The sequence below is a fragment of the Camellia sinensis genome, chromosome 5 (assembly GCF_055761805.1).
Source record: "Camellia sinensis isolate YWXY chromosome 5, ASM5576180v1, whole genome shotgun sequence".
Classification (NCBI taxonomy): Eukaryota; Viridiplantae; Streptophyta; class Magnoliopsida; order Ericales; family Theaceae; genus Camellia; species Camellia sinensis.
The window spans coordinates 141,054,458-141,126,546 of NC_138965.1; the positions used below are offsets into that span (position 1 = coordinate 141,054,458).

A 72,089-nucleotide genomic window follows, 5' to 3' on the forward strand; every position below is an offset into this window, starting at 1 on the left:
GAAAATCTGGACCAAAGGATTTTGATGTTCTCACTCTCTTACTTCATCTTGGTTCATCATTAGTTAAATCCTGTTGGTCGAGACTATTACTAGTCTCTTGTGTTTGATTGTCATTAGTCTCTTGACTTTGTGTACAATCATAAGTTCTTTTCTGTGAAATTAATTCCTATCCTTTCTTGTAAGGAAAGACATATTAAAAAAACACAGCATTCCTTGACTCTATAATAGTGTTCACATTTATATCAGGTATTTCTGATTTATAAGTCAGAAACCAATATGCACTACTATTCTGAGCATAACCAATAAATACACAGTCTACTGTTTTTGGTCCAATCTTAGTCTTTTTAGGAACAGGAACTTCAACTTGCCAAACACCCCCACACTTTTAAGTATTTGTAGAAAGGTGGTCGACCTTTCCACAATTCATAAGGAGTGCTGTTGGTTTTCTTGTGGGGTATTCTATTAAGAACATAATTAGCAGACAATATTGTTTCCCCCCACGAGTTCTGTGGTAAACCTGAACTTAGTAACATGGCATTCATCATTTATCAAACAGAATATTCTGTACATCCAAACAGGGCCCTTCCCGTTTTCAAACAGAAATAAACTAGTTTGGAATTAGTGTACACCCAAACAGGGCCCTTCCCATTTTTTGCTATCTGTTTGAATTCAAAACCAACAGGTATCATACCTGTTCAATTTAAAACCAAGAGCCACCTTTACATCTATAAATAGGACCACCCTCATTTGATGTTATTAATTCAGAAATTTCGTATTTCACCTCTGCTTATTCTATTCTTCATTTTGTTACATTTTATTTATGAAAGAAAGAGTCTAAACACTTAGTGTGTTCGTAAGGCAAACAATTTGCAGTGCTGCTATTGTTTGTAGTAGATCATTTCATCCTGGGAGATAGACGTCCAAATTCTGAAAGCACCGTGGAGAGGACGAATCTGTCTTAAGAACACAGTGTCAAACACTGGACTTGATCAGAAAATAATTCGAACAAACTAAATCAAGTAAGTTATTTAATTTATTTTCAGTATTGTTTTTATTTATTAAAATCATATTTAAATTTTGTTTTTGTAACAAAATAAAATCTGTTTTTATTTATTTATTTTTATTTCGAGTTTGATTTTTGTAATCAAACAAATTCTTTCATTTTCTTTATTTCTTTAAATTCTAATTGTTGTTGTGTACACAATAGAATTAAATCTTTTAAATACAGTGAAGATTGTCCAGCAATCTTAAGACAGATTCCTTTTTTGGTATCTTCATTGTATTTAATTTTCTGTGTTTTCAAAGTAATATTCTGGTTGGAAAAACAAATAGTGATTTATGCTATTTGACAGATAGTAGTAATATACTGTCTCTTTTCTTTGACAACTAGTAGTAATATACTGGTGTCATTAACAATTGCAGAATATTATTTGGTATTACAGAAAATTCTTGTGATATTTTATTTTTCTAGTTTTAATAACAAGGAAAATAAAATTATTTTGTTGTTATAATTTATTTTCTGGTTTTAGTAACTAGAAAATTAATTTGTGTTTCAATTTTTTCTAACTTTTGTAATCAGAGATTATGGCTACTACAACTGAAACTGCATCTGGCAGTGGTACTCCTATTGTTACACCTACATCGGTCCCTATCCAGAACCATGTTCATGTACCAATCAATCATGGAGAAAAATCGGAAAAATTTAACGGTACCGAGTTTAAGAGATGGCAGCAGAAGATGCTGTTCTATCTTACGACTCTTAATTTGGCCCGGTTTCTCCATGAAGAGGCTCCAGCACTTAAAGAGGGTGAAAGTGATCGGCAAGTTGTTGCCGCTGTAGATGCTTGGAAACATTCAAATTTCCTGTGCAGAAACTACATCCTAAATGGCCTTGACAATATGCTGTATAATGTATACAGTCCTCTGAAAGCAGCAAAAGAATTGTGGGATTCTTTAGAGAAGAAATACAAGACAGAAGATGCCGGCACGAAGAAATTTGTCGTCGGTAAATTTCTGGACTTTGTTATGGTAGACTCCCAAACAGTAATATCTCAAGTTCAAAGTTTTCAAATAATTTTGCATTATATTCATTCAAAAGGTATGTCTCTTAGCGAGTCATTCCAAGTCGCTGCTTTAGTGGAAAAGTTACCACCGGCTTGGAAAGATTTCAAAAATTATTTAAAACACAAACGCAAAGAGATGACTATGGATGAATTGATTGTAAGATTAAGAATTGAGGAGGATAACCGAAAGGCTGAAAAGAGGAATGAGAAAAATCCCATTGAGTCCAAGGCTAATGTTGTTGAACAAGTTCATAAACCACATAACAAAAAAAGGAAGTTTACTGGAGATGGTCCTAAACAAGGTGATAGTAGCAAGAAGTTCAAAGGAAAATGCTATAACTGTGGCAAAACTGGACATCGAGCTTCTAACTGCCGCCGCCCTAAGAAGGATCATGGAAGTACAAGTAAAAAGACCACTAATCAGGCCAATGTAACAGAATTGGATTACATCTTTGACGGAGTGAATGACATCAACCTCTCTGTTGTGGTGTCTGAGGTTAACTTGGTTGGAAATCCTAAAGAGTGGTGGGTTGACACTGGAGCAACTCGTCACATTTGTGCGGACAAGAATATGTTCACTACCTACAATGAGGCTGCAAATGGTGAACAACTTTTCATGGGAAATTCTTCTACTTATACTGTGGTTGGACAAGGAAAAGTTATCTTGAAGATGACATCAGGGAAAGAACTGACTCTCAACAACGTTGTAATGCCCTCAAAATAATAACATTAAACCCATCAAATAAGACATTCATTGACAAATGAAATAACCACATTCTTCTATTCATCAGAGTTTCATTACAAAAGTATTACATGTTAACAACAAAAGCAAAAATGCCCTATGGGCTTACAGCTTTACAAGTTAACACTTGGTTACAACAAAAGCGTGTTAACTCATCTACACATTAAGCCCTCGGCTTGAATATACATGTAATACATCAAAAAGGAACTAAAACCACAACAATCTGCTCGCCTCTAGCCTCCCAAGCTATGACCTTGGAGGTGGCATGCTACCTGTACCTGAAAATGATATTCCCATATAGGGTGAGCCACAGCCCAGTAGAAATACACTAAACCAACCATGAACAATGACTAAAAGATTAGCAATTGATAGATGGCCAACACTGATACATCCACATAAATCACATTTTATGTCATCCGACTTATGAGTCCAAGTTACTTTTCATTTTCCCTTTTTCAACAGATGAGCATATTAGTTCTATCATCATCTCAACAGATATGTATAAAAACTATATCCCACATTCACAGATAAGCATATAAGCTATATCCACATTCCCAACAGATATGTATAACAACAATATCCCACATTCACAGATAAACATATAAGTTGTATCCACACTTCACAAAGATAAGCATATTAGCTCTATCTTCACTTCTCTAGACAAGCATATGAGCTGTATCTACGGAGTTCATCCCCTATCTTCTCCCAATACTATCCGGTTTAGAGGTACATCCCCCATCTTCCCCTAAACCGCGGAGTGCATCCCCCATCTCCTCCTCTACACATAACGTATACAAACACATTGGTTCTATATACAATCACTCAATACATACAGTTAATGTATTCTATCAACTGTCAAATTCCATGACACATTCCATTGATTAGTTTCCGTTTGCCTAATCATCATGCATTGTCTACAACAATCACGACTATCCTCCACCGATAGCCCAAAGCAGTTATTTCTAAACAGAAAATAAATGCACAAATGGATATTCAATCAACATTTCAATTCGGTATGTGATAAACAGTTCAACTACACCCGTTAACCCCATACATTCCCAATCTCAACATTCCTATTTCATAACCTCATTTCTCACGATTAATTAACCCAATTAATCAAACAATGTAATTAGGGCATTTTCCATAATTAACATTGCAACCCTTAAGGTCCCATTTTCATCAATGATTCAACATTTATTCCATTTCTCTATGCCAAACATGCATCTAGGTTTATTATAAATAAAACCTCAACTTTTATAAAATAACACAAAAGCCCCAAACTTTCACAAAATTACCAAACCAACCCCAACATCTCAAAACACCAAAATTTAAAGACAAAATCCATAGAGAGGAGTAGGATATCCCTACCTCAAATTCGGAGCCCCAAGGGAGAAGATGACAAAACCCAACGTGCTCCAAATCCTGAAATTTTCAGATTAAAATGTAGCCCTCGATGATCAACAACTTTTTTGAAAAGGCCAAAGATGAGCAAATCACTCCTACTAGATCAAAACCTAGAGAGAAGGTAGAGTTCTAGAGTGAGAGGCTCAACAATGGTGTTTTTGGAAAAGTAGGAGAGAGAAGAGAAAGTGAAAAAGTGATTTGAAAAGTCAAAACTCGGAACTTAAACCCAGTCGCCCCGCTCGAGCGTCAAACACCCCGCTCGAGCGTCACTCACAGACTCCCGCTCGAGCGTCAACAATCCCGCTCGAGCGGCGGATACACACTCCCAGAACTTTTACAGAACCAGGTCTCCGCTCGAGCTTCCAACTCCCCGCTCGAGCGGCACTCACACAACCCCGCTCGAGCAGCCAACTCCACGCTCGAGCGTCCAACCCTGCACAGGAAATACTGGATGGGTGCAATTCCCGCTCGAGCGCCGGAACCCCCGCTCGAGCGGAAAGGTCAAAATCTGGGCAGCTAGTCTTGGTTTCTAAACTCAACCATCCAGTAACAAACCTGCCCAACACATCCTACAACTCAAATACGAAGTAAAAAGGATGTAAACAAAATAATAATCAACTACCAACATCCACGGACACATGTCCGGATCACTGTACAACAAGGGTAAATCCGGGATCGCTATAAACGTACTGCATGTACCTGACATCCGGAAGAATTTAGTTTCTGGTTCTTTGTTAAGTAAAAATGGTTTTAGGCTTGTCTTTGAGTCTAATAAATTTGTATTAACAAAGAGTGGTATGTATGTTGGTAAGGGATACATGAGTGATGGTCTTTTTAAGTTGAATGCAATGACAGTTGTACCAAAAATTGCTATGAATAAGAATAACACATCTTTTGTTTATATTCTTGAGTCAAATTTATGGCATGGTAGATTAGGACATGTGAATTTTGATGCTTTGCGTAGATTAATTGGTTTAGATCATATACCAAAGTTTGAAATTAATCCTAATCATAAATGTGAAATTTGTGTAGAAGCGAAACTAACTAAGGCTCTATTTAAATCGGTTGAAAGAAAAACCGAACCTCTAGAATTAATTCATACTGATGTATGTGATTTAAAATTTATTCAAACTAGAGGAGGCAAAAAGTATTTTATAACATTTATCGATGATTGCACTAGATATTGTTATGTTTATTTACTTAGAAGTAAAGATGAAGCTTTAGAAATGTTTAAACTCTACAAAACAGAAGTTGAAAATCAACTTGGTAAAACCATTAAAATGGTTAGAAGTGATAGGGGTGGTGAATATGATGCACCATTAAATGAATTTTATGCACAACATGGCATTATTCACCAAACTACAGCCCCTTATTCTCCACAGCAAAATGGAATTGCTGAAAGGAAGAATAGAACTCTCAAAGAAATGATGAATGCCATGTTACTAAGTTCAGGTTTACCACAGAACTTGTGGGGGGAAGCAATATTGTCTGCTAATTATGTTCTTGATAGAATACCCCACAAGAAAATCAACAGCATTCCTTATGAATTGTAGAAAGGTCGACCACCTTCCTACAAATACTTAAAAGTGTGGGGGTGTTTGGCAAAAGCTGAAGTTCCTATTCCTAAAAAGACTAAGATTGGACCAAAAATAGTAGACTGTGTGTTTATTGGTTATGCTCAGAATAGTAGTGCATATCGGTTTCTGACTTATAAATCAGAAATACCTGATATAAATGTGAACACTATTATAGAGTCAAGGAATGTTGTGTTTTTTGAACATGTCTTTTATTACAAGAAAGGGCAGGAATTAAGTTCACAGAAAAGAACTTATGATTGTACACAAAGTCAAGAGACTAATGACAATCAAACACAAGAGACTAGTAATAGTCTCGACCAACAGGATTTAACTAATGATGAACCGAGACGAAGTAAGAGAGCGAGAACATCAAAATCCTTTGGTCCAGATTTTCTGACATACTTGTTAGAAAATGAACCTCAAAGCTTTAAGGCAGCAATAACAGGTCCTGAAGCACCTTTGTGGAAAGAGGATGTTAATAATGAAATTGAATCCATTATGTAAAATCATACTTGGGAATTGGTGGATCTTTCACCAGGTTCTAAACCTCTTGGATATAAATGGATATTCAAGAGAAAAATGAAAGCAGATGGTTCAATTGACAAGTATAAAGCAAGACTTGTTGTTAAAGGTTACAGACAAAAGGAAGGTCTGGACTATTTTGACACATATTCCCCTGTGACAAGAATAACATCCATTCGCATGCTTATTTCTATAGCAGCGTTGTTTAATTTAGAAATACATCAAATGGATGTTAAGACAGCTTTCTTAAACGGTGATCTAAATGAAGAGATCTATATGGAGCAACCCGAAGGGTTTGTAGTATCAGGACAAGAAAAGAAAGTTTGTCGACTTGTAAAATCCCTTTATGGATTAAAACAAGTACCTAAGCAATGGCATGAAAAATTTGATCATGCAATGCTTACTAATGGGTTTAAGATAAACGAATGTGACAAATGCATCTATGTTAAAAACTCTGACCAAGGATATGTCATAGTTTGTCTTTATGTGGATGACATGCTTATCATTGGAAGCAGTCAAGACATGATCAAATCAACTAAGCAAATGCCTAACAAAAGATTTGATATGAAAGATATAGGGGTCGCAGATGTTATATTAGGAATGAAAATTACTAAAACATCTGACGGATATGCATTATCTCAATCGCATTATATTGAGAAAATTCTTGGTAAATTTATCAAGGATAATTTGAATTTAGCTAGAACACCTGTAGACATCAGTCTTTATTTATCAAAAAATAAAGGTGATGCAGTGTCTCAGTTAAAATACTCCCAAATCATTGGAAGCCTAATGTACCTAATGAATTGTACTCGTCCTGATATAACTTATGCTATTAGTAAATTGAGTAGGTACACTAGTAACCCTGGAGAAGACCATTGGAAAGCGATCATTCGGGTTCTTAGATATCTAAGATTTATTCGTGATCATGGTTTGAACTTTACTCGATATCCAGCAGTACTCGAAGGTTATTGTGATGCCAATTGGATATCAGATACTAAAGATTCAAAATCCACTAGTGGATATGTCTTTACTCTAGGAGGCGCTGCTGTTTCTTGGAAGTCCACGAAACAAACTTGCATCGCACGATCCACAATGGAATCGGAGTTCATTGCTTTAGACAAAGCAGGTGAAGAAGCAGAATGGCTTCGTCACTTCTTAGAAGACATTCCAATGTGGCCAAAACATGTGCCAGCTATTTGCATTCATTGTGATAGTCAATTTGCAATAGGCAGGGCACAGAATCATATATATAACGGTAAGTCACGACATATTCGTCGTCGACATAATACCGTAAGGCAATTGTTGTCAAACGGAATAATCTCAATAGATTATATAAAATCTAAAGAGAATATTGCCGATCCGTTAACAAAAGGTTTGACAAAAGAGCTAGTGTATAGTTCATCGAAGGGGATGGGATTAAAGCCTATTACATAAGAGTCGTCAGAATGGTAACCCTACTTATATGACTGGAGATCCCAAGAACTAAGTTCAAAGGGACAACTAAGTTATGTATGGCTCACCAGAAATCACCAAGGGATTAAAAATTCCCTACCCATTTCTATGGTGAGAGTGATATCTGCAACATATGTTGTACGCAGGGGTATAAGGATAAGCTTTGCTTTTAATGATTACTTATATCTTGATTAAGGTATAAAATCAAGACGAGTATAATGAGATACTCACAATAAGAATCACCTATATGAGTGTTGAACTGGGGCCGGCTCTATGAGAATGAAAAGGCTAAATTCTCTAGAAACACTTATGAAAACCAGGCGCGTTCAAGGCCAAAATGAACACAACAGTGAGAACCACGATGTGTTAGAAGATATTTTGTGTGAAATCTAATATCTTGGCTTACACAAACGGCTGAACAATTCAAGGCATCGCGTCCATTGGTTAGCTAGTTAGTCCGATAAGTTATCACTAAGGAAGGTTCAAGGCCGAAAAATACCTATCCTGATGCAAGATATTTTCGACTTATACTCTTTCGTTAAAGTCTGCATATTGTTGCATTTCCGTTGTCATCAAATTCCATTCATATGGGGGATTGTTGGAAATGGTCTCAAGTTTGGTCTATTTTTTAGGTGGGCCCCGAGCGTCGATTTACTCAGGTCAAAGTGGTAACGCGTTCTATGCCGCGTTGTGATTCACGTGGTATATTTGGTTGCTCAAAACCATTACCGAGTGAATGGAAAATTGAAGCCAAAGTGTGCTGCATGGAAATGGAATTTTGGTGGAAATTCCTTAAGGTTGTAAAATGGCTTATCCCACATTGATTTGGTGGGAAGTTTTGAAAGGGTTTATAAGGCATGGGTTTGGTACTTGGGGTGTGCCCCAAGGGGTACCCAAGTGTTTTAGAGGGAGAGGTTATGGGCAAAATGGGCTAGACCCATTGGACCCAAAAATCACCACACACGCGCGCGCGCGCCGCCGCGGTCCGTCCGTCCGGGCGAGCTGGGCTGGGCCTGGGCTTGGGCGCGGGTGCGTGGTGTGTGGTTGGGTTAGGCTTGTTCGGCCCAATACTAATCTTTTTGGGCCAAAAACATTTGAATTTAATTTTATTTTTGATAAAATAAAATCCAGAATTCAAATTAAACTGATTTGGATTTTCTGTACATCCAACAGGGCCCTTCCCGTTTTCAAACAGAAATAAACTAGTTTGGAATTAGTGCACACCCAAACAGGGCCCTTCCCGTTTTTTGCTATCTGTTTGAATTATTAACAGATTCAAATCTGTTTGAATTCAAAACCAACAGGTATCATACCTGTTCAATTTAAAACCAAGAGCCACCTTTACATCTATAAATAGGACCACCCTCATTTGATGTTATTAATTCAGAAATTTCGTATTTCACCTCTGCTTATTCTATTCTTCATTTTGTTGCATTTTATTTATGAAAGAAAGAGTGTAAACACTTAGTGTGTTCGTATGACAAACAATTTGCAGTGCTGCTATTGTTTGTGGTAGATCATTTCATCTTGGGAGATAGACGTCCAAATTCTGAAAGCACCGTGGAGAGGACAAATCTGTCTTATGGACACATTGTCAAACACTGGACTTGATCAGAAAATAGTTCGAACAAATTAAATCAAGTAAGTTATTTAATTTATTTTCAGTGTTGTTTTTATTTATTAAAATCATATTTAAATTTTGTTTTTGTAACAAAATAAAATCTGTTTTTATTTATTTATTTTTATTTCGAGTTTAATTTTTGTAATCAAACAAATTCTCTCCTTTTCTTTATTTCTTTAAATTCTAATTGTTGTTGTGTACACAATAGAATTAAATCTTTTAAATATAGTGAAGATTGTCCAACAATATCACATGCACACGCGCACATTATCTAAGGCTCCTAACACAACACTCTCACATACACACACACACACACAGATTTCTCTGCACACACACATTTTTTTCAATACACCCACATCCACATGCACTCTCAGATTTTTAAACCATTATACTATTTAATTTATGATTAAGATTAATTTAATTAAGTAACACTTAATCTTAATGAATCTTGATTGACATACAATTAAATTAATCATACCTAATCACGAATCCCATATAATTTAATTAGTCTAATTTGACTTTCATTAAGGCCCAATTAATTATATATAATCTTTACGATTCTGAATTTGATTTTTAATCAAACTCCAAAAAGGCTTCAAATATTAAATTAAATCTATTATCATTATCAATTTTGATTTCTCAAATCATTTAGGCTTTCAATTTCTAATCAGACTCAAAATTTCCGTCAATAAATTACGTATTCAAATTGAACACCCCATGAATAAATTTAATTCATAATAACCACAATTCTCAATCCTCATGACTTAATCAACTCCAATTCGGACCCAATTAATAAAATATCAATTTTATAGATCTGAATTGAATATTTAATTAAGCTTCCGTACGGTCCGATACTCGAAATTGAACTAATTCAATTCACCAATTATACACTCTTGAGCCATGTTGGCTTTCAATTTCTAATTCTAAAATAAATCCTCAATAGAATCATATACGAATCAAACTAAATAATTCTTATGACCCCAAATTAAATTAAAACAATGGGCAATTAAAATTCAAATCTCCTTAATTAATTAAGTGCTAATCATTATGCGCAGTGGGGTCGTCACAGGGACCCTCTCTATTTTGAGCTCAAAGTTGGCTCAAAATAAGCCTATAAAAAGCCAATTTTCCAACACTTAGGTTTGTGAGCCTTGATATATATATATATATATATATGAGATGTGTATTTGCATGCACCATGAGTTTTGAAAGGATTTGAACATTATACAGATTTTGAAGAAAAGTTTGGAAACCATGAGTTCATGAAATATGGGTTTGATTTTGATTATTAATCCATGCATGTAATGTAATTTAGGAGTTTTATTTAAATTAAACAAATTTTGGAATATTTTAAATTAGTTTGTTTTACTTGAATTACATATATTCAATGTTCCTAGGAAATTGACAAGAAAATGAAGAATTGAAGCTAAGATCAAGTTTATGATGTTTAATTAGAAATTAATTATTTTGGGTTTAATTTGAGAAGTTATTGTTAAATTAAGCTCCATAAATTACATGCAACAAAGATTTATTGAAGATTGATCATGGCTCATAATTATTTTCATGTTTTGATGAAATTTTGCATGAGTTTTGAATTTATGAATTTGAAATTGGGTTTGATATCAAGAAAATAAATTAAATCTAAAATTGGACAAATTAAGAAATAAATTATAATTTGAATTAGACAATTAAGAATTAGTTTGATTTTAATTTGAATTTCATATATGTAGATATTTTTCTAAGAGCCTTATAGCTTTAATTTCATATTTTGTAAGAAAAAGGAAGAAAAGTTTTGAATCATTATATTCATGAAGTTATAGCTTTAATCTTGACAAATTAAGGAGGTTTTTGCATTAAGATTTGGAAATTAAAGAACGAATAGAAATAACCGAACGAACAAATTGAACTGAATAGGTTTTTGCATGAACTGAATAGGTTTAAGAACCGACTGAATGAATTGAACATATTTTGAGATATTGTGCTTGAATGTGTTTGTGTAGGTTAGATGCCACACTGTGATCATGTGTTTCAAGGAGCCAACTGTGAGTAACATTGTTGTAAATATATATTCAATCGTATTTATTTTCTGATTGATAAATCTTATTGTTTTATGAAATGATACTTTTTATCGATTGAATGATGATTCTATTTTGAACTGTATTTGTGGCATCCATAGCATATTGCTATTGTTATTGATATTGTTATCGTTATTGTTATAGAGATCTCTGTCAGTTCCAATTCTTTGAACTATTGTATTGTTTGATGGTCATCAATTGATTGTTCGGTCTTTAAGACCTATTGTATTGTTGCTATTGAATGTACCACGTGTGACCTATACAATTATGGTTGATTGAATTGAACGATTGAACGATTGATTGACAAAAAGATATAGATTAAAAATGTTCTATTGATAATTGATTATTTCAAATGCTGTAAGGACATCATTCATAACCCCTTTACACAGTTGTTATTCGTTGGGCTCTAACTCATTATTTTATATTTATATGTACGTGATCAAGTGCAAGAGCAAACTTAGTGGCGTCAACCTAAACTCTGTTTTGTCAAGCCAACTTCTGTGTCTCACTTTGAGGTTCCTACTGAGACAAGCTTCAAGGTTTCATGGGTGGTTTAGAGTTCACCCTTTTGTTTTGAACATTACTGAGACTAGTTCTAAATGTTTTCATATATGAAGTTAAGACTGGTTTTGTTAATGGGATTTAATCCCTAATTATGTTGTATTTTTGTACATAAGCTTGATGGTTGGACTGATGTGTATATACATATATTAAAGTTGTTTTGTTACATATTAGTCCTTACAGCTCATTGGATGTTATATTTTATTATTTACAAGCTTCCTCCAGCCCCGATTATTGTATTACTGATAATAGGCCTTTGGTAATCTCGAATTACTAACCGGTCATAACACTAAACCTATAGGAGCGAGTTTGGGTCATGACATCTAGGTTCCGACTCATTTCTCTTATCTTTGGGTTTTGAGGGTTTAGGTGTTGGCGGCCTGCCAAAAAGTCCTCGGCATTCATATATTTCTGGGTTTTGGTAAGGAGGGTGGCCATGGTCGCTGGGGGGTTTTTGAAGAGAGAGAAGAGGAAATTCGATGGGCGTAGATTGGCCATGAAGGCTGTTAAGATGACCTTATCACCATTCTCCTCAATCTGGAGGGCTTTCGAATTAAAATAGGTGACAAAGCTACGCAGCTATTCCCCGTCGATTTGGCGAATATTCAATAGCTAAGTCACCAGATGTCGTTGACGCTGAGCGCCGATGAAATGACTCAGGAAAGAATCACTTAGCTGTTGAAAAGTGGTGACGGAGTCCGGTGGTAGTTGACTGAACCATAATCGCGCTGACCCCTTGAATGTCACGGGAAAAGCACGATACATGATTTCATCAGGAAAAACATGGAGGATTATGAGGGTCCTATAAGCTTCCAGATGGTTGACCAAATCAGTTATGTTGTCGAAGGTGTCGATTGACGGCATCTTGAACTTGGAGGGTAGGGGTTATCCCTGATGGGCGTAACAAATGTGGAGTTGGCTATTGTGGAAGGTTTGTTCTGTATGTTCTGCATGATCCCCTAAAGTTGGAGCTTCATGGCTCGTAGTTCAGCGTCCCAAATAGAAACGTTATCTCCTATAGAAAGAAGTGGGTGTTGAACACTGTTAGCCTCACCTTCAGGGATAGGAGCGTGGTGTGGTAGATAGGAGCGTGGTGTGGTAGATACGAGCCTTGATGTGGGGGGTGCAGTCCTGAGGTAGGGGCCCTAAACCCTCCAAATTTGACAGGTGAGCTTGTGGGATGAAATGTGGAGGAAGAGGTCCTCGAGAACCATGTGGTTGGAATGGGTGGCTGGGAGTTTGTTCTCAGTTTGGAGGATATCTTATGGTAGTAGAGGAGGGATAAGGAGATCCTGCTGGAGCAAGGCATTGATCAAAGCCTGGTTTTGCTTGGTCAAGCGGTTGATGCTGTTAGTGAGTTTTGCGAAATATGGAGGTGGGTTATTTAGGTTATTTGGGTTGGAAGACTCGGCTTCAAGGTTACCAGTATTGTGTTGTGAAGCCATAGACCTGGTTGTGACCAGTCACTCTGACTTAGGAAATGGATGTTAATGGGGTTTTCTCCGGCAACAATTAACACAACTGTTGACCAGAGATGGATTCCCATAGATGGTGCCAGCTAATAGTGCAATAACTTCAATAGAGGATGGGGCGGATTGGTCCATGCTTCCGATGGGTCTGTTGGCCTTGATATCCACAAAGAGTACCTGTAAAAAGGTCCAAAATGGGGGATAGTCCCTCGACGGACGTTCTGACGATCAAGTTAGGTTAGGGCTGATGGAGTTTAGAGCGAGAGAGAAGTTAGAATGAGGGGTCAAGAAAAACTTAACCTTTAATGTGTCTCGAAGGCTTCCTTATATCCTATGCTCATCATTTCCTTGTCCATTCTAAGCTATCCCATAAGTCGAAAGCCTGCTATCTGCTTACCGTCGGCTATGGTGGTTTACCCATGCATCAAAGCAAGAGGTCTTGTAGTATTTAATGCTTTGACAGACTCATTTAATGCTTGGCGCGTAGGCTCAATAACTCCCAAAATCTTTGCCTGTCACGTAGCCAGCTCTCTTTCTGACGGGTGGTTGGCTGGTGCCAGGGCCAAAATATTATGAATGAGGTATGCATTGGCTTAGTGTTAGGCCTATCTTGTTGGGCTTAGGAAAATGGCTGTTTGGGTAACCCAAGGTAGCCCCCCTCTGGGCCATGCCCATCAAATATCATGCAAATTTAATTGAAAACTTTGAACTTGAGAAATTACCATTTGGGAGTCTACCATAACAAAGTTTAGAAATTTACCGACAACAAATTTCTTTGTGCTGGCATCCTTTATTTTGTATTTTTTCTCCAAAGAATCCTACAATTCTTTTGTTATTTTTAAAGGCCTGTAAACATCATACAGCATATTGTCTAGGCTATTGAGGATGTAGTTTTTGCACAGAAAATCAGAATGTTTCTAGGCGTCTATAGCGGCAACAACTTACCGATCACTTTCATCTTTTTTAAGCACTAGAGCTTCTTCACAGAGAAACCGGGAAAGATTAAGAGTTGTAAGATAGAACAATATTTTCTGTTGCCATCTCTTAAACTCAGTGCCATTAAATTTTTCCGATTCTTTCTCCATGATTTATTGGAACTTGAACATGGTTTTGGATAAGAACCGGAGTCGTTGTAACAATCGGATTTGGAGTACTACTTGCAGAAGCCATAATAACTTATTACAAACATCAAAACCAAAATACAAATTAATTTTCTAGTTACTATAACCAAAAAATAAGTTATAACACAAAATAATTTTATTTTTCTAGTTACTAAAACCAGAAAAATAAAACACAATAATTTTCTTGTTATACAAACAAAAAAAATATTTTCTTAATACACTGAAGACTTATCAAAAAATAAAAGTCTGTCTTAAGATTGTTGGACAATTTTCAATGTATTCAAAGAAAAATTAAAGAAAGGAGCGAGACTATTTAATTACAAAAATCAAAATAGTATATAAAGAATAAAATAAAACAATAGATTCTTATTTTGTTACAAAAACAAAATTTGAATCTGAAAAAGGAAAAATTAATAAAGCAAAAAAGTAAATTAATTACTTACCTTATTATTTTCTTGAACAAAATTTTAATCAAGGCCAGTGTTTAACACTATCCTTAAGACAGATTCGTCTACTCCACGGTGTTTTCAGATTGCAAATGTCTATCTCCCAAGATAAAATGATCAGTAACGAACAGTAGCAGCACTACTGATTAAGGCCGAATTGTACAACATTGAGGCCGTTAATTAGGATCTCTTAACTTTACTTGCTTGTCAAACTGTATACTTTATGTGTGTTTAATGCCAATCAGGTTGTACATAGTCGGAGCATAAAAATGGACAAAAAGAAAGAATTTGGAGGAAAAATTGACTTTGTCCGCACGTGCGTTGACTTTTTTTGGAAAAACAGGCCCGATATTTTCAACCTGTTTGAAAGACAGCAAAAGTATAAATAAGAAAGAAAGAGGCTGGATTAGGATTCGGAAATTGTTTTTGGCAAGGAAAGAGAGGCTAGGGTTTCAAGAGGTGATTTTCTCCCAAAAGCTTGAAGGACACTTCCATGGGGTCTTCTTCCTCATCTTCTTCCTCTTCCCACTCCTACATGAGTGGCTAGTCATCTTTTCTAGGGTTTTGATGAAACCCTAGCCATGTAATTAGGTTTTTCTTTTTGATTTTTAATTATGTAAAGGTTTGAACAATTGTATGGTGTTTTAGAAGTTTTATAGATTTATTTTTCATTATTTCTTCAAATATTAGGCTTTCTGTGATTGTTGAATGTTTTCTATACAAGAGTTTGCGCATAACGAACACACTTTGTGTTTACACTATTTTCCATAGGAAAAATAATACAACAAAATGCAGAGATTGAAAGCAGCAGGTAGAGATTGAGTGCAAAATTCAAATAAAGGGGTGCCTATTTATAAATGAAATAGTGGCTTTTCAAAACAGGTAGAAAACCTGTTCGGACATGATTGCGCATGTACAAGACTTGTTTTGAATTAAACAAATACAAACCTGTATGGTTTGAATTGAACATATATGGGTTTGAACTAAACAGATATGAACATGTTCGGAACATGTATGGAATCTGTACAAAAAGATTTGAAGAGGTGCAAGTCAAAATTTAAATTTTTCCAACAGAAATTTGAATTCAAATGGTCAGAATTTATTTTCCAAATATTAAAAAAAAATCCAAATGTTTTTGGCCAAAAAAGAATTAGTATTGGGTCGGACAAGCCCAACCCAACCTCACACTACGCACCAGCGCCAAAGCCTAACCCGCTCGGACGTCGGCGCGCTTGTTTGTTTTGGGCTCAATGGGCCTAGCCCACTTTACCTATAATCTCACCCTTCCACAAAACTTGGGTACCCCTTATAAACCCATACAAAGTTTGCCCATCAAAGCAATATGGGACAAACCTTAACTTCAACCTTCATAGAAATTTCACCAAACACACAATTTTCATAGAGCTCACTTTGATATTAATTTTCTATTTACCCGATAATAATTTTGAGTAACCAAATATACGACGCGAATCATTACACAGCAAAGAACGCGTTGCTACATGGATCCGCCAACTTTGACGCATGGGTCTCACCTAAAAATTAGATCAAAATTTGAAAAAAAATTATTTTTTCCCAAACCATTTCTTACATGCATATTAGTGGAAAAATTTACAACATTAAAAGATAAATTCATAAACCTTTCTATCAATTTGAAATTATTTTATGAAATTTCCAGTGAAATGATAATTCCCCTAAAAAATTCAAGGTAAAATTAAGGGGGAATTACATGTCAATAAAACAAGTAAAAAAAATTACATAGACATGGGGGTGCACTTTAGACTTGCACCTCCACAATTTTTGAGTTACACCCCACCACGCAAAGAGTTGCACATCCCATATTTTACAATTTTTTTTTTTTTTTAAAAAGTTTTTTACTCTGCATTGTTATTTTCCCTAACTTAACTCACATCCTTTGAGATTTGAGAAGGGTCTTCACTAGTTCCGCTAGTTTGAATGAAATTTTTTTTAGTTGTAATTGATGGAATAGAAGGATCACATTATGGGGGTGTTTGGCAAGTTGGATTTTAATATTTTTTTGGTTAAAATCTATAAAAAAATAAAATAGACTAAAATAGTTAATAAAACAAAATATCACATTAAATCTATAATCATTTCACATTTTCTCTCATAAACATCATATCCAATCATAAAAAAAAATCTAACTATCTTTCTAATGATAAAAATTTTAGCCTACTAAAATAACAAAAAACTAAAATAATCTATTAAAATAGCAACATTTCAAACACGCACTATAATAAAATTGAAAGTGTAGAGAGACCAAATTATTTACATAAAAATTATGGAAATTAAAATGACACTTCACCTAAATTACAAAGACTAATTTACCCAATTTGAGAAAAATATAATTAATTTCATAAATTTGGTATAATTACACTGACTTCTTCTATTAAAATGAACAAAACTAATGTAAAAGACAAGTAAATAATAAAATAAATAAAGACAAATACATATCTTAGTATAAAAAAATATGACAACTTTTTACTTGTACTGCTAATAAATTATTAATACAAAACAAAAGTGATATGTAAATTAAAATTATAAAAGTTATTAACATAATTATATCAAAAATATAAAGTCGGCCAATGTAATTTAAAATTTAAAAGTATGTATGGCAATAAAAGTGTGATCATGTATTCAATTTCTTTCTATTCCCCTTCCTCTCTTAAAAGTCTATAGTCATATATTTTAGTAACACACAAGAAACCAAACACGGGATTTATGTGAAATAAAAAATATTCACATCTAAAATTGTAAACATGTTTTACTGTTTAGAGTTATAAACGAATCAAGCCGAGTCAAATTTTAGTATATTTAAGCTTATTTATTACGATGTTAACGAGTTCGAATTCAAACTCGTACATTATAAAAATTTAATAAATTGAGTTAGAGTCAGGTTGGCTTAGGCTTGATTTGAATTAGAATCTGTTCACGAGCCTTAATAAGCCAAAAAATTATAAATTCACATTTACATATGGAACTAAAGTTACAATTAAAATTTTGATTATATAATTATATAAAAAATATATAAACATATTAGGAAAAAGTCAATATTTTACCAAAATAATAATATCTACTACCATTATTATATAAATGTATTATCTATAGTTAACTATTATTTACATTTATATTTTTTAAATATATAAATAACATATTTATCTTATTTTTTATACATATTTTTACATTATTTTATAAATAATAAATGTTAAACGAGTCAGTTAACAATCATAATTTTAGTATGTTTGTATTTATTTATTAACATTTTAACGAGTATGAGTTTGAGCTCAAACTCAAACGCAAACGCAAACGCAAAAAAAAAATAAAAAAAATAAAATAATTAATGAATTGAGTTCGAACGAGTTCTTACCGAGCCGAACTTGAACCTGTTCACGAATGACTTTGTTCAGGTGAAACAAAAAAATATTCACATTTGCAATTGTGAGCATGTCTCACATCTATACATCAGGATTTGTTTGTGATGAACCTTTTTAGTCTGATTTTTTTGGTTAATTTAGCCTAGTTAAATTAGCTCTATTTGGAAATTTTTTTTAAAATTTTTTTGTAAGAAAAAAATAAAATGATTATGATTTAGACGTGACATTTTATATTATTAACTTATTTAACCTATTTTGTGTTTTTTTTAGTTCTAACCTAAACCCAATTTACTCGCCAAATGGATACTATATATTCAATTCTTTCTGTGCAACTAATTTTTTTTTTAATATTTGTTTTTGAGTTTTTAAAAATAAAATATTAATTTATATTTTTACTTTTATTGAAATTTCAATGTTTTAGTAATTTTTTTTAGATATACCTATTATAGACGTAATTAAAAATAAAATATTTACGAATAAAAATACAAATATATATATATTTTGTATTTAATAAATTTTTTAATAGATCTAAAACGAAATACTATTAAACACATAAAAAATTCAAAAGTACTCTGATAAACAATCACATGGGTATCTGGTACACCCCGGAACACCAGATAACTTGATAACATCTCTCCTCTCCGACGCTTTCTTCTAAATTTGGTACTCCTCCTTTTTCTCTCCTCTTTTTCTGCTCCTCTCGCCATTTCTCTCTCTCTACTCTCTCTCTCTCTCTCTCTCTCTGCACCCTTTGATCGATTCCCAATTCTTTCTTTCAAACCCATTTCGCTCTCCTCCCCCCCTTTTTTTTCTTTTGGGTTTTCTTCTCTGATTTTTCATGGTTTTAGGTACTTGTCAATTCACCTAATCTCTATCTCTCTCTGTTGGTTATGATTGTTTCTTGTATTCAATTGAATTCGTCTGTGGATTGATCATGGGAAGTCTTCTTCTGATTTTGCAAAATTAGGGTTACTATGGCGTAATTTCAGAGTATCTCCTTATACCCTCTTCTTTATTTTTTCTTTTTTCTTTTAATTTTGTTTTCAAAGTTTCAATTTATTCCTCAGATTGCGTTTTTCTTATTAGGGTTCCAAATTTTCTCTTATTCAGGTTGGAAATTTACAATTTATTTTGCAAATTTTCAGGTTTTAATTTGTGACCCATCAATCTTATCCTGTTTTTGAGCTTCTTTGATTCCAAAATTTCCATTCCTGAGAGTGCCTCGCCACCATTGGTTTGTTATTATCAGCAGTGCCTTTTCTCTCTCTAGAATTTGTTTCCTGGTTTTTTGTTCAGGTAATTTCATTTCCTTTTTGGTTGAAATTAGATCTATTTAGAATTACCTTATTTGAAATGTTTGTACTTTTTGTGATTTGTGTGTGTAATATTCATCATATTGTTGTTTTTTCATGTCTACTTTTAGGTAAAAGGCATACTGTATGTAATGTAGTTATTATTAATTGCCAATTTTGTACACCCTTTTTTGTGCTTTGTTCAAACCCTTTTTCTATATGGCTAGAAAAATGATGCGCTGCTTCATTTCTGGGGCATTTATGCTTCTCTTATTGTGTGTAGGAAGCTAATAATCGTGCCGGATTTAAGTGTTAGTTACTTATTGAATGCTTCATTGAATTAATTATATTTCAATTTATCATTAAGTAGTTTATTTCAACTCATCATTAATATGAATCTTTTGAGTTTATGGGTTTGATTTCAAGATTCCTTTAATTATTACTTTTTGACGTTTATAGCATTAATTTATGACTTCCACCTGTTTGGGGGTATTTTGAATGTATATTTTACTAAATCCATAACTATTAATTTAAAGTTTTATGGACAGCCCTCCATATCACATTTTTGTGGTACCCACACATATGAATAGGAGTAGGAGACTGTGGATCTAGCATTTCCCTTTTAAGAAGTTGGGCTTTTTGTTTTTGACTTAAATGTGTTTTAAGTTTTTTTCGTTTATACCTTTATCTATATGCTGATCCATAGCTGCATTAACTGATTAATTCAAGTGGTTAAAGTAATTTTGTTTGCAGCCTTTTTGGTTATTTATTAAAGGCTGTTATTTATGATATGCTTTATTACCTTCCTGGTGGTGGCTTGATTCAATTTCTGGTTGTTATGTGCCATTTGGTAATGTTTTCCAGTTTACTATTTTTTGTTTACAAAAGTATATTTATATTTATTTTTGGTAAAACAAAATAAATAAATAAATAAATATTTGTTAAACTCATGTTTTCAAAAACTGGCTGGCTGTAAGTGGTTTCTGGTGGCTAGAGATGGGGGATGCGCCAGTGGTGGTTGGCAGCAGCTGGTGGCTGGAGATGATTGCCAAAGGTGATGGTTGGAGGGGGTCGTCAGCAATGGTGGCTGGTGGTGTGATGGGATGCTTGTGGTTGTCGGAGGGGGTTGGGAGGGAATTAAGACTAAGGCCTCGTTTGGCAAGAGGCTATTTTAGCCAATTAGCCAAAAAGTTACTAAGGCCTCGTTTGGGAACAAACTAATTTAGTAACTTTTTGGCTATTTGGCTAAAAAGGTAGGTAAAAAAAACTTATATGTTTGGGATGACTTTTTGGCTAATTACGAAAAGATGTGCAAAAAGTAGAGAGAAAAGAGAATCTTTGACTTTTTGGTATGGGTTGTTGGCTTTTTGGCTAATTTAGTAACTTTTTGGCTAATTGGCTAAAATAGCCTCTTGCCAAACGAGGCCTAAATTAGCCAAAAAGCCAACAACCCATACCAAAAAGTCAAAGATTCTCTTTTCTCTCTACTTTTTGCACATCTTTTCGTAATTAGTCAAAAAGTCATCCCAAACATACAAGTTTTTTTTACCTACCTTTTTAGCCAAATAGCCAAAAAGTTACTAAATTAGCCTGTTCCCAAACGAGGCCTTATTTTTCAAATAAGTAAATACACTTTTTTTTCTTTGAATTTAGTAAATTTTGTAAACGGTTTACATTTGAAAGTGAAAATAAACATCAAAAAAGTTTTTTTGTTTTTAGATTTCTTTTTTTTGCCTTGTTTGATAACAATTTCTTTTCTTTTCATTTTCAAAAATATTGAAAATTGAAAACAGAAAATTGAAAACAGAAACACCTTTGGTTTTATTGTTTTTGTTTTAAAAAAGTGAACAATTTCCAAAATTTTCAAAACTCTTTTTCTTCTTCTTCTTTTTTTTTTTTTTTCAAAACAAGTTTTCACTCTCTCCTCCCTCTCCCATCACTTTCTTCCACTGCTGGCAACCATCGCCATTGACCGGTCGACCACAGTGTGGCAACTGATACTCAGCCACCATCCCATGATCACCAGCGACATTTCGGGCAAGACCTTCGGCTTTCCCCACTGCTAGCCATCACATTTGGCCACCCTCCACTGCCGGCCACGACCTCTGGCAACTCACCTAGCATGTTTTCTCATTTTTATTTTTAAAAAAAATTGTGCTCCAAATTTGCTGGTTTTTTGGCAAAAAAATAGAAACTTGTTTCCTGTACCAGACTCTAGATAGACAAAATTGTAAACCTTATCAAATAGGTCCTTGCCTGTCTCTTGGAATATTACCACTGGTCCTGTAGGCTAAGTGCTATCCAGTAGGTCACTCAAATGTCAATGTCAGGGGCTTAAGTAGGCACGTCTTGTATCTTGGATATAAGACATCTGCATTCAATATTTATTTCTTCTCCATCTTTGTTCAGGGTATTATCCTTTCACTTGAATGTTTTTTGGACTGTTTGGTGCAAAATTGTTGTCAGGTCAGAGTAATAGAGATGAGTCACATGACAAATGAGAGTGATGATGAGATGCTCTCCCAGGATCATACTGGTTCACCTTTGATTGATGAAGGTAACTGTGGCGGAAGCATGAATGGAGGAGTTGTTTTGAAGAAAGGGCCATGGACTTCTGCAGAAGATGCCATTTTGGTGGATTATGTCAGGAAACATGGAGAGGGGAATTGGAATGCTGTTCAGAAGCACTCAGGGTTGTTCCGTTGTGGGAAAAGTTGCCGTCTTCGATGGGCAAACCACCTAAGGCCGAACTTAAAGAAAGGAGCATTCACCCCAGATGAAGAAAAGACAATCATTGAACTCCATGCCAAGATGGGAAACAAATGGGCACGGATGGCTGCACATGTAAGTATATAGTTCATTTCCGTATGTTGTTTATAATGCTCTTGTTTTATCATTATCTTTTTATTTTATTTTTAGGGTCTGTTTGTAAATATTAGTTTCTTGGGGGAGATGAGATCTGAGTATCTATATAAAAGATCATAAGTACGACTAAAAGATATTATGTATATAATTGTACTCCCTAATGTACAAAAAATTTAAACCATTCATTGGAGTTCTTTTCAAGGCTTTGTAACTAGTAAGGGTTGTGTCATTGTGTGCTTTTTTGTTTGTAATAAAACTAATCTGATCGCCTCTTGCAGAAACATTTCTGACTGGAATATTAATGTGGTGCTCTACTGCAAGTTTATTGATCTTTTAATGTTCAGGAAAACTTTAAAGAAACTATGGGTTATGCACAACAGTGATGAATAATGTACCTTGGTCTGACTTTGTATATACTATTTAAGCAAAAAGATATTTTGAAATCTTCATAGGAGCTGAAAGTTTTTAATAGTTCTGTAGACTCTTAAGTCAAATTATGTAATGGGCATTGATGCAGTATCTTGTTTACATTAAATGTTTATAAAGTTGGAGGTGTTTAAACCTTGATGTTATGCTGTGACTGATGCACAGAAGTGATAAATCATGTTATTTTTCTAAACTAAATGCTACCTGTTTTAAACTAGTATGCTATCCATAAAAATATATATATATATATATATTGGGTGGAATAATCTTTAATTATGTTCCAAATTTGTGACTGATTTTGTCCATCTTATATAAAGCAATTCTTTTGCACTTACTGGATTTTTGGAACTGTTTCTGTTTGAGTTGGATAGATATATGTTTCAGAAGTTCAAAGAAAACTATAGATATTGCATAATTTGCATTTTCCATGTTTTGCATGCATGGATATGTTTATGTTTAGATTATTACAAAGTTGTAAGTATTAATTATCTTATAAAAAATTAATTTCCTTGCCACTTTCAGCTGCCTGGTCGCACAGATAATGAGATAAAGAACTATTGGAATACTCGAATCAAGAGGCGCCAGCGTGCTGGATTACCTCTTTATCCTCCCGAAGTGTGTTTGCAAGCGTTTCAAGAGAATCAACAAAACCAAAATGCTAGTGGGGATAAAGGGCAGCATGATCTCATGCAAACTGACATTTGTGAAATACCTGATGTCATATTCGACAGTTTGAAGGCAAACCACGGAGTTTTGCCTTATGTTCCTGAACTTCCCGATATTTCTACGAGCAGCATGCTAATGAAAGGTCTTGGTTCTTCTCAGTGTTATGGTTCCGTGCCCCCCATGGTTCATCGTCAGAAGCGTCTTCGAGAATCACCAACCTCATTCTCTGGGCATGATGGTATTGTCAGAAACGAGCCCTCGCCATTTGACCAGACACCAGATGATAATTGTGATAATATGACATCTCAATTTTTTGGTTTGTCTTTTCCCTATGATCCCGATCCTATCACAAAGAATCTGCTGTCTTTCAGCGGAAACCAGAGTAGCCATTTCCTTATAAATGGTAATTTCTCCGCTTCTAAGCCCACCAATGGGGCTGTGAAGCTGGAGCTCCCTTCACTCCAATATCCAGAAACTGATTTCAGTAGCTGGGGTTCATCTTCTCCTCCAGCTTTGCTTGAGTCAGTGGATGCTTTTATTCAGTCTCCACCATCTGGGACTCTCCAGTCAGATTGTCTTTCACCTCGGAACAGTGGGCTATTAGATGCTTTGCTTCACGAGGCGAAGACTCTAAGTACAAAGAATCAATTGTCTGACAAAAGTTCAAATTCTTCTACCATCACTCCTGGTGATAAAGCAAACAGTTCTGCCTTGGATATATGTGAGACAAAATGGGAAGAATACGGCGACTCCATATCACCCTTGGGTAACTCTGCAGCTTCTATTTTCAACGAATGCACTCCTGTAAGTGTCAGTGGAAGTTCATTGGATGAAATAACTCCTGAAAACTTTCCTGGTAAGCATATTTGTCTCATGTTTTTATGCAAAATATTTATTACTGGAGCATTGACAAAAATGTTAGTGTCTGTTTGGATGGATTAAAGTGGGTTTGAAATTAATCATTGGTAGTTGACCTGTGGGTTTCTAGATCGAATTAAATAGCTTTATTAGAATGAATTTAAAATAACTATATAAAAATAGTTATTTGAAACTATGCTAATGATTCTCTTGTAGCTACAAAGATCCTGCCAACGTATGTTATAATTTTCTATCCACATATTATAGCTAACTCTCCAATGTTTTAATCTCAAGTCGCTTGATTTGAAATCCATGCCCATCCAAAAGGACCCTTACCATTTCAAGTACGTTAAAGTTACCATAACTGTGTATGAACTGACTGAGAATTATTTATGATAATATCTCTTTATTTGTAGAACAGCTAAAGGAGCCTGCAAAGTTCTAGTATAATAAGGGCATCCCTCGTTTGTTACCATGCCCTTTTTTTTACCCATTAAAATTTTCAAATTTTCGGAATACACTCTATTCTAATTTCTGCAGTTTGAATTATTCACAATGCCGAATTAATTGTTTCACCCAAAAATTTCACTGTGTTATGACGTTCAAAAGTCTTCTTTATATTTTATCGTATTGTAGGAAGCAACGTGAAGTCAGAAGCCGATGATCAGACTTGGACTATGGATGGAGAAACAAAAGAAACCGTGACCCAATTGGATTTTTCCAGGCCTGATGCTTTACTTGGGTCATGTTGGCTCGGGCAGAGCGTTGCGTGTGCTAAGGACCAAGGCATAGGTACTGATGCTAGAGCAGTGGCTCTAGGTGACGATTTGGGTAACGACTACAAACATATGGCTGCTGGGACTGCATTGAGTCCAGGATGGGGGTTTGTTTCGTGTTCTTGGAATAACATGCCTGCAGTCTGCCAGATGTCTGAACTTCCTTGAAACTCGCTCTTTGTTGAATCTATGAAAATTCTTTAAACATATAGTCTGTTTTTTCTTTGTTGGAAGATTTGTTTAATATGCACAATTTGTGGTGAGAGTTACCGCCTGATGTTTGCGAGCTGTAGTATTTGTTAGGGCTTTTATTGTCTTGCTTTTGAAAACAGTTCATTGCATGTATGCCACTATGGAACTTCATGGGGTATAGAGATGCATTCAGACTTTCATTATAATTGTAGAATAAGTATGCACTTTCAATTAGGGACATGTGATTTCAGAGTTTTTTTGGTTAACAGAAGAAATTTTGTTTTGCCAAAATGGGGTTTTCTTTATAGCAATTAGTTGATGCATGCTTGATATTGGGAGGTAAGCCAAAATTTGGGATCAAGATTCTCTGCAGTGATCTGCATGTGGCAATCTATCCATTTTTGTTTAACGTTAAAATTATACAGCTTTAGGGTTGTATGGTGTGTGGTTTTAATGTCTTTTATTTTAGTTTTAACTTGAGTTTTTTGTTTTTTTTTTTAGAACATGAGAAACATTATATTAATAAACAATAACATTGCATACGCAAGATTTTAAAGGGCCATTTCAACTAATAGCAAAACAAAAGACAAACAACAAAAAACAAAAATAATTTTGTCAAAAAAATAGTTACGAGTTAGGGAAAATTACCGATTCTCAAAGGTGTGGTTTGCAAAGTAAGATCTGCTTGAAAGTTGCGGTCTCCATCGACGTCGTCCTCGTTGTTGCTATCTAACTCTATCACCGCTGTCGGTGCTGGATATCAAACTCCGCCAGAAACTAAAGTTGAGAAGGAATGATACCCACAATGGTATGTGAGAAGGTTTGAGAAAGGAGGGAATTATTGTAGGTGTCGAAAATTTAAAAAACTATATTGAAATCGGAGGAAAAATTTTTCAAAATTCTTATTTCGGACATAAAAAGTACAGATCTATACTCGAAAATTGTAGATCTACACTCCTAGAGTATATATCTATACTTTTGAAGTGTAAAAAAAGTCGTCGAAATATTGCCGGAAATCACAGAGAGAGACTCTTGGTGGACTCTTATAACTTGAATTGTTGGATTATGTACTTTTGTTGATGCGTCTTGGTGCGATAAAAACACCAGAAGGTTATTGCAAGAAAATCATGACAGAAATAATTCATCTTCTTCTCCTTCCTATGGATGTGATCTATTGTTGTGTTTTTGGATATTATTGATAGACTAGGTTTCAAGAGGAATTTTATTACAGATAGATTTGTGGAATATTTATATTCAACTCAAAGTAACGTTTGATTCACCGAATTGAATGTCAAAATGAAAATTATTTCATTAAATTATTCTTTCTCATTTTTGATTTGCTCAATGAAAGAAATGTTACATTTGAATGAAATCATCATTTACAAATGAGTTTGATTTGAAATGTAGAAGTTGAACACCAAATTTGCTTAAGGTGTAAGGTGCAAATCTTGTGCCTTGCTACTTTTTTTTGCACTTTGATCCCTCAAAGTAATTTATTTTCAATTTAATACTTGAATTTTAAACTTTTGTCAATTCAATCAAGTGATAGCTGTCATTATGATCATGGAACAGTTGAGGCATTTTGAGAAGTTTGTTTCCTACTTTGCCCCTTCAAAATTTAAACCATAACCACCTTAGTCCTTGGAGCAAGGATCCTCTCATTGCCTTCTCCACTTGGCCCCCTCCTTGCAACGGTTAAGATTATCTTAAGAGAATCCAATGACTCAGGTCACTTTATTAATTTTTTTTAAAATTATTATTATTATTTAATAAAATGATTTGAGCCATTAGATTGAATCTTAACCGTTGCAAGAAGGGAGACTAATAGAGACGCCTGGTCGTTGAGCTATCTACATTACAAAGTGAAGGGAAAACTTCCTGCCAAATTAGGTCATAGTACTTGCATAAGAACATCTTGGTAAAGTAAAAAACATGGAAGAAGGGAAAACACGAAGAACAAAGAAAAACCAAAAATGGAAAGGAGAGAGAGGAGAAATGATGTACTCTATATCTATTATCATTTAGTAGTTAGATCAATTTAATTGATACTAGTGCAAAAAAATTTACGTTAAATCACAACAGCAACAAAAAAATAAAAAATAAATAAATAAATAAAAATAAAAAATGAAGAGTTTTACTTTTGTAACAAAATAAATCTTAAAATTTAATTTTATCAATTTAGATCATAATTTTTTAATCTATAAATTTACAAATAGTTTATATTGAAAAAAAAAATCAAAAGACTAGTATTTAAATTGACAAATTTGTTACAGAGGTAACATTTTTTTTTTTTCTAATTTTTAGCATAGAAACAGAGTGGACCCTTTTATTTACAGCCCTAAGAAACTGTGAGGTAGGTAATTAACTGCCATTTCCAAATACAGAGCACAGAACAGAGCAGAGACTCTGGAAACTTGAGAAATTAATCAATTAAGCATCTCCTCGTAAAGCAATTCGCTATTGTTCATTCCCATTCCCTTTCTTCTCTCTCTTTCCTTTCCACCAAAGTGATTGGATTGTTCAGAACTCGTTGACGACGACAGTCTCGATTTTCTTGCAGATATGATGTCTTTGAGTGTGGATACTCGTGCATTACTAGGGCTTTCCTCTTCGCTTTCCTCAGAATTGTTTTGCGATCCAGGGGAGTCCATTATGCTACTTATCGAATCTGATTCTGGAGGTGAGAAGTCTCTTATACATGTGTTTCCATCGCTTATGTACTCCAATGCATCAACCACCTGCGTAGATATCAACCAACCCAGAAATGAAGTTTAGATGTTTGACAAAATGTTTCTGAGAAATGGAGCTTTGCGGTATGTTTTTCAATCCACGTAGTGTGCTTTTAAGATACTAGCGGTTGGGCGCACACACGATGTGTGTGCAAATTAAATAAATAGGAATAAAAGAAAATAATAATGAAATTAATATTATAATGTGTACTTAGCTTAAGTGGTATGAGTCCTCATACTTAAACCCATGGTCATGGGTTCAAGCCTTGCCCATCTCTTTGTTTAACTTTTTTTTAAAAAAAAAAAACACTGCCACATGGCATGATCTCTTTGTTTAACTTTTTTTTAAAAAAAAAAAACACTGCCACATGGCATGAGGAGAGTAAAGCAAGCTTCAGGATACCATATTATGTGTTCACTTTATAATAGTATAGATAGATAGATAGATATGCATTTATGTGTTCTGATTCATTTTGATGATAAAACATTGGTATATGTTGGGTATTGAAGGGGGCCATATGTGACTCTGGACCAGGCAAGGCTAGAGTAGCAAAGAACAACCTCAAAAGCCCAAACGTGATGCTTGGGCCTAGCAAAATAGGAAGACCAAAACACCAAACCCAAGCGCCAGCATGGGCTGAGCAAGTGCTCGTCGGTCAAAACCACACAACCCAAGTGTACGCTTGAACCAAAATACTTAGAGAAGCGTAAGCATGAGTTTGAGCCCAACGAACCATGTGGTCTGTACCACACAGCCCAATTGTAAACTTGGGCTGAGCACATTAGTTGGTCCAAACTACATAGCCCAAGTACGAACTTGGTTCGAGCACAGCAAAGTTGGACTGACCAACCGAAACCATTGGGCTGGTTTGTCCATAAGCATTTGGTATGATCCGAGCTGATCCATAGCAACCCGATTGCAGAATTGAACTCATATCTCATACATGGAGAAGCACATGCAAAGACTTGCCATGACGAACCTCAAGGCTTAACAGAGAGCAATTAGAGGAGAGGTGACGTCACAATGACGCAAGGAAAAACCCCTTAACATGCGTGCCTAAACCGCTCAGCGGCTGGCACATGCAAGCACAAAGCTGAAGGAAGGAAGCGCACGTGCTCGACCACGCGCCCTTGGAGAGCAAGGCAACCCCCCCTATATAAGGTGCACTCTTTCTCTTAAGAAAGGATCTGATTTCACATACTCTTCACTTATAATCTCTCTCTCTACATTTCTTCTCTTTTCCTTCCTAAAGTCCTGACTAAAGCATCGGAGGGGTTTCTGACCGAACCCCGGTCGGGCTTCCTTGTAGTTTGTTTTTTGTGCAAACCTTTACTTCCCAGAGGAGAGCAGTTCGGCCACAACATACATTCATTCTCTCTGTTGCAGAATTGCCCCCGCACAGGTATAGTGGACCTGATAAGTACCGGTCACTGGGTCCTTGATCCAATGAGAGTTTGGGTGTCAGAATTTTTTGGGTACTTTGGTAATTTGTGTTGCCCTAATTTTTATGCTTATATAGATGAGATATATGGGTGTCTCTATTTACACACCATATTTCATCTTAAGACACATCATTAATTAATTTATTTTTTATTACAATATTAACCTAATGTAAAATGACCACAAAGGATAAAGGGCTATCATACACACGTTACGTAATACACACCGATTACTCATTGCACACTACACCCAATTTTGATTTTTTATTTTTCACTCAATACACATTATCAATTTTTAAATATTCCCAAAATATCCTCATCTTCTCTAACCATAACCATAACCCTAACCCTAACCCTAACTCTATCCCGCAGCCGCCGCCGTTGCCGCCATCAGTCATTGCTGTCAGCCATCCTATCTCTTTCTGCCGCCGTTACCCTCCGACCGACCCCATCCCCTTTTTGTTTCCATCCCCAATCCATTTGCGTTCTTGCTATGGCAGCAACTCGCGTTGCCCTTTCCTTCACTATTGACATTGCAACTCGTAATAAAATTTGTGCTGTGTGGATTAAGAAATTTGTATGAAGGTTAAAAATGTAATTGACTAGAAGGATAAAGATGTAATAAATTTTTTTAAGGAAATGGAAGATTGAAGATTGTGGGTGTGGTGTGAATGAGAAAGGGTAAAGATGTAAGATTGTGGGTGGAGTATGTGAGTAAGAGTAAAGATGGAAAATTATGATGTGTATTGAGCAAATTTCTTATATATCAAATTACTAAAGGTGTGCCTTAAGTAGTGGTGTGTCTTGAGATGAAATTTGGTGTGTGAATAGAGGCACCCTGAGATATATACACGAGGGGCGCCTCTATTGCGTAAGAGGGTTGTAATTGTTTTCATATCATAGTGAAACTGTAGTGACCGCGGACCTAGCCCTATTGTGAGGTGAATCACGTAAATATGTTCTTGTGTATGTGTGCGCGCGTGTGTGATTGATTTGATTCATATTATTTTTTTTTGTCTCACCGATCCTGATTAGGGATTGTCGAATTCCTAATAGTATATAAAATAGATCAACTTTGATTTACAACTATAGTGATATGGAAAGATTGGGCTAATGAAAAACTTACATTTTTCGTAGTCCATCTCTTCTTAGGATCCTTGCTGAGACATTTCTTTGCTATTCTAACCAAGCCCTATTTTGAAGTGAACTACGTAAATGTGTTCTTGTGTGTGTGTGTAATTGATTCGATCCATATTATCTTTCTCATTTGTTATTTTGTGTCTTACTAATCCTAATTAGGGATTGCCAAATTCCTAACAGTATATAATATAGATCGACTTTGATTTACAACTATAGTGATATGGAAAGATTGTGCTAATGAAAAACTCACATTTTTCATATTCCATCTCTTCTTAGGATCCTTGCTGAGACATTTTTCTGTTACTATAACCATCCAAAACAGTTGGTGCATGTCATGGGAGTCCACAATCCTTTCATCAATCAAATCTGGGTAGTTCTTGTCTTTCAAAAGTGGTCGTGCCTATAATAAAAAAGTATAAAAGGAAGTTTTAAAAATTAAGGATGATCTTCTAAGTGCTCGTGCAAAGAAGTTTCCATCTAACAATTAAAAAAACAAATTTAATGCATATGTATGCAATTTTTCTTCTTTATGTGCATGTGCATAGTATAAGTACTTCTTTTTTTAATACACAAAGAGTTACTTATTTTTTTCCAAAAGAGGAAAGAAAGAAACAAAGAAAAGAAGACAAATGAGAAGTTTAATGCACACTGAACAAGCCTTCACTGACATATCTTTATGACCAAGATCCCTCTTCTCAGGAGCTTGAACATGTAATATGGGGGAAGTGTAACTTCTTCAAGAAACTTCCGTAAGCCTATTTTGAATCTTGGACTTGCCAAAAGAAAGGAAAATAAAGAAATTAAAATTATTTATAAATTTATTTTTTAATTACTCATAAAAATAAAATTTTATAAATAATGCAACACGACACGGACATGAGACACGTGCAAAACAAACAGTTTTATATATTTATTATAATTTTATGTCATATATTTGAATATTTCATTCAATGATTAAAAAAAAACAATGTAGCACTACTTTTTAAAGCTTAAAGGAGGAAAGATTAATATTTGTAAATCTACATTGTTTTTCTTTTTGGCATTGGATCCTATTTTGTTTGTTTGTTTGTTTGTTCAGACTTGTAATAGGTTTTATAACTTTTATTTCATGTTTATCTAGGCAATAAACATGTGTCCCCCAATTGTCCGAAGCGTATTTGGGTCTAGAAGTTTTTAAAACCTAGTAGGACACATTTGGACTTGTGTTCGACATATGTCAGGAAGTGCTCGGCGAGTGTCCATGCTTAATTTTATAAAAATAAAAAATATATATTCATTTTCTTCTCATTTTCCTAACTCAAATAAAAAAGAGAAATACAAATCAGCTTATTTTACTTCTCTTTCTTTTCATGTCTTTTCTCTTTCCTTTTCTTTTGACTCCTAATATCCAATATCAAAACACAATAAAAGAATAAGTAATACTTTAGTTTTGCTGTTTTAGATTTGTGATTGAGTACTAGACATTTTTTCATGCAAGTACAATTGATGTGTTTGTAAGGTTGTTACCCATCCAGTAAGACTTTCCCCATCAGTGATCTTTTCTGTCGTACTCCGTCCAGTGATCAGCTGTAATAGAACCACCCCAAAGGAATAAACATCTGTTTTGCTGGACACCTTTCCACTTTCTGCATATTCTGGAGCCAAGTATCCAAGAGTTCCAACAACTTTGGTCTGTGAGTCATCTGCATCTTCATGATGAGTTCTTGCAAGACCAAAATCTCCTAACTAGTACATTGAACATGATAGATGAGCCATGGTGGGGGAAAATTAGTCAGTTGCATATATATATGGTTGGTTTTTTCTGATATGCAGTGACATAAAATTGGATGTATCTGGCTGCAATCTAGAGGCTACAAGAGTGGATTACCAGATCAAATAATCGGGGCGGGATTGACTTCAGAAGAAAATTTTAATCTAAAATGAGTGGCAAAACTACACTGTGATAGTGATAATTTGATTGTTGATTTCAGAAAAGAAACTAGATATATAAGAAATCAAATCTAGATATGTTAAATTTTGAGATTGGCATCTAAAACACTAGTTACTCTAAGTTTGTCTTATATGAGTCATGTTGTAGCCTATTTGACTGGTGTTAAATTGGCAGATAGAATTTTAAAGATGTGATACTGTACATTTATGGAGTATTACCAGTGCTTCATTGTCATGTGTTACAAGAATGTTGTTTGGTCTCACATCTCTGTGGATGATGTTGGTTTCGTGAAGATATTTTAAGCCTGTGGCAGCTCCCAATGCTATTTTTATCCTGTTGTCCCAATTGAGAGGTTCCTTTGTGTTTTCTGCCAATTTTCGCAAATTCCTCGAGTAAGTTTTCAGTGTTTCATGATATTGATAACAAATGAAAAAAATCTACACTCTTCGAGTAATATAATGAAATATAAGTTTAATGGTTTTGTTTCTTTCTATTTCTTACTTGATAAATGTTTGTCCAGTTCACCGTTGCAGACATACTCATAAACAAGCAGCCTGTGACTCCCTTCTGAGCATGAGCCCAACAGCATAACCAAATTCTTATGTCTGGCCTTGCTGAGCACATAAACTTCGGACTTGAATTCTTTCTCTCCTTGAAAGCTAGCATGATTATGTTGCTTAACGGCAATCTTCAAACCATTTTTCAGCTCTCCTCTGTACACAGAACCAAATCCACCTTCTGATAGGAAGTTCTCTGAGGAAAACCCCTCTGTAGCTGCATGGAGCTCCGCATAAGTGAACTCTTTCTTCCATCCAAACATGGGTCGTTTGTTTTGGCAGACTGAGCATATGGAATTTTCAAATGCCTGGTCTGATTTAAACCCTCCCATCAAATCGCCTTCCCTGGTGTGCTTCTCTAGTTCATTTGGACTAGCTGTATTATTTACCTCTGTTTGACCCCCGTCTTTAGCATCAGGAATGGAAAATGAGGACTGTTCTTCAGCCATTTCTTGTTCAGTTTTTGTAGTGATGTCTTCTTCCTCCTGAACTGTTTTTCCTTTGCTTGAACTTGGAACTGCAATTGTCAACATGTGGTCACTTGATGAGGATTTAGATAATGGCAATTTCTGATGGTTTTCGTGTGGGGGTTCTCCACTTTCATCGCCACCTTGTTCCGTGCCTGAGGGGGTCTTTTGAGTGTTTGGAGATTCTGAAACATTGTCAACTAATATATGAATACAATTCCCACAAAAGAAGACAGGTCTTTATTGACTTTTGTTTTTTCTCGTATGTGAACTTAAAGTAAATTCATGTTGTAAATGACTTCATCGAAAATCATCTTTTGTACTTAATGGAACGGTTGAGTGTATTCCTGTTAAAAAGAAGCACAGAATTTCCCTAAGATATGGGCACAATAATTCCACTAATTTGTATTTGTGTGTGTTTTAGCCTGTGCATGCTTGATATCTTAGGGAATGTTGTAGATCACAATTAATATGCATTGTCTTTCTTCAGCTCTTTCCAAGCAACCTAAGTTGTGACATCTCCAGAGATGGATTATTGGATACATTGACTGACATGCATTTTGTGCTGACTAGAGTTTGATACACTAATCACTGACAGATAAAAGCATTCTGCTTAATATATTGTCGCTTTTCATATTTGGATGAGTTGTATTATGGTTGGTGACAACAAAAGTAATATCACAATGAGTGGGATCTACAAGATTTTGAATGCCAAATCTGTGAAGGAGAGTTGTAAAATATTCAATAATGTAGTAATGTTGTACTTAGAAGCAAAACTTTAGCTATTTGGTCAAGTGTTTGCAATTGTCAACTTCTTGGTCACCAAACTAAATTAATTGTTGGTTACTTACTATTGGGAGAAACATTTTTCCCCAGTTCTGGAATCATTTCAGCATATGTTACATAGGTAGTGGTGCTTTTTCCTGCAGCCAATTTGGGGTTCTCAATTGCTTTTGGCCCTCTTAGCTGTTCAATGGTGTTATCGCGTTTCATCCTTGATATTCCACATGAGAGCCTCTCCAAGAAGTATTTCTTGTCTTTCTTCATCTGCCTGCACCAAAAGAAGGACACGGTATAAATTCCCTCAAAGATCAACTCTCAGGTATACCTTCACGTTTCCTTCTTTTTCCTATCTAAATCCTGCCGTATTTTTATATGTCAACTGTGTTACAGAATAATCTCAAGTAGAGTTCTATTTTATAATTTTTTTTTTATTTCAAGTCATTCTGTTTTAAATTGTATGTGGTCTTTAACTAGTCAATATTGGATCTCTTGGGCTAAAAAATGGGCAATTTTGTCAACATTTTGTGTTGCACTATATAGCTGTGATTCACATGACACCTTTGTTACCTCACATTTCACACTGATATATACTTATAGAAGATTCCTTCTTCAGTTTACCCCAATACACAAAAGATCAAATTATTTTTCACTCTCAAAGAATCTCCATCATTCTACATGCAAAAACTCAACTCAAAATCTACACTATATTAAGATCATCAATATGTTGAATTGTCAAACTAAAACATTTTCTTCTATCTGTTGTGTTGTAAGGAAACTTCTAAAGGACAAAGAAATGGTCACTCCTATCCTCCTTCAGAAGTACACGGAATTCTTTTGTACATGTTTCAATGTAGGTTTGATTTCATTAATTATGGATGGCTCGGAATTGATATGGAATTCCAATTTTTTTCCGTTGTAGTATAGTTGAGCAGTTGCCCAATAATTTAATTTATCCAATACCAGTTATCCATTAAGTACTGTGACCAAGTTGTTAGAATTCATTGTATTTGAGTTTCTTCGTTGTCCTACATCAAGAATTGCAGATAATATCAGAGCCAAAATTAGAGGACTATATTGATGTAAGAATTCCCATTCAACAATTGAACTTTTCACACTGGCAACAGTTTTTTACATGGATCTTATCATAAAATGTGTATATCTACACTATTTTGTGTGGAAAAGTTTTCAAAATATTCACCCTATGAATGGTTTAAATTTGAGTAAATTACACCAACCTCCCCTGGAGTTTAGAGAAAATACAATAAACGTTACAAGTTTGGTATAATTACATTGGACTCTTATAAAATTTTAATTCACATAGCACTTAAATCCCTTTTCATCAATAAATTATTTGTCATATAGATGTAAAAATGATGCTGTCATCTCTTTTACATTGAAATGTATATTTTTATCTTGTTCATCTTTATGCCTTCACACCATCTGTATTAGTTTTGATCCCTTTAGTTTTACTAAAAAGGGGGTCGGTATAATTATGCCAAAATGGGGTTTAATGTATTTTATTAAAATTTCAGGGGACGTCAATGTAATTTACCCTTTAAATTTTGAATATATTGATCTTATCCGTAATTATTGTGGAGTCATATTAAATAATATAGCACTGAAGTAAATCAAATACACAGTTTCAATTTATTTCCTTGTACTTCATAGGGTCTTAAGAACAACTTGGAACTCTTAACTGACCTGTCAAGTATCACCCATGATGCCTTAAATTCTTTGGCAACTTCTACAGCAACCACTTTTGGAGAAGGCCAGGGTTGCACCTCTATGCAGAACTTAATCTGATTAATTTGAGGTACAAAAACAACCTTGTTAGCCATTTTCTTACACATCATATACGACAAACTGAATGCCTATCCTAAAATTTTATTTTGTTTTTTAGATAACCCGGTGTCTGGGAAAGCTTGCGCGCACCTTGACTAATTCCGGGACCCAGAAGTTAATGATAGGGCAAACCTCAAGTGACCCCTTGTAATTTACCCCTTTTATTTTGTACATCAAAGGTTCTCACAGGGAATCTTCAGCTAAAGAAGGGTCAACATTAGCAAGAAGTCGACTGATATTCATCTTAACTGCATTTGGTTTTACTGGCACAGTTAATTTAGTTCATGCATCTCGTAGTACGACACATGTTTAACACTTAGGTAAAATCCTTTGACGATGTTGTTGATTAATAAAACAGGTGGAAGTTATGGATGTAGTAAGACCAGAAAATCATACTCAACATAGAAGTTTCCTAAAATAACAGATTTAAAATGCATCAGCAAAAATGGATGTGGAAAATTCTCTTGACTGGTACATATATGTTTCATTTTTCTTTGAGTTTTTAGTATTTAGTGACTGTATAGACAACAAATTTCACAATAAGGCCAAGACAAGAAAGCATGAAATATTTGTATTAGTTTTTTGTGTTTTTACGACCTTTCGCATTTTGCATTGGTGAGAAAGTTGTGCTGCTTCTTCATTCTTCTGGTACTCGTCGCTCTTCCTGGCTACTTCTTCCTCCACAAATTTCGGGTTTGCTCCAAAAATACCGGAATCCACCTTACTTCTGAATCCCACTAAAAAAAAAACAAAATAAGTCAAAAAAGAAAGAAAATAGAAGCAGTAGGAGAAAAAGAGAGCGGTATCAATTCTATTCATTTATATTCGAGCCTTAATTGTTTTCATGTCTCTTTCTTTCTCTATATCATTATTATTCTGCCTTTCATCATATAGACTCTTAACATAGAAAAATAAAAAATAAAAAAAAATTAAACATCAACCCTTACAAAATTTCCCAGCTCCCATGAGAGATGACGTACTAGGGTTATTAACCTGGTGAAGAACAGCAAGAAGTGTAAGCTCATCGCCCGGCTTAAGTGAAAAGCCGTGCAGGATCCATCTGATCGCGCTCCAAATAACTTCTCGGGATGCATCCTGGATCACCACCACCTTCTGACCTCCCATGGATATGTTTTATTCAAACATACATAGATTGTCTTCAAATGCTAGCTAGGTCATTAAAATCACTACTTGTGAAGTTCCATATGGATAGCTAGACCATAAAAACTACTACTTGTGAAGTTTATATGTATACACACTACGATTCTTTAATGCTTCTATTTTCTTTATATAACTAACACGTACGACCTAATGTGCAACTTTAAATTTTGATTTGGTTTTTACAATCTTACATGTACAATTACTAATGAAAGGTATGTGTGTGTGATTCAATTGAGAAGAAGCTTAAGTGGAAAAGTAAGTGATAGCATTGTCTTTGATTCTTACTGAACTAGAGAGTATTTTATGGCACTCTTGAAACTGGCATTCTGGTCAGGAAATGAAGGAAGATAGAGAAAGGGTAGACAGAAAAAATTAAAAATGAGAGAGAGAAAAGAAGAAAAAGAAAACTTCCAAACCATCAGTTCCGCTGGATCGGGAACTGAAAGAGATTGATTGCTGTTCTTTCTACAGAACTGTTAAGAGGGAAAGGTGGTGATTCCAAGTAAATAAGCATCTCCAGTGTTAGTTTGAGAGCGGATATTCGGATATCCGCGGCGATGAGCTTATGAATTTTCACATGGTTGGAGGAAGAAAGATGTGTTTATGCTGCAAGTTTTGTAAATTCCTATGTTTTCCATGCATTTTTTTATTACTTTCTGTAAATTGTTTGGCACAGCAAGACAAGAAATATGGGGAGAATGGGAGATTACAAAGCTCTTAGTCCTAAAAATGTCATCCCTTGTTGTCATATATGTATATTTTTTATTATATATTTATACATATTTTATTGTTCTCTGGATGATTCTTATTTTAATGTTATATATTATATATTTTTTTATTATTTTCTTGGTGATTCTTATTTTAATTGCTAATCGATTAGGAACTCTGCCTGTATGTACTTTGCTGTGTAGAAATATCAAATGGCATAAAAGGATAATTCAGTAGTCTCAGAGAATTATGTAGTATTTTAAATTAATAATAAAGTGAAATTTTTTACCGATGAGATAATACCGATCTATCTTTGTTAAGTAGATGAGAAACTATATGTATTTTGCAATTTCTTATTTGTTAGAAGCACTATCTATATTTATATATTATATAAAAAAAATAAGATTTTTAATCTACAAGTTTTGTGGAAGTTCCAATATTTCAATCTTAATTTTTTAATTTGTTGATTAAAAAAAAACCTCAACATTTATTAAATTCTCCCAGCACACAAGCTTTTGGGAGATTTAGTCAAAACTCCCTCATAATAAAATTTTAATACATTAAGGACAAACATAAAAAAAATTTCTTGAAAAGTCCAACACATATCATTATTATTAAAATATTAAACTTTAAAATAATATAACTTTGGGACACTTTTTTATAAATCCCTTTTCACCTACTTATGTTCCATTTAGTCCACATTGTTTTCTTATGTTCCAATAAGTCATATGGGTACATAGTTATCAAAATATCCCTAATAATATTCACATTTACAATGTGAATATTCTATGATGTGAATGTTCACACCATCAATGTGAATGCTAATATGTCAATGCGAATACTCACATTGTAAAATATGAATGTTCACATTACCAAATTGTTAATCGTTCAAAAATTATTTGTAAGGGTAGAACTGTCCATAAAATATTTTAAATATGATAATTAAGATTTGGTAGATCAAATGTCCAAATAATAAGACTTATTAGAATATAAGAATATCTTATGGACTAATTGGGATACAAACACTTGAAAAATGATTTTTCAATAAATTTCCCTATAACGTTGTGATGTAGATGTCGGTTTTTAATAAAATTAGTATTTTTAGAATTCTTTCATTAAAATCTATCAAATAAGATCCACGTTGACTATTACCATTAAAATTGATATAAACAATAACATGTTATTTTGTTTGACAGTAACATGTTACTTTGTCTAATAGTATAACATATTACTCTGGTTCACAGTAACATATCATTCTGGCAATATTGTCCAAAAAAAAAAAAAAGAACATATTTTACTTTATTCTTATTCAATTATGTGTTTTCTCCTTAGAGGGTTATGAAGCAAAATAAATTGGGCTATCATTTTTCACTAAACAAAGGTCCATGGAGGGATTTTGGCTAAATTTTCCAAATATTTTTGACTTCTCTCATACCTACTGCCGCACTTTTTTCAATTTCTTCCGTACACTATGGTTATTGATGAGATTGTTAAATTATTTTTATAAAAAACCTAAAAAAGAAAATTATATTAAAAAAATATCTAAAACAAATATAAATTCTTATTAAAAAATAACAGGTTGCAATTGCGGAAAAAAAAGAAAAAAAAATTACACTGTGCATTTCATTAATCGTGCTCAAAAAATGTGCCAAGTTTTTGTGTAAAGGTTTGACACGTGTCCACTCTCAAATTATCAAGTCAATATAGATGAAATCAAAGAACTCAACTTTAATGGCTAATAAATATTAGAAACTCGACTATTGAAATCTAATAACTATTAATTAATAGAAGTCAACAATTAAAATGTCTCAAACCACATCTCTTTGTCTTCTCAAATGTTTTCTTTTTTTGTTCATGCATTCATTTTAATATTGATAGAGAATTGGACATGTGAAAGAGTTAGATATTAACATTATATATTGAGTTATGTAATTGTTGTGATGGAACATAAATGTTGTCTTCCCCTTCTATAGTGATTTATCTGGTTATACCTCTAATTAAAACGTCAGGTGTGCTTTTATTCATCATTGAACGTTGCTTTTATTTTTTTTAGATATTTTGTTTCACAATTATTTGTGTTTTGCGATATGTAATTATTACATCTGTGTTTATTAAAGTTATTAGATGGACCTAATGCAAGAATTGTAAACTATTTCAATATCATTCTCGAAATTAGAAGTACAAAAAATATACACAAAAAAGTATATGAATGGACAAGATTTTACAAAATTTATTTGTGAGTCTCACTTCTTGAGAATCTTATAATTCATTTATTTTTTGTATTATATTTTATGTTTGGTTTTTGCATTTTTTTTATATAGTTTTCTTTATTTTCTTTAAAAGTTTTATTTTTAAAAATTAATAAATAAATAAGCAAATCATTTTCTATTTCAAACAATTTTATTTTTATTTTTTCTTCAAGTAGTTTTAGTTTTGGGCAATTACTTTTTTTTTTTCTATATACTGTAATTTTGTACATTTTAAGTGTATGATATTTTCATTAATACACTCGGAGATGTACTATAAAAAAAGTATCACGTGAAAATCAAATAAAAAGAAGAAAAACAAATAAAATAATACAACAAATGCGGAGCAAGGATCAAAGATCAAAACTCCCAAACAAGCAAGCAAACAAACAAACAAACAAGTAGAATAAAATTTTCAACAATAGACATTTGAAAATTTGCAACAAAATTTTATAACTTTCTTTTTTGCTAAGAAAATTTTATTTGGTACTAACTAAATAAAATTCTTTTAAAAGAATTTTTTTTTTTAAAATTTGAAATTAAGATTTTAGTAAATTTATGTAAACATAATTGCTAATTACATTTTTTTACTTGATGTATAATATTATATTGACTACATTTTTCAAGTTTATTTTTTTAAGTATTTATATAGAAGTAAAAAATTATCGTTAGGAATAAATTTTTCCTTAATTTAGTTATAAATTTTACCCATACATTATTTTTAAATTTTGAATAAAAGTAAATATAAAATATTTGATTGAAGATATGCTGTATTTGTTATATTTATTAATCTGTGTAAAAAAAAAAAAAATTAAAAATCACAATTCACATATATATATATAAATAATTATAAACATAACCTGTGTATAGCATAAATCAAACACTAATATAAATAATATCAAATCATGTTTCGGGACCACCTATTCATTTCTCCATATGAAAATTCCAGCTTTTATTGGGCTGGTTCCCATTGAAATCTACTTCCTGGGTGCCTAGCTTTGAGACATTTTTTTTGCTTTTTTATTTTTATTTTTTTATTTATATATATATATATTTAAATTGAGTCAATTTTTTACTTTTAGGCCAAGTTTGGGAAGACTAAAAAAGTGTACTTTTTGTCTTTTTAGACTAAAAAATTGAGGTTGAAAATATGGATGTTTGGGTTAACTTTTTGACTTTTAATTGAAAAATGTGTAATAAAAAATTGTAAAAATTGACTTGTAGGGAAAAATTTGAATTGGGAGTTGTGCAGCCGAAATTGTTGACTTTTGGTGAATAGTGTTAACTTTTTAACTTTTTGAGTAACTTTTTGACTTTTTTGAAAGTACTCAAACTTGGCCTTAGTTTTTTTACGCTCGTCTAGACTAGACGGTTTCTAAAAATAAAATAAAAAATTTATTGAATGACAAAAGTCACACTTTGTCTTTGAATGGATTTTTTTTTAAAATTTAAATTTAAAAGTTTTTTTTTTTTTTTCTTTTCACTAAGAAGAATTGAAAATTGAAAGTGTTTTTTTTGGGGGTTGGTTTGGGGAGTGAATTTTAAGCTTGCATTTTGGCCCTGTTTGGTGTAGCTGTTAAAACAGCTTATAGATTATAACTTAACAGATTATAGATTATGACTTTAATCAGAAGTTGTTAATCTGTTTGGTGTAACTGTTAGATTATAGATTTAAGTTGCTGAGTAGTGTTTGTTAAATAAGCTGTGAAATATCTTTTTTCAATTAATTTTTATTTTTTGTTTGTCTACATTTCTCATAAAAAATAATAATAATAGTCTATAGTCCATTTGGGTCTTTTTCTATTTTTAAAAAAATAAAAATAAAAAAATTTAAGAGTATAACCATAAATTAACATGTCCATAGCAAAAACTGATAATCAGAAGCAAGGGGTGAGCAGCTTCTCAGAATCAACTTTTTTGAGTTAAAATAAGCTGTTAGAATCAGAAGCTGTTTGAAATAAGTTTAACCAAACAGTCCAAAATAATTTTTTCAAAGCTAAAAGTCATAAGTTAGCTCTGAAAAGCTGAAACAAACACCCCCTTTGAAGGAACAAATTTACCAATTTTGGGTGTACTTAAAACTTTTAAGGGCTATAAAAGGGTTAAGTTGAGTTGATAGATTGTTCAAATTTAGTTTAAAATTTTAAAGAATTTTAAAGAATCTTAAAATATTTTTAAATTTGACTTGTTTACTTAACAAATTGATATTGAACAAATTTTTAACAAGTCAAATATAAGTCTAGTAATTTTAATTTTTATAATTCATATAAATTAATAAGTTGAGTAGTAAGGCCTCGTTTGGGAACAGGCTAATTTAGTAATTTTTAGCTATTTGGCTAAAAAGGTTGGTAAAAAAAACTTGTATGTTTGGGATGACTTTTTGGCTAATTACGAAAAGATGTGCAAAAAGTAGAGAGAAAAGAGAATCTTTGACTTTTTGGTATGGGTTGGTGGCTTTTTGGCTAATTTAGTAACTTTTTGACTAATTGGCTAAAATAGCCTCTTGCCAAACGAGGCCTAAGTGTTGGATTAATTTCTAATTGGGACCAAATATTTAAATGTGCTTGTTATCATTTATCAAAAGCCTCAAAATTTAAGTGATCTAATTTAGTTAGCAGACTTAAAGGATATGTTTGTCATGGACCTAGTGTGTACATACTATTTGTACAATTTCTATTTCTATGAAGGGCAGAAATAAAAATTGTGTAAGTAAGTTATTGTTTGGTGTTCAACTGCCACGGTTGGTTTTCCTTGAACTGCAAACCAAAACAAAGGGTTATGGTCCCAATTTTGCCATGCATATGCAAGAACAATATATCTTCTTCAAATCCTCTCTTGAAGAGAAAGCATTAAGGGCATAGGAAAGGATTGGAAAGCATTACCGCAGGCAATCCCTTCTGTCAATCATGCTTCCGTTTAACCATAACGATGGATTCGGGCATGCAATTTTGTTTTGATTTCTTGATAATACACACGATACATGATCCAAATTTTAAGGTTGCGTTTGGTAGAGTTTTGTAAATATGATTTGAGAATATGAGTTGTATTTTGAGTTTGTGAGTTGTGGAATTATGATTTGAGTGTAGAAAATTTGTTTGGTTATGGTTTTTGAATAGAGTGTTGAATTGAGTTTTGAATTGAGTGTGGAATTGAGTTTTGAATTGAGTGTGGAATTGAGTTTTGAAAGCTTGATTTGACATGTGAAGTAAGAAAATTTGTTTGGTTATGAGTTTTAGAAAGAGTTTTCAAAACTTAATTCAAATTGTTATAACTCATAACAAAACGCACTACTTTCACACTATTAAAAATTCTGATTAACACTCATAACCAAATTCTTTTTAAAATTCAATTAAAAAAAATTTATTATTAACAGAAAATAACATTAATTAATTTTTTAATTGAAAATACTACAAAGGAAATAAATTTTTTTCAAAATAAATATTCAAAAAATTTAAATCATAAATATTTAAATAATTTAAATATTCTAAAAAATTTAATAAGTAAAAATTAAAATAAATTTTCAAAAAATTTAAATTGTAAAAATTTAAATAATTTAAATATTCAAAAAATTTAAATAATTTAAAATGTTAATATTTTAAATTTAAAAACAACTTTACACTTAAATCGTAACCAAACACATAAAACAAAACTCAATTAAGAAATTATTTTTAAAACTCATAACCAAACACATAACTCAAAACTCCATACTACTTTCACAATTCTACACTCAAATTGTAACCAAATATATAACAAAAAAATTAAAATATTTAAAAATATTTTTATAAAATAGAGTTTGAATTTATTTTTATAAAATATTTTAAAATTTTAAAAATTAAAATCGTAATATTTTGAAATTAAAATATTTAAAAATATTCAAAAAATTAAAAAAATCGTAACATATTTAAATATTTAAAATCTTAACAAAATTAAAATATTGATTTGAATTGAGTTTTGAAAATAGTTTTGAATTATGTGTTTGGTTATTAATTTTGAAAAGTAATGATTATGTTTTGAATTAAGTTTTGAGAAAAGAGTATAGAATTATAATTTAAAAGCTCAAAACAAACAACACACTCAAATCAGTGGGTGAAACTATAATTCAAACCTCTTACCAAACGGAGCCTAAGTTTTTTATGTTTTGAAATTTAACAGTAAGTTTAAAACTTAATAAATTTTAAATACTATTTAAGTCTGACTTTTTATATAACGAATAGAGCTTAAATAAATTTAATAAATCCACACAATTCGAACTCAAAAAATTTAGTTCATTTTATAAGTCCAACCCTTGTTATATTTTATGGACAAATCCCTTGGATAGTTTTAATGTTTACGAATATAACAAAAGCTGAGAAATATAATCAAGGATAACATTTGTAAAAATACCCTTATTTAATGGTTGGAGTGGCTTAGCTTACAAAGTCCTCAAAGCTCATGAGAAAGACTCAAATTATCTAACTGGCTTCAAACTACGATTTAAAATAATAAGGATATCGAAATACGTATTAACATCAATGATACTATCCAAATCCTAATACATGACAGGCAAAATGGTATGTAACAATTAAAATTTAAAACTTTGCTTGACCATCCGTAGATATTGAAAATTCTGATACATAACAGGTAAAATGATACGAAACGATCAAAATTTAAAACTTTGACTCAATTATCCATCGATACTTAACGATCATTAACAAATTATTCTACCATGCTCTTGGGAAATGCAAACATCTAGGGGAATGAAATTGATGCAGAAGGCAGACTTGAGTATTTGCAACTTTGAGGTTGTCTAACATTTGTGCTGAAAGGAAAGATGAATGGATTGGAGACTTGACTGAAAGTATGTTATTTTATTGGTTATTCTAAAAAGAATAGTATGTTATTTTATTGGTTATTCTAAAAAGAATAAGAGTTCGTATATCTATAATTTTAGAAAACAGACGAATGAATACTGTTTTCTAGTGTGTCTGGTTATGTGATGTACTAGAACCACTTGGACAAAAGTAATCTTTGACATTGTTCACCTTATGGTAGAGTGGTTACCTCGATGTCGTGGGAGAATTGTCATAAGAGTCTCACAAGTTATTGGTAATGTTCTTGGAAGAAGTGGTTTGTACAAGAAAGTTATCTATGTGGACCTTGTTGGAAATACGAGGCAAAATGGAATATCAACAACAATTCACCCTAATTTAAATGTAACTCTTTGTACCTTTTTAGCAAAAATTGTGGTGATAATTTTCCAAATTATTTATGCCACGTAGTGATGGAAGATGGAGAGTCAAAGATTTTTTGGGACGTACCACCGAAGTCAAATGGTGACTATCTAGAGGGGAATTATTTTATGTTATTTAATTAATTAATTAATTAAGTTGTTTGGTTGATTAATTAATTAAATAATTATTTAAAGATAATGGAGCCTCAATCGTTTAAAGATTAGGAATTTAAAGATAATGAAGCATCAATCGTTTAAAGATTAGGAAGTTGTTGAGGCTTATCTCTTAAAATAGTGTCTTATCTCCTAGTTTGTTGCTAAATGGCTACTATGGATGAAGATTAAACGGGAATTAAAGATTTGGCAAATCAATAACAAGGCTGCAAGTTAAGAACTGAATTCTCCAAATCATGCAAGGTTAGGTTTGAGGGTTCTTGTGGATAAGCACACATGGCAAATAAAGAGGCAAATAAAGAGGCTTTGAGGATAAATCCATGCTACAACAAGTAGCCTTTTCCCCAAATCATACAAAGTAAGTTTAAGCTTGATTCTTGAGAGACACGTGGTGGCCTATAGGCACTATCCATGGGTGGTCAAAATCGTACATATTCTTGAGGATTAAGCTAAGGATCAATGACACATGTGACAAGGAGAGGCTGTCATGTTCCTGACAGTTGGGTAGAAAGAGGGCCATCCCTAACACTATATAAAGGGCTCCAAGTGCAACATTTGAAGGGCCCAACACCAGTCAACTCGATCAAAAGCTTTTAATTTATCTTAGCTTCATAGTTGTAACTCAACTTGGCTTAGCTTCTTAGCTCAATGTGGATTAATTAAATTAGTCAATTGTACTTTCTTTCGGATCTTCAATTCTAGTTTAGCCTATCTTTAGCACCTAGCAAATTTAGTAAAAATCCTCTTCATTGGGATAAGATTGTGGTTCCTCTAATCCACACACAATTATTTCTCTGTGTCAGAAGTTAGAATTGGTCAAATATTTCCATACCTTGAACTAAGTTCACAAATTCTAGCATGCCCGCAATGAAACATATAATGCAAGCCTATGTGTTTCGCACCCAAGAGTTTCTGAGGTGGTAAATAGTAACTCAAACAGGGAACTTCAATTTTTTTTTTGTTTTTTTTTTTTTCATTTCTTGATTATTGATTTCAATACAACATGATTTATCCATAGGGAAACAATAAACAACATGATTTATCTCCAAAGGCAATTGCCAATGAGAAATACCTCAGGGGCGCAATTATAATTTCATAACTATTCATCTTTTGTTGATACCAAAATAGCGCAAAAATTCAACACTATCAAACCAAACCCTGAGAAAAATCGTGAAGTTCCTTTGGCTAGATGACTCAAACTAAAAGCATTCTCAAATTGAGATGGAACCAAAGGGAAGACGTACTGAAATGTAATTTTTCCTAAAAGGGAGAATTGCAAATAAGTGGTACTTTCATAAAATATTTATAAATTCATAAAAAGTTTATAATTTTAATTATTAAAGTTGATAAAGTTTACCACTTATTTGTATTTTTTTTTTTTTTGTTTGAAAAGATTCACTGAAGTGGAATTTTTCCATTTTTTTTCCTTCATAATCACCATTATATATAGTTGTTACAGTTATGCTCTTGTTTGTTTACTCATGCAATTGCTAATTATATTTTGGAATAATGGTATTGTTATTATCATCACAATATTTTATGCAATAAAAATAACACAAATATTATATTTAAACTTGCTAATTTTAGTAAGCTTTTATTTTAGACTAATCACCCTAGTATATACATATAGGCCCAAAAAAAAAAGAAAAAAAAGAAAAATTTAAGCATGTGCTTTGAATTCAATCCTTGTCTTGGAGAAGAAGATACACACATTCCACATTCTTGGAAAAAAAGAAGTCTATGAAATGAAAGTGCTGTCTACTATAAAACAACAAACCAATGTTGGTAGGTCTATTTTGGAATCCATATTAGTTATTTGAATCATTTGTTTATTAAGATTTATTGAGTAGAATATTTATGTAAAAATCAAGATGATTGGATACCGATAACTATATATTTGAATTACATTTGTATTATAAAAATAGACGACAAATATAATTTTAAGAATAGTCATCCATTTTTTGTAATACAAATCTAATCTAAACATGGGCTGTCATAACTCTGTAGTTCCATCTAGTGCATCTCTGTCAGCGAGACATGGGTCGTCTTCTACAAATGCCGCATTGCTCCCTTCATTGAGGTCTTTCAATAATGATTCATCAAAAAGAGACATAGGCATGTCATTAGAACATTGTGTTGATGAATCCAGTTTAAGATGTGAACTTGTGAAAAACTGTGCTCAGCCTTCTGACCAAAAAACACTGAAGGTTCGAACCAAAGTGGGTTCTGATAATTTGTCGACGCAAAAAAATGCTGAAATCTACACTGGTCTTGGCCTTGATATCTCGCCCTATTCCTTATTGAATGAAAGCCCCACCAACAGTGAAGGGTTTTCATGCGAACCTTTGGATGCCCCAGAAGAATCCCCAACTAGTATTCTTCAGGTAAGTCATGTCCCTGTATCAGTTTAGTATAGTATTCCAGTTTCTTTTTGCCTAAATTGACTTGAAAATTATCAGATTATCTTACTTGTTTTGGCTTATATGTTGGAGCAGATTATGACATCATTTCCAGTGCATGGCAATCTATTGTTATACCCTCTTCCGGATGATCTGATTTACATGACTGAAAAGGAAAAGCTTAAAGGAGAAATTAAACCTAGACGTGTGGTCAAGAGTAGCCAAGAAAGTTCAAATGGATCTGATTCTGCTAGGGGCAATGACAAAGTTTTAGGAGGCAAGAAACTTAAGTCATTTGAGAGAAATGCCTTTTCAGTGGAATTGAAATTGATAAGGGCACTCAAAACGACATTGGTGTTCCATTGAAGAAAGAAACAGACATTGACACTTTGGCTTGTGAAGAATTTGTTGCTAATACTCTGAAGCTTTCACTTCTATCTAATTCATATTCTAGTGTTGCCAACCGTGACAAGGGTACTGCAAGAGCGGCTAATAACTCTATGGTAGCTAATAAGGTGAAGGAATAATCTTTTTCTGATCTAGCTAAAATGGAAATCTTGGAGGGATTACCGAACCAAGAGATTGGCTTGGTTGAGAAGCCTAATGGAAAGGCGGTGTCCGATGTTAAGGTTTGGGAAGAGAAGAAAGCGAATTTTCGCAATGACATTTCAGCCTATCCAAGGAAGGATGGTAATTTCAAAGTAGTAAAAGCTGATGGTTTTGCCAAAGATGACTCAAATGTCTCTAAGGCGAGAAAAGCTCAATGTGCTGAACCCATTGATCCTTTGGAGCAGAAGGCTTGTAAGAAAACTACATCTCATGATGAGGATAACAAACAACTGGTTACCAGGAAGGAGCATTCATTCTTGGGGGGAAAACAGAAATCGAAAGGAAGTCAAAGTGCAGAGGTTCTAAAAGACAGCTCAACGATGGATTCTTATTTGGGGCCCAAAAATAAGAAGAGCACATATGCCAATAATTATCTGTCTAAAGGTGAAATGGAGGATTCCAAATTGCAGAAGTATCTATTCATCTTTGTGGACAAAATCTTTGTGAAATCTTATCCCACAACCTTGTTGGTTATACCATATATCAGCAAAGATAAAGGATATTCTGATATTATTTTTTACATCTTATGTGAACTATATATTTTCTCTCTTGCTGTATAGAAATACGAAATAAATAATGTATATAAGGCCTTATTGTGTATATATGTTCTTAAGCATACATATCCATGTATGAGATTGTTGCTGTTGGATACTTCTGTTCTTTTAATTGCATCAACTGGAATTATGAGCAGATAAATTCTTGAAGATAAGAAAAATCCGAGAAGCTGAAGAGGCTGCCCGCAGATCAAGGATGACAAAGGTCTGTGTTAGATCATTTGTGATATATATCTATTTAAAACTACTTTAGATTTCCTTTTTTTTTTTTTTTTGCTACGGCAACATAGCAGTCGCCATAAGTAGTTTAGGCGGTCGCGAATAATTTGCGACCGTTGGTTTGCCGTCGCAAAAAGTATTTGTCACCCCCACATTCGCGACCTTCATTTGCCGTCGCATGAGCCGTCGCAAAAGGTGTTTTGCGATTGTGTTTTTATTATTTGCGACGGCTTGTAGCGGTCGCAAAAAGTGTTTTTTTTAGTAGTGTTGGTTTATCTGCATTTTCCCAGAGGTTCTTAAAAATGATGTTCCTTCTTGGTTCCTCGTTCGGTGGGATAAATTTGGGTTACAACTAGAAGTTTTATCAGTACCAATCAGGAAAGCCTATAATGAATGACATGTTGCATATTTCCATTTACCAGTAATTAAGGACATCTCTATTACAAAATCCTTAGTCCATTTCACAATCCATTTTGGTATTTCATGGATTTGGAAATAGGACTTTCAGTGTGATTATCAGAATAAGATCCCACGTCTCAAAAGGGTTTTGTTTGTGAGATGGTGGGATAAGGGTATGAACCCTACTCTACCAGAAACTGTCTAGAAAATCAAGGCACATTCTCAAGCCTGTTGGGATGCTATTCCAAAAGTTATTCCCAGCCAACCAGTTACTCAAAACTAGTTTTTACAAATCCAAACAGAGTTACGACAAAAATATCCTAATTTGTCAGAGACAAAATTGTTAGACTTATTTATTTTGATGATTTATTTATTTATTTTAATTTATTTGAAAGAGAAAAATAGAATCCAAAATTTATTTTGATGATTTATTTAATTATATTTTAATTTATTTGAAAAAGAAAAATAGAATCAAAATTTATTTTGATGATTTATTTGAAAGAGAAAAATAGAATCAAAATTTATTTTGTTCCATTATTTCTCACCTAAACCTTTATCCTAAATGTTGTTAGAATGTATTTAATATTTGATTAAATCAGGAGTTCAAACAGTCCAAAAACAGAAGTTCAAACAGCCCAGCCCAGCCCAGCAGCAGTTCAAAAGGTTCAAGTGGAAGATATTCAAATTAGTAATGATGGAGTATAAGCGGCTATAAATTCAAATGAATACAACGGCTGTAAACGGCTATAAATTCAAATGAATACAACGGCTATAAACGGCTATAAGTTTCATTATATATACCAAAGCCTCTAATGTAAATAAGTGACAAAAAAATCAAAAAATATTCTTTGATCTATAATCACTCACATCTATTCTCTTAGAAGTGTTCTTCAATTTTTGTTTACATCCTCTCTCAGAAATTATACACTGAGCCTTATAGCATTAAGCTCATATTTCCTGTGTGAGATTTACAGAAAAATCAAAGCTTCATTTTATATATCTATCTTTGAGAGATAATTCTTGTAGCTTTCTGTGAAAGCAAAAACACCTTCTTTTCAATCTTGTAAGAGTGTAATACACTCAGTGTTCTTGACTTAGAAAGTCTGTGTAAAAGTCGTGGAGGATTGCTTCATTTGTAAAGAGGTTGCTAGCACCCCCGTGAAGCTAGAGCATAGTGGAAAATCTCAAGTGAAGCTTGAGGAGTGGACGTAGGCCAAGTTGAAGCCGAATCACTATAAATTTGTTTACCTCTTTCTCCCTTATCTCTTTATTTTATTTAAATTGATGTAGCTATATTTCACATTTTCATTGTGCTAAAATTATTAACTGACATAGTTGTTAGAACACTTGTTTTAATTATTTTTATTTCATTAACTATATTTATCTATTGTACTTGTCATAATTTTTATGAGGGTATTATTAATTTTTAATTGTAAAAACCTAATTCACCCTCCCTCTTAGATTGTCTTTTGGGTAACAATTGGTATCAGAGCCTGGGGCTCTTGTTTAGATTTAACAATTTTGAGTTTTTGATCCATAGCAACCATGTATTCTACTTACTCTGCTGTAGGACAAGCTAGCAATAGGCCACCTCTCTTTGATGGTAGTAATTACATTTATTGGAAAGAAAAAATGACTTTGTATTTTCAAGCTACGAATTATGCTTTGTGGCTCATTATCACTAAAGGTCCTAAAATCCCTACCAAGGTAGTAGACCATATCAGTGTGCCTAAACTTGATGATGAATTTGATGAGCGTGATTATAAACTCCTTCAAGCTAATGCTAAAGCCAAGCTTATTCTTGTGTGTGGACTAGATGCAAATGAGTACAATAGAATTTCTGGATGTATTACTGCTAAAGAGATTTGGGATAAAATTGAAATCACCTATGAAGGAACTAGCCAAATAAAGAGTCTCGGATTGACATGCTTATTCATAATTATGAACTCTTTACTATGGAATCATTTGAATCTATTTCTGAGATGTTTTATAAATTTACCAATATTATTAATGCTCTAAAATCTCTTGGTAAATCTTATACTAATGGTGAGCTTGTAAGAAAAATACTTAGGTCTTTGCCAAATGAATGGGAAGCTAAGGTTACAGCTATCTAAGAAGCAAAAGACCTAACAAAATTAGGCATTGAAGAACTCTTAGGCTCATTCATGGCTCATGAACTTTCAATGATGGATGGCAGCAAAAAGGAAGCCATTTGGGGAGAAAATGATGGAGTAGCCAACCTGCGTCTCATGGCTATTGGAGAAGAAGAATCCACTCAAGATGAGGTAATTTCTAATTATGTAGAACTTGAAAGTACTTTCAATGAATTACATGACATATTTAGAAATGTTTGTGTTAAGAATTCTAAATTAAAGAAATTAGTTACTTCTCTTTCAAATGATGTGGGTGTTTTAAAAATGAAAAATGCTATTTTGGAAAATGACTTTACGTCTATTGCCAATGAGAAAAAACATTTTGAAAAACAATGTTGAGGATTTAAACAAAACTCTTGAAAATTTTGTAAAAGGAAAAGAAAACCTCAACAAGCTTCTTGGAAATAAAAAATGTGTTTTTAACAAAGTAGGTGTTGGTTTTGATCCTCCTAAACCTTTTATGAGATTAAATGTTCTTGAGACTATTCCCCATGGACCCAAGAAAGTATGGGTACCAAGAAAGAAATCAAAATATTTTGTAGGTGGAATCTCAAAGAACACCAAGGACTTCGAGAGGAAATGCACAACAAGAGTGTTCAATCTAAAGAGCAAAATCAGCTCCTATAAGAAGAAGAATGATGAAATGAAAATCACCAAGATGAACAATAGAGGTAATGTATGGGTGAAGATTCCAAAGAGGTAAATGAAGGTATAACTCCTAACACACCTTTAAGCTTAAAGTTCTACATTCTTTAAGGTGTGATTTGTGTACAATAGGTTGTGTCTAATCATTACTTCCATGTAACCTAATTGTTCTAAGTTTGGTAAGTCATGTTCTGCTAGTTTCTTTCAAACATTCATTGAACTCAAAAATGAGAATTATATTATTTTGGTGAATGCCTATTAAAATATGAATGATTCATGTATTCATTAACAGTTTATATCATGTCATCCATTGCTATGAAAAAGAGATAAGAAGTGATAAATTTTTTTGTGAACATACTTTTCACATCTTATATATGACTTCATATTAATATGTTAATTCTTTTTTGAGTCATATCTTTGTAGAATCAATTTTGATGTCATAGCATGTTTTTGAGATGTATACTATCTATATTTTGAAATCTATATTTTGAATTCTACATTTGTGATCTCAAGAATATGCTCAATATGAAAATTTCATGCTTATATGATTTATATTGGAATATTTGAATGAGTTGTGAAATTCCTTGATTATGATCCATCAACAATGTCTAAATGAAAAGAAGTATCATACGTTTGTAGAAACATTGCATCTATCCTATTGAATATCTTTTGAATATGGATTATATTGGCATACATCTCATGAAATGCTTTTGATTGATAAATTGTTGAATTAATTGTTTATAACATTCATGTTGTGTTCCATATTGAGTAAAATCTTTTATCACACTCGAGCATGTGGATTGAATTGATGAAAATGCCTCTTGATAATGTTATGTGATTAAATGAGATTGTTGCATCATTTCTTAATAAAACAAAGAGCATAAAACTATTTTCTTATGCATATTATGCTATGCGTTATAACTTGAAAATTCTGAAAAATAGTATTCCAAACTCTTATTTGATCATTGAATTATTTTTCACCTTTTTAGTTTGTGATAAGAAGTGATTTGTGTTGTATTTTTATTGAGTAATAGTGATTGTTCTATGAATGCTATATTTACACAAAATAGAAAAGGGTAGTACTAACTTAGGAGGAGAAATCATTTTGCTAACATACTTGTTAAATCCTTTTGAGATGAACTTCTCATGAAAGAAAATTGAAGATTGAAAAGCTTTCATCTCTTGAACCTAAGGTATGACTCATATACTCTCTTAAGCTTTTGAGGTAAAAATTCTATCTTATGTCCCTTGAGCTAATACTGTTATTATTTTAATATGAAAAAGATTGATTATGCTTCATATGATTTGCAATGTATACTCTTTGATGATGCTCTTACCTAAAAATCATGCTTAAATGTGTGGTACATATTAAAATTCATGATTTTTCTTGGCATATGGATTGCTATACATTGAACATACTTCATTTTTTTTTGGAATTACATTAGCTCCATGAGATTATATTGAGTTTAACCTATTATGAGCAATATTTGGTATTCTACATAATGATTGAGCTATGATTGTTAAATCTTCTAGTTTGCATATTAGTAGCCTTGGTAGATTGCATGTTGGTATCATTTTGGCATCTTATTTGATATTATTGACGAGAACATTTCAGTTATGAGCTTTCATTTATCATATCTCCTATTGATTTTGCCAAATGGAACAAGAGAAAAAATTTAAACTTGATTATTTTTAAAAATCCCCTCAGTTTCTATTCTGTTTTTAATATCAAACTTATGGGCTTGCACCTTCACATGTTACTATTTTTTTTGCCCATTATTGTCAAATGGTATGAGCTTCAATTGTATGATCATTATGTGCTATCATTTTCTTGGTATCATAGAGCTACCTTGATATGGATGATTATTTGTGCTATAATGAGACTTACATTCTTTCATCCTATATGTTGTACCATACTCCCTCATTGTGCTTGATTTTGTTGAAAATGTCATGGGGAAGAGACTTGATTGTTTTAGTATCTCTGATTATTTTAGTATCTCTATGCTTTTGGTATCTTAATTCTTACAACATGACTTTTGAGCTGATTAGTTGTTGATAATGTAAGAGGAAGATCATTTTCCTCAAGGAAGAGTGATTTGAACTTTAGCTCCATATTTATGCACTTGCTTGGCAACCTTGTTTGATCTATGCACTGTTATGTCTATTATAGTCTTGAGATTGGTATGCTCTTGCTAAGAAATTGAGAATTAGATCATGCTCAAATGCTTCTCATATACTCATTAACAATTTGGTCTCTCATTATTATTTTTTGTTTGGGCTTAATTTTTTATTTTTTTTCTCTGCTTTTTAATTTCATTTTTCAGTACTTAAACATAAACATAACAACAAATCAAAATACAAATATTTATATAAAAAAACCAAAAAAAAAAAAAAACCTTCATTTTTTTCGGGCCATACGCCGATCTTACTTACTCGCCTCTTCCATCGTTTTCTTCTTCTTTTTATCACCTTGGGCGACCCTTGATTCCCTTGCCCTCATGTTTTCGTCAAGAGCGACGACTCCCCGCTGACTATCAAAGGCCAAGAACGACATTGCTTCAAATCGGGCCATGGAGGTGGTCTTCCGTTTAAGCTCTTTATTTTCAGCCTTTAGTGCGCCTATTTCTGCTCGCGCATCCTTGTACATGCGTTGGAGCAGAAAGAGTTGGGCGTTGACCTGATGGAGCTCACTCGTTCTGTTCTGCAATCAGTGAGCCAATTTTGTGACTGCCGTCACCGTCTCCATACAGGACGTCGGTGTGAAATGATTGGCTTCTATGTCAGATTGAGCTGCCATGATTTGCTCAATCGACATCATAGGAAGGTTAGGAAGAGGAATTACAGGAAGAGTAGGAGTAGGGACACTCGGTCTAGCAGATCTTATGGGATCGTTCAGGTCCGGAAATAGAGTGAGGGAACGGGATGAGGAAGCCATGGTTTAAATGTGAGAGGTGTAAAATAAATGAGTTACAGAGAAATAGAAGAGAACAGATTGAGGTTTGGCCTCCTCTGTTCAGCTTCTTTTTTTTTTTTTGTCTCTCAATGAGGGAGAAAAAATAGAAAAAACTGGTGAAGAAGAGATAGAAGAGAATGGTGAAGAAGAAAATGGACAAGTGTGTGATTAAGAAGAAGGCAAAAGAGAAGAAGACAAAGAGAGAGAGGGAGCCAAGGCGAGTACAAATCGAGGCCTGCTTTTATTGGCCAATGACGCAAAAGTGAGGCTGCGTGTCAAACGCGTTTATCGAAGGAAAAAGAGAGACGCAGGAGAATTGTATGTGTATGCATATATGTGTATATATATATATATTTTGAATTGTATAGATTCCATTTATCACTATCATTCTCCTCCTCCTCCTTCAGATTCTGACCCATGATTTCCTTTTGATAATGTCACAGGGAAAGAAATTATATGATGTTATGTATTATGGTATTATTTTCAAACTAATCTGATGTTATGTATTTATAGTTTGATATCTTAATCTTATATCATGTTGTTGATTAAAGCTTATTTATTACACATGTGCTAACCTATGTATTTAGAAATGAATTCAGGGAGTATGACTTGAGGGGGAGCCTTTCTTACTCCCAAATCAAATCAAAATATCATTATGTGCCATCATAAAAAAGGAGGAGATTGTTAGACTTATTTATTTTGATGATTTATTTAATTATGTTTTAATTTATTTGAAAGAGAAAAATAGAATCCAAAATTTATTTTGATGATTTATTTAATTATATTTTAATTTATTTAAAAAAGAAAAATAGAATCAAAATTTATTTTGATGATTTATTTGAAAGAGAAAAATAGAATCAAAATTTATTTTGTCCCATTATTTCTCACCTAAACCTTTATCCTAAATGTTGTTAGAATGTATTTAATATTTGATTAAATCAGGAGTTCAAACAGTCCAAAAACAGAGGTTCAAACAGCCCAACCCAGCAGCAGTTCAAAAGATTCAAGTGGAAGATATTCAAATTAATAATGATGGAGTATAAGCGGCTATAAATTCAAATAAATACAACGGCTGTAAATGGCTATAAATTCAAATGAATACAACGGCTATAAACGGCTATAAGTTTCATTATATATACCAAAGCCTCTAATGTAAACAAGTGACAAAAAAACCAGAAAATATTCTTTGATCTATAATCACTCACATCTATTCTCTGAGAAGTGTTTTTCAATTTTTGTTTACATCCTCTCTAAAAAATTATACACTGAGCCTTATAACATTAAGCTCATCTTTTCTGTGTGAGATTTATAGAAAAATAAAAACTTCATTTTATATATCTATCTTTGAGAGATAATTCTTGTAGCTTTCTATGAAAGTAAAAACACTTTCTTTTCAATCTTGTAAGAGTGTAATACACTTAGTGTTCTTGACTTAGAAAGTCTGTGTAAAATCCGTGGAGAATTGCTCTATTTGTAAAGAGGTTGCTAGCACCCCTGTGAAGCTAGAGCATAGTGGAAAATCTCAAGTGAAGCTTGAGGAGTGGACGTATGCCGAGTTGAAATTGAACCACTATAAATTTGTTTGCCTCTCTCTCTCTCTCTCTCTCTCTCTCTCTCTTATCTCTTTATTTTATTTAAATTGCTATAACTATATTTCACATTTTAACTGTGCTAAAATCATCAACTGACATAGTTGTTAGAGCACTTGTTTTAATTATTTTTATTTCATTAATTACATTTATCTATTGTGCTTGTCAAAATTTTTATTAGGGTATTATTAATTTTTAATTGTAAAAACCTAATTCACCCTCCCTCTTAAGTTGCCTTTTGGGTAACAAGAATTAATTATTAAAAGTATGGATTTCATAAAGGAACAATTTCTTCAAACAATTTCCAATGATGGTACTTCCATGAAATTTGTTACAAGCAGCCAAGATCATAAAGATCCTGACTAGGATGAAAATGCGTTTGCAGTTTTAGCCGGAGAATCACAGGCACTAAAAGATGATGTACCCAACGTTGGAGATTTTTGGGATTCACTCACCAGCATGATTGCCGATGAAATAGACAAAGAAAGAGATAATAAAGGTAAAGGCAAAGCATGATGAGCTTTGTTTCTTACCAGCAGAACCGTCGGCACAAATAGACAAAAACCAGTACACCAACTTTCTGAAAAGCGGATGCTTTGTCTGCCATCTAGCACAGAGGCTACCAACTGTCTCTTTACCGACCCTTTAAAGAGAAGGATGCTGATTCAATAATGGATATCTACTCAGCCAGAGGATAAGGATGATCGACTCTATCTACCCAGGACACGCCACTTGTCCTCAACCTTATCTCATTATTTTCTTTTCTATTTTATAAATGGGAATGACCTCACCCTTGTTGAGGCAGAGTGTCTGTGTGTATATTTTTTAAGTTTTATTGATATAAGCTCGCTCTCTCTCATCTTGTAAACATTTCCCTAGTATATAAATTAAGCATTGAAGAATTAAGCTGCTTTGAAGATTATGATTGTAATTATTTCTTTCTTTAATGTATGCCCTCTGTAGATATACTTGTTGATTTATTAAATGTTTTAAAATTTTATATTATGAGTCATAATAATTATCTAACATTTTTCCAAGATCCGTATCTTCAGCTGTGGGCTACACAATAGGTAGAATTCTATGAACAACAAATAAACAGAATCCAACAGCAAATACAGGAACATATTTGTATGTGGGCGGCCGCTGTTAGGCCTCCACCTCAACAGTAAATCATGAGACCGTATATGTTGTAATTTGTTTATTATGTACTTGTATTATGTGTATTTATATTCCTGGGTTGGTGCTAGATAAGGGTAGGATGGAGTTAGGAGAAGTGGGACGTCACTCAAGTCGCGTATAAGAAGGTCCATTGGTAGGGATTGCGTATAGGACACTTGCACCTTATAAACTGTTGACAGATGTGCTCAGTCTAGCCCCCTTTCGAGCACTTAGTTGGTATCAGAGTGTAGACTTGACTTTCTTCGCGCGCCCCCCTTTCGGAGAGGCGTGAATTGGTCTCCTATAGTTCGGACTCCTGTCACGGTTCTGAATCTAATCTCACAAAGTGCAATGTAAGACTGATAAACACCAAAGAGTCCAATCCGGCAAATCATTTTGGAAAATCAGATTTTGAATCAAATAATGCCAAAACTGGACTACTTTGCCAGATTACAGAGTCTCCACCTAAATATTTTGTTTTTGGGAAATTTAGGAAACCCTGACTCGTGCCAAAGGCCACGTGTCCATCATCACCAAAGTTGCCTTGGCTCGGGAACTTGGGTACGAGAGGGGAAGGTCCTGAAATGAGCACCCTCGCTCGCCTGATCAAATATCGGCCTCTGCTACCATTATATGTTGTTTTATAAACCTCATGTGCTCTTATCTGATTATTAATCTAACTTACTATGTGGCGCACACATACAAGTATAGACTAAGTCACGAGATTTGGAACGAATCGATTCATGTTTGTTTTCGAAAATGGTTTGAAAAGGCCACTCGCAAGTGGGCTAAATCGCGGATTTGCCACCCTCAAGTGTGCTTAAAACATGATTTGTCACTTCGCAAAGCGGGCTTAAAACTCACAATCATCAAATTGTTCCAATTCAGGTAACACAGCCTTCACCTACAAGCATTCATGCAGTTAATCACTTAAGCAAATAGCCTCATGGCAAGCATGCTATCATGGCAACACTCACACTCATGTAAGTATGCTAAAGCGTAACACTTACAGTGTACTCCAAGCCAAAACAAAAGCTAGTTAGAAACAATGCATGATCCTAACTATGCTAAGATGCCTAATGCAACACATGCAATAATGTAACTAAATAGGCTCGGCTATCTATGATGGCATATGAATGCAACGATTTGATACATATATTCAAAGAAGTATTGAATTGACAATGCAGTTTGAATGATGCGTCGAGCTCGATGCATGCAAGATAAAATAAATGATGCAAACATGCAAAGCATAAGGTATGCTAATCAAAACGTGCCCTAAACTAACCATCGAAAGCGGTTAAATAAAAGGGAGAAAGACGTGGAGTAGGAAGACATGCACACACACACGCACACTTATTACAACATTGCGCCCTTGTGAAGGAGACTCGAATAAATAAGCTAAGCTAACTAACTAATCAACTAATTAACTAACTTAGCTAATTAATTACAACATTGGATAACTAGTTACACAACCTAATTAAGTACAATACTCGAATCAAATAATTAACTATAACTAACTAATTAAAGCAAGTAAAGTGGCCTTGCAGGCGAGGGAGATATGCATGCTCGGTTGGCATCCTCCCGAAAATCCATTGCCTTGCCTGGCTGCCTCTGTTTGCACTTGCCTTGATCTCTGAACATTGAACCAACCTCCAGACTGTTTCTGCTCTAAAACAGGATAATTTCTGCACAAAAATGGACTGGTGGCCGGTCGGCCACAAAAAGTGGCTGTCGGCCACCTTAACTGGCCGGTCGGCTAATGAAAGTGGCCAGTCGGCCACCTGCTTTTCCAAAATGCTGTTTTTGATGCAACAGAGAACAGCAAAGGCAAAGCAAGGCATTTTGCAGGAAATCTATGCATTGCCACTCTCCTCATTATTTCTCAAGCCACCAATCAAGCATCTCAATGCATGATGGCCAAAGGACCGAGCTTGTACAAGGCCGATGAATGCACAAATAGACTCAAATGGAGCCTCCACCTTATCATGCATGATCAAGGGTGTCGGCGACCAAGAAACGTGACACGTTTCATCACTTTGAGTATGAAACATCCCACATTTCTTGTGTTTGGATTAACGTTAGATCCAAACACATGCAATGCAGCCCAAATGCTCATCTTGCACAAGTTTTACTTTGCTCAATTCTTATTTACACATTTTACATTACCGATTAATCCTTTAACTGATTAAGTCCAATGTGAAAGTCCTTTAACGAGAGAGGGGCCAACCAAAGGATGGTTTAAAACATGAAAGAGTTCATGCCTTTGGCTGGGAGGAACCCTCAAAAGAGAGTTAAAGCCATTGAGAATGAACTCTATCTCAAGCTTAGACACAAACATAAGGCCAACCAAATCTCAAAACAAATCAAAAGTGAAGAAATGAGGGAGATGGCAGATATTTCAGTGCTAAAGTGGTATGAAAACAATACAACAATATAGAGATCCCGGTCTTTCCCCATTTGGTTGTTGTATTCGGACTTAGGTTCCGTGGAGCTCGTTGTTGTTTATATATTGTTGTCATCCTTTAATTCCTTATTTTTGAGTTATAGGATATGTTGGGTAGGTTTGTTACAAGTTTGGTGTGCTTGGGAGCAAATGGTTGCTGCCCAGATTTTGGTATCTTCGCTCCAGCGAGAACTTTTTCGCTCGAGCGAGCTCTGTGTTTTAGATCCTTCGCTCGAGCCAGGGTTCCTTCGCTCGAGCGAGAGTTGAGTTTTGTATCTAGTGGCTCGAGCGAGAAGTCCTTCGCTCGATCTTGCGTCTGCGTCTGATTCTGGACCTGAGAGCTGTGTTTCTTGGCCCGAGCGAGCTTTCCTTCGCTCGAGCGAGCAAGGTGCATGTTTTTGGTTTCGTCGCTCGAGCGAGCATTCTGTCGCTCGAGCGTGTTTCTGGGTTGCAGACCTGAAGCTTCGCGTTCTTGGCTCGAGCGAGGCTTTCTACGCTCGAGCGAGAGTTTCTTGTGTCTGGTCGCTCGAGCGACCAATCCTTCGCTCAAGTGAGCCTGTGTTATATCAGTAGGCAGCAGCGGGGAACACTTCACTTTTTCATTTCTTTTGATTTCAAAACCCTAGAATTCGGCTCTCTCTCTCTCTACACTTACCTTCTCTCTAGGGATTGATCTACTTCTAATGAGTTCCTATCCTAGTCTCTTTGTAAGAAAGGTAGAGGGTTGTGTGGGCTACATTTTAATCTGAAAAATCATGGATTTGGAGCATTTCGAGTGTACACCATCTTCTCCTTTGGGCTTCTAATTTTGAGGTAGGGATATCCTACTCCATCCTATGAGTTTTGTCATAAATTTTGGACATTTTGATATGTTGGGGTTGTTGTGTAATTTTTGGAAAGGTTGGGGTTTGTTGTTGTAATTTCTAAAAGGGGGTTTTTCCATGTTTGTGTCATATTTGTGTTATAGACTTGAAATGGAGGTTGTTTATGGATTATGGGTGAAAAATGAGCCTTAAGGCTATTATTGGAAAAAAGGGAAAAATGCCCTAATTGTAATAAATAATTAATTTGTATAATTAATTTGGGGAAATGTGAAATTGAGTTGAGAATAATGAAATTTGGAAATTTTGAGATTAGATGGTGTAGTTGGATTAATTTATCACTCACCTATGGTAAATGTTGATATTATATCTGTTGTTGCATTTATGTTCTGTTTAGAAATATCTATTTTGGGTTATCGGTGGAGGATAGTCTTGTTTGTTGTAGATACTGCATGTTGATTAGGGAAAACCGAAACTAATCACATTGAATATGTCATCGAATATGACCGGTGGAATAATACATTAAATTTATGTATTGATTGATCTTGTATATGATACGTGTTTATATACATTGTGTTGTGTGGGAGGAGATAGGGGATGTACTCCATGGTTTAGGGGAAGATAGGGGATGGACTCCTAAACCGGACATTGTTTGGTAGGAGATAGGGGATGTACTCTAATGATACAACAAATATGTGTATCTATTGAAGTATTGATATAGCAAATCTGTATATCATATATGAAGTCTAGAAGTGTTTTGTTTGAAATTGATACAGCAATTATGTGTATCTATTGTGACATAAAAAGTGTTTAATACGAGTTGTTATTAAATTATCTGGCCAGGTTCTGAGCCACGTTTATGGAATGAGTTGATAAGTAAAAGAAAAATGAAATGTAACATGGACACAAGTGTCATGGAACTGTATAGTGATATAACTGATTTATAAGTGTTAACCATCTATCAAATGCTATTATTTTAGTCATTGCTTATATTTGGTTTAGTATATCTCTATTGGACTGTGGCTCACCCTATATGGGACATCATTTTCAGGTTCAGGTGATATGCCACCTCCAAGGACATAGCTTGGAAGGTTTTGAGAGTTGAAGACTCCTTTTGTTGTTTTGTTATCTTTTGTTGTATTACATGTAAATTCAGGCCTAAGGCTTAATATGTTATGAGTTAGTACTCTCTTTTGTGTAACCAAGTGTTGGCTTGGAAAGTTGTAAGCCGTTGGGGATTTACTTGTGTTGTCAACATGTAATACATTTGTAAGAAATACTCTGATGAATGGAATTAAGTTTTGTTTACTTATGTCTATGCATGTCAACGATGTGGGGTTTTATGTATTATTTTGAGGGCGTTACAAACAACATGCAAACAACACATGCACAACATGTTAAAGGCCGAAAGCATTGAAACTAATGAATGACACAACACTAGAGGCTTGCAATACAATGCTCAAAAGGGACCAATAGTCCAAAACAGTCCTAAAACACCCTAAATAGAGTTCTAAAACATACTTGAAATAAGCTAAGAATAGCTATATTAAGAGGCCAAAACAATAGCACATGCTAGGTAATTTAGCACAATTGCACTACAAGCATATAAAGCAAAGCTCATGTGATCAAACCAGCTCAAAATAGAGCTTAATCATGCCAAATCAGTGACCTAAACATGCTAAAACTTAGGCACAAAAGGCAAGAAAAACATGCTCGCATGTTGGCTCACAAACAAGACACAAAGCACAACTCTCAAAAGCAATGAAAGAGTGGGATATGTGAGAGTGTGACAGTAATATATGCTCTGAAATCACATGCAAAGTGATGCTATATCATGCAAACATCACAAGCAAAGCATGCTAGAGGCCCTAAAACTCAAAGCTAGTAAAGGCCATTTACACTATAGCTATACAAAGTAAAGCACATATGACCAAGACCACCCAAAACAGAGTTAGAGCATGTCAAAACATTAGCAAAAACATGCTGAGACAGAGCTAACACAAGCTAGAATGATAGGCCAACTCATTAGGCATGCTAAGCTAGTAAGCATGATTACACTACAAGTGTAAGAAGCAAGCAAGAAGTGACTTAACCAAGCAAAAACAGAGCTAAAGCAGGTCAAAAAAGTAACAAAAACATGCTGAGATCAAGCCATGAGATGGTAGAAAAACATGCTCACATGTTGAGCCATCGACACTTGCAAAGAAGACACAAGGAGGGGAGGCCACCCCCTCCTATTTTGGACCTCAAAATCAACTTCTTGCCACTGATATTTCCCTGGAATTTAGGGGTTAAAAGGCCAAGAAAAGTGTATTTCAAAAGCTTTGAAAGATGGCTCAAAAGGCTTTACAAGCCAAAGAGCAAAAGGAGGAAACCACCCCTTAACCAAACAAGACTCAAACCAACATTTTAAACCATTAAAAACAGAGTTTTTAAGATGTTAAAACCAGCCTCCAAATAGCATGCAAAGGTGGCCAAACAATGAATTAAAACAAGGCTTAAAAGGGTCAAGTTCTCGCCCTTGAAGCACAGCACTAAAACAACAACACTTCTGAGCCAAAACCAAGCCTAAGACCTCAAGCCAAGCTTCAAGGGACCTCAGCTCCAAGGTGAAAGTGTTTGGCTAAGAGTCTTAGTGCAAAAATGTAATGAAAACTCACTTTCAAGCACAATATATATATATATATAGAGAGAGAGAGAGAGAGAGAGAGAGAGAGAGAGAGTTTTAGAGAGAGAGTGAAATTTTGCTCGTCAAAATTCTGAACCCTCAAAATGGGGGAGGGACCGCCCCTTATATAAAAATAGCAGGCAAAAGGCTTGCTTTATCCCACAACACACGTGTATGGCGGATGTATTCAGTGATCAACAGCTGGCACAGCTGGTACATAAAATATCTGAAAAAGGAGAAAATTGACCGTCGGCCACTTCACGTGGCCGGCCGGCCACCTCCCCTAGCCGACCGACCACTTCAAGTGGCCGACAAGGAGGAAAAGTAGTCAATAATAGCCAAAAGTGGCCGACAAGGCCTTTCCCCCCTCCAGGTAAGAGGCACCAAGGTTTGGCCTAAAAACAAGGCCAAAACATAAAGGGTTTAGAGGCTCAAAGACAAAATGCTCAGCCGAGACCTTCGGGCGCTCAAAACGAGCACAAACATGTGCAATCATCGAGTACGCAACCGATGACATCAAAGTCTTAAGGTCGGTAAAAAATAGGGTGTTTACACAGAGCCAAGTTTATGCATATACATAATACATATATATAATATTTAAATTATACATATATTGTCACATACAACAAATGGCAGAAGCAGCAACTATCACAACAGTAGCCAATACAGTAGCTTCTACATCAGAAGCAGTAGAATTAGTAGCCTATCAGGATGTGAGGGAAGCCCTTGGTAAATGGACAATCCCAAAAGTGAAACTAGAAACTATTTATAAAATTTGAACCTTTGATTTTACTAGTAGGAAAATCATTAAAACTTTTGAACATGAAGTTCCTTTACAGAATGATGATGAAGTAATTCAATGACTTCAAATACCAGATATAGTACCTTTTTTGAAAAAAATATAAGTGTGTCCACATAGGACTTGTCCAAATAACATTTAAACCCTTGACTTTGTTAAGAAAAAATACCAGTCTTATTTGTACACTCAGGGATGGTAGATCCCTTGATTGGAAAGCTTCTTCAATAGGAGCCATTGAAACCAGTTTATCTCATGAACCAGTATATTTCAATATTTATCCGAATCTGAGTATAGCACTCATAGACCCTAACTTGTCTAAAGTTGTTGAACTTAGAATCTTGACTAATGGTTACCAGTATTTACTAGGATCACCGCTGTTATCAGCCATTTTCAGAATTCATCTTAAGGTTTTAAGTACTTTAAATCCTTATATTAGAAAACACAGTGAGTTAGGACAAAGTGTCCTTATTGATACTAATCTTTTCAGTAGCCAGGTAGCTGTTCCTAAAATGATTCCTTGCAACAATATTACTTTTCCAGAAAGATGGCAAATTAAGAATGCAGTACCAGTCCGACCAATTATCAGACAAACTCTTGATGATGTTATTCAGACACAAGGAGGTAATGTTTATCTTAAATTTCAAAAACCTCTTAGCCGAAGCTTGTCCAGTATGAGTCATCACTCTTCTAATCTACCATATCGAGTAGATTTACCAGAATTCTTCAGACATTCGAATTTGTTAATGAAGAAATGCGTTCTCGACCTCCTAGTCAACCCTCTAGTGATCCACTTCCTGAAACCCTAATCCAGGGGATTCATATATCCGAAAACCAAATTCCTCATGGTGTGTATGAAACCAGAATGCTTGAGAGCCCAACTGATAGTGATATGAATTTCAAAATTTAATGGATTTTACACTAGGAAGTGACATTAGAATACAACTTAACTAGGATTTTATGCAAGATAAATATCAGGCATTTCAAACATGGTATTTTCATAACCATACTGAACAACAGCTTTAACAATTAAAAAAGCAGTATTATTATCATCTAGAAAACTATCAAATTCTTAGACCCTTTCCTGAATGATATTATGAATTTAGTACAGGTATGGACATAGTACCATATCAGCAGCTTAATGTCCTGGAGAACATCCAAAGAACATGGACAATAGTAAGTGATCAAGCCATAATATATGTCCATTCACCACCATAGTCTTTAGAGTTAGCACCTAGTGATGTTTACCAACAGCCTTTGCTCATCACTGCATATGTGAAAACTCCTTCTAGAATGGCTCAAAAAGAGTCACTACAGCTAATAGATATTGTACCACTCATTAAATAGAATAATTATACTAATTTATGTTTCCAAATAGTAGGAAAACAATTGACTAGAATAGAGGAAACCATTGATACTTTTAAAAATCGTCAATTGGTCCCGTCACCAGCCTCTACTCTTCAACTAGTAAATATCAAACCACCTTTAGAAGTAACTAGTTTTAAATTACGTTCTATTAAACAGGATAATGAATTCATGGATACTTTTTTGAGAAAAATGACTGCTTTAAATCTAGGAAAATCCGCACCAGATAGCAGTTCTATAAATATGTAGTCTACTCAACAATCTCCAGAAATACAACAGGATGATGATGAATGAGTCACACCTTCATTAATTTATGAAATCCATAATAATTTTCAAGATATGCAATCTGTTAACAAAACCGTTTTCCCAAAACAAACCGGCAGGACAACCTTATAAGGCCCTAGTAGGTGTTACTATCATAGACCTACATCACATGATATTCTTTATGAAGAAGATTTCTTCAATGGTCAAAATTCTTATCATGGGAAAACCATTTATGAATGGAATATAGATGACTATTTTGAATACCAGATATTTGAATGTATACATCAGACTATTATGTATGCCACTGTTTGCAAACAAAATAATAACTCTGACCATCAGATAGTTAGATTTATTGTTAATGGATTTACAGGCATCCTTAACGGATGGTGGGATAATATTCTCACTCCCACTCAACAGAATGAAGTCTTAAATACTACAAAAACTGAAACTGATCCGACCACTAATACTGTTGTTCACCATGAAGATGCAGTTTGTACTTTACTCCAAACTAATATATATCATTTTATTGGAACAGGCACCATTAGCAATGACCGTAGTTGTGAACTCCTCCAAAATCTTCGATGCCCTTCTTTAACCCATTTTCGTTGGTATAAAGATGTGTTCTTAATGAAAGTTGTGTAGCGCCCTGATGCTAACAGTGAACATTGGAAAGCCAAATTTATTGATGGCCTTCCTACTCTCTTTGTAGAAAAAGTTCAAAAAAAACTTCGTGATCGCTATGATTGCATGACAATTCCTTATAACCAGTACACTTATGGCCAACTCATAGGTCTCATCATAGAAATCTTTCTTTGTGTAATGACCTTAAACTTCAATACCAGATGAAAAAATAGAATCTTACCGGCAAAAAAGAATTAGGTGAATTTTGTGATCAATTTGCTTATGATACCAAGATCCAATATCCTTCGAAAACCAGAAAATCTTATCATAAAAAGCCTTCTAAACAGTACCAAAAACATTATAAAAAATCCCATACTGTTCCTTCTCACCAAAAAAAGTTTTCCCCTCCAACCAGGAAACCGACCGCTAAAAAGACAACATCTAAGAAAGATGTTAAATGTTCTAAGTGCGGCACCACCAGTCATTATGCTAATCGTTGTAGATCCAAATTAAAATAGAAAATTAATGAAATGTCTTTGGATCCTCTGATAACTCAACAGTTATTACAAACATTATCAGAAGAAGAATCCGACACTAGCTCTGAGTCGGATGGACTCGCTGAGCTTTACTCTCCATCTACCTCTAGTGATGAGTTAGAAACGCCAGAACCCAATTGTTCTTGTTCTACAAATTTGAACTAGATTTCTGAAATAAATTATTGGAAATCTATTTTTGAACTGAATGGTTTGGACCTTGGAGGTCCTAGTATTCATGTTTTAACTGATGATTAGAAATCAATGCTAGATCTAGCTAAGCAAAATAAAGATCCAGAAATGAAACTCAAATTTTTAGAAATTTGTTATCAACAGTAGAAAGCCAGTACTGAACCTCCTTTGATTCCTATTCAATCTTATAGCATGGAAGATGTTTTAAATGGAATGCAGTCTTCACCGGTTATTGAAAAACCAGCCACTATTCATGATTTAAAAATGGAAATTAATGTCTTAAAAACATAAATTAGGCATCTTTAAACTGCCAACCAAGCTATACAAGCCGATATACATCAGCTTAAAACTATAAAACAAAAAAATAAAGATCTTGTTGCATAAACTTCTGAACAGAAAGATAACCAGTATTTGATGCTTGTTAATCAGGTTACATTTTACTACCAGAATCCCATTAACAGCCATTCTTGGTTTATCTGCATTTGCCCAGATATTCTTAAAAACGATGTCCCTTCTTGGTTCCTCGTTTGGTGGGATAAATTTGGGTTACAGCTAGAAGTTTTATCGGTAACAATCAGGGAAGCCTATAATGAATAGCATGTTGCGTATTTCTATTTACCAATAATTAAGGATATCTCTATTACAAAATCCTTAGTCCATTTCACAATCTGTTTTGGTATTTCATGGATTTGAAAATGGGACTTTCAGTGTGATTATCAGAATAAGATCCCTCGTCTCAAAAGGGTTTTCTTTGTGAGATGGTGGGATAAGGAAATAAACCCTACTATTTTAGAAACTGTCCAGAAAATCAAGGCACATTTGGGATGCTATTCCAAAAGCTATTCCCAACCAACCAGTTACTCAAAATCCGTTTTTACAAATTCAAACAGAATTACGACAAAAATATCCTAATTTGTCAAAAACAGAATTAATTATTAAAAGTATGGATTTCATGAAGGAACAATTTCTTCAAACAATTTCCAATGGTGGTACATCCACGAAATTTGTTACAAGCAGCCAAGATCAGGAAGATCTTGACCAGGATGAAAATGAGTTTGCAGTTTTAGCTGGAAAATCACAGGCACCAGAAAATGATGAACCCAACTTTGGAGATTTTTAGGTTTCACTCACCAGCATGATTGTCGACAAAGTTGACAAAGAAAAAGATAAAAAAGGTAAAGGCAAAGCATGATGAGCTTTGTTTCTCACTAGCAGAACCGTCGGCACAAATAAACAAAAACCAGTACACCAACTTTCAGAAAAGCAGATGCTTTGTCTGCCATCCAACACAAAGGCTACCTACTGTCTCTTTATCGACCCTTTAAAGAAAAGGTTGCTGATTCAATAATGGATATCTACTCAGCTAAAGGATAAGGACGATCAACTCCATCTATCCAGGACACACCACCTGTTCTCAAACTTATCTCATTATTTTCTTTTCTATATTATAAAAGGGTCTCCTAAATTAAACCAAAACAACATACCATAAATAAAAGGACTAATTGGTTTAGAAGAAAATGCCCAAAACTAAATGAAGCAACATTTATCGAAATGGAATTTTTGAATAATTTTTCCAAATAAGAATATATAAAAAAATAAAAAATTGATTTTAAAAAAAATTGAATTCCAATATTTATTGGAAGCACAATGCATAACCATGTATGCATTCTCTCCTCGTTCACAGAGCACTCTGTCTAATTATTGTGTGTCCAACAAGCCAGTCAAACTCGTTTCAGTCCCTAAGCCCACCCTAACTCTTTCTCTCTCTCAAACAGAAAAACCGCACCACCCCCAATGTATTGAAATTGGTCAACTTTTTACTTTTTATTTTTTGTTTTTTTGTCCTCTTATCACTCACTTACATATGTCTATGGGGATTGCGGTTGTGGGGGTCCTGTATCATTTCTGCTCTCGAACTCACACCAATAATGCTCTTTTCAAAATCCTAACAGTGGCGAACCAAACGTCGACCTTCACTCCTTTAACAATGGCGACACCAACGATGCTCACGAAAGCCACTGTCTTAGCGAAGAAATCAATAGCACTTGTTCCACTCCCTACGTCTCCGCACCTTCAAGCCCTAGCCATGGCTGCCCTACCGTCGGCTACTTCTCCAGTGCTCTTGCAAGTCCTATGCACTACGTGTTATTTACGACTCCTAGGTCTGATTCTTTCTTGTCAACTAAGTCTAGCTCGTTCTTCGAATTTTCTTCTGGGTTCTCACCGAGCGGTTCAGTAGGTAATGGATCGATGAGTATGGCCAACGAGTTGTTCTTGAACGGTTAGATCCGACCAATGTCACCACTACGAACAGCACAGTTCCAATGGCAAGAACACGAAGAAAATGAGGCCTCTCATCATCATCATCATCACATTATGGAGTTGGAAGATTTTGAGAACAAAGAAGTTGAAACTCCGTCGATCGAGACAACACTGTCAGGCTCTGCTTCGTTTTCAAGGTCTTCATCGTCTAGAAGGAACTCAAAGAAGTGGATATTCTTGAGGGATCTATTGTGCAGAAACAAAAGTATCGTGCCCCAAAATTTGGAAAATTAAATATTAAATTAAAACTAAACCCCAATTAATATTCCATCATCCAAATCTTATGGGTGAAACAAAAAAAAAAAAAACTAAACGCCAACCAAACCATCCACTATAATTTCATAACTAACCCATACCAACATTAAAGTAACAATACATAGCCAAAATAACTTATATGATGTACGGTTACAAACCATGCCAAATTATCCCAATACTAAAGTCATAAAAAAATTATAAATACATAAACTAATATCAACCCTAACCTCAAGAAAACAAAACAAAAAAAAAATCCAAGAGACATGTCCTACAATCATGGTTATTTCTTGTCACCATCATAGTCCCAACTAATCCTGCAAAGGAAGCTTGGCTGCGCTCAAACAGAACGCACCCGAGTTGCCAAGAGATAAAACAGGTCAGTATACAGGAATACTGGTATGAGTACAAGATTTAACACCCACGTGTCTACCAGACACAAACAAAAATACATTTAATTCTTGTTACGAGACAAGACAAGTAGTTCCATCTGCACTGAGACGAATGGGTAGTTTCCCAAGATACGGTGGCATTTAGTTTCTTGCCTGTACATAACGAAATATAAATTGAGTATAAAATAAACAAAATATAAATAAAAATATGGTGGGTGAGCCTTGCATAAAAAAATTAGTAAGACCCACCATCCTACAAAAAAAATAAAGTTAGTATAATTTAATCATATGCAACTTGCTAAAGAGGCATAAAAATGCACCGTTTCATGCTCAAATAATTCTAATTGACCAAAACTCAAAGAACAAAAGTTGTACAGAATCAAATTTCTTAAAAGCCAACTCAGACGAATTTAGTAGAAACTGGATAGGTTGAGAGAAAAACTTAATAGAATATCCTAACTGAATTTCGATCGAAAAATCTGGAACTGAAAACAAAAAGAAACTGCTGTAAGATGAATTTTTTTGGAAAAGTTCAAAACATGAAAAGTGTTTAGAATAATGTTTTACTTCAATTTTTGAGAAACCAATAAAAATGAGCTCGTTTCGAGGGTTAAAATAGCCTCTAAACTCTGCATTGCTAAAATGAATTAAAACTACAATAACCAAGATCATCTGATTATAAGTTCTAATCGATCTTTTTAATAAAAAGTTAAAATATAAAAGTTGTCTAGAATCACGTATACATGTCTCTGCTCAAATTTCATAATTTATCGAGGTCGTTTACTATTTTTCAAGATGTATAAATCAATACAATTTACACTATACTCATAAACTCA

At 33.9% G+C, this 72,089-nt stretch overlaps 2 protein-coding genes and 1 pseudogene across 4 annotated transcripts; 2 read left to right on the forward strand and 1 right to left on the reverse strand.

The window, feature by feature from the left end:
* Positions 1-19,019: 19,019 nt before the first annotated feature.
* LOC114298972 (transcription factor GAMYB) lies at positions 19,020-25,811 on the forward strand. Of its 3 annotated transcripts, none has more exons than XM_028243640.2 (5): positions 19,020-19,435; positions 19,591-19,741; positions 22,204-22,581; positions 23,551-24,550; positions 25,189-25,811. In XM_028243640.2, the coding sequence occupies exons 3-5, from the start codon at positions 22,219-22,221 to the stop codon at positions 25,494-25,496; spliced, it is 1,671 nt and encodes a 556-aa protein (XP_028099441.2). In that variant the 5' UTR covers positions 19,020-19,435; positions 19,591-19,741; positions 22,204-22,218; the 3' UTR covers positions 25,497-25,811. The 3 variants fall into 3 exon arrangements, with proteins under 3 accessions (XP_028099441.2, XP_082726011.1, XP_082726012.1); XM_082869885.1 differs by having other exon boundaries at positions 19,065-19,435; positions 22,147-22,581; XM_082869886.1 differs by lacking the exons at positions 19,020-19,435; positions 19,591-19,741 and having other exon boundaries at positions 21,493-22,581.
* A 2,135-nt stretch (positions 25,812-27,946) lies between these two features.
* Positions 27,947-36,455, reverse strand: LOC145791729 (uncharacterized). Its single transcript, XM_082872152.1, has 7 exons — positions 36,268-36,455; positions 34,635-34,834; positions 33,261-33,968; positions 32,978-33,126; positions 32,336-32,554; positions 31,038-31,229; positions 27,947-28,258 (listed from the first exon to the last, which is right to left on the reverse strand). The coding sequence occupies exons 1-7, from the start codon at positions 36,417-36,419 to the stop codon at positions 27,947-27,949; spliced, it is 1,932 nt and encodes a 643-aa protein (XP_082728278.1). The 5' UTR covers positions 36,420-36,455.
* A 34,127-nt stretch (positions 36,456-70,582) lies between these two features.
* Positions 70,583-72,089, forward strand: part of LOC145791730 (uncharacterized) — a 3,039-nt pseudogene continuing 1,532 nt past the window's right edge.

Coding starts and splice junctions, on each gene's coding strand:
- LOC114298972 (XM_028243640.2), top strand. CDS start 22,219: ATGAGTCACATGACAAATGAGAGTGATGATGAGATGCTCTCCCAGGAT. Junction 22,582..23,550: donor GGGCACGGATGGCTGCACAT/GTAAGTATATAG, acceptor TGCCACTTTCAG/CTGCCTGGTCGCACAGATAA. Junction 24,551..25,188: donor AACTCCTGAAAACTTTCCTG/GTAAGCATATTT, acceptor ATCGTATTGTAG/GAAGCAACGTGAAGTCAGAA.
- LOC145791729 (XM_082872152.1), bottom strand. CDS start 36,419: ATGATGTGTAAGAAAATGGCTAACAAGGTTGTTTTTGTACCTCAAATT. Junction 34,835..36,267: donor TCATGGGTGATACTTGACAG/GTCAGTTAAGAG, acceptor CTTTTGGTGCAG/GCAGATGAAGAAAGACAAGA. Junction 33,127..33,260: donor ACTGGACAAACATTTATCAA/GTAAGAAATAGA, acceptor GAAAATTGGCAG/AAAACACAAAGGAACCTCTC.